Raw genomic sequence first — 72,089 nt, 5'->3', positions numbered from 1 at the left:
ACCGCATGCATGACAGGGGCGTCAGCGGTGGAGGAGGTGGGGCGGTGACTGGTGGAGGAGGCGGAGCGGCGACCGACGGCGCGTCAAACTCCGGTGGGAGGTAATATCCCGTACCTCAAGACATCTCCTTCCCCGACTCGACTCCATATCAACCCATTGAACATAGCCACAATTGCCAATCTGCAAGAAAATAAAGTTACTTACAAATGGTGAAATGGTTAAGCTACATAGAAACACATCAGTTAAGCTTCAGAGAAACAAGAAGATGCATCAGTTAAGCTTCAAAGAAACAGAGTACCTAAGCTACAAAGAAACACAATAGTTAACCATGTTTGTCTTTAACTATGTTTGTGGAAGTAAACTCTCAAATAAGCAGAATAAGGATATGTATATCTCTATCTAAGCTCTTTTTCAAACCAATTTGATCATTAACCATCAGAATGAAACACTTGGCTTGCATTGACTAACTGAATCTTATTCTAAAAGTACAGAAATTATGAATACTGTACATCATAAAAAATTATTACTAACTTACTGACCACAATATATTTGTACAAGTACATAAATTATTAAAACTGTAGGACAGGTATTAACACCGTTGAAATAAAGCAGTTTATATGGGATTTCAAATAAGAAAAGCAGGGCAGGGAGTGCAACTTACATCCTCACCACATCCATAAAACCTCCTTCCAGTTATGCCACCTTGGAATGCTATGAATTTCTTGGCTATTTTCTAGTGGTAGCACTCGACAGGGCCTTTCTATGTCGTCTCCATATCTCCTTCAAAGTCCGAGTATATGAAAAATGTACAATCTACATGAAAAAATATACCTCAAAGCATATAATTAGAAAATCATTTCAAAAACTGATAAACATTATAAAAAATTGTTCCTGCTGTATACGGGGAATGTACAACATATATTAATTAAAAGAAGGCATACTGTATTTGTATGTGTGTATTTGTGTGTGTGTGTGTGTGTGTGTCTTTAAAAAAATGTTAATTAGTCTTTAAAAAATGTTAAACATCAATGTTTTATTACTACTAAAGTGTCCGTTGTGTATTTGAGAAAATATTGACCATGTATTCAAAAAAGTGTTCAAAACATATATTTGAGAACAAAATGTACATCATGTATTTAAAAACTGTTCAACATCTATCGACGAGATGTTTCAGGTGTACACTAAAAATGTACGTTCTGTACTAAAAAAATATTAGACATGTGTTCAACAAATAAGTAACTGATGAAAACCGAGAAAGATGCAAATAGAAACAAAGAAAACCAATGAAATCAAAAAAAGAAAACCCAAGAGAAACAATGGAAAAGAATGAAAATAGTGAAAACCGAGAAAGAAAGAAAATCAAAGGAATCCAAAAAAGAAATAAAATCCAAAGAAAAAAGAAAGGAAAGAAAAACACCAGTGAAATTAAAGAAAGAAACATAGGAACCAAAGAAAGCGTAAAATAGAAAGAAACGAAAAAGCATTGAAAACCCAAAAAAGAAATGAAGATAGCCGGTGAAGAAAGCAAAGAAAACAGAAGAAAAAAAGTATAACAAAGAAAAACTAAAAATATGGTGAGGATTAGAAAGAAAACCGAAGAAAAGGTAAAAGATCGAAGAAAAACGATGGAGAAATATAGAAGACTGAAGAAGAAAAAACGAAAGAAAACCAAAGCGAAGAATGAGCGAAGCAAGCAGAAGCAACCACGAGAGAGCGAAGCAATGGGTTGGCCCAGTACTTTAGCGCGCAGGAAAATCTTTGACACCTTCCGTCTCACCAAAGGCGAGCAAATAAGTGTGGTTTACCTCTCAAAAAAGAAAAAGAAAGGCGAGCAAATGGCTTGCCTAAAAAGAAAAATACGGAGCAAATGGCACAAGGGGCGTTCGTCTCTCTACATAGAGTACTCTGTACGCCTGTAAAAATCCTTAGCAGGTGTGTTGCGTAGCTTATCCTTACGCGTACTCCTCACGAGATTAAGGTGGGAGGCTCCCCTTAATCCCATTCTGTAAAAATCCCTAGCGCGCGTGTTGCGTAGCTTGGCTGGATTTTGAGACCGCGCCGGTCAGTGCCATGCCATCCCGCCGTTTTGAAAAACAAGGGGCCTACAGAGATCGGCTGCAAAAGTAGGGTCTCTCTGTTGCGTGATCACCTCTGTTGCTGCACAGCACGCAGACAAAAGCTAAAGCAGCTCCCCTGTACCCTGCACCACTACTATGTAGGTAGGCCAGCTGTGCGGCGGTAGACTGACACGGGTTTGGTGTGGCGTCGTACGTGTGGATGAGGCCGTGAGTATATCTGGCCATGGGCCGGGCCGGGCCGGGCTTGGGCCGGACCTAAAAAAGCCCACGGCAGAAAACTGAGGCCCAGGCCCTTTCAGCAGGCCTACTTTTCAAGCCCAAGCCCGGCCCATCTGGTAAAAAGCCCTGAAAAGCCCTTAGGGCTTAGGGCCGTGGGCCGGGCCTCTTTCTTAAAATGCCAATATGCCAAACCTAAGCCCGTTCAGGCCCTGCTGATGGGCTCAAAACTCAGGCCCAAGCCCGGCCCACGGGCAAGCCCATAGGGCCTAGGCCCTGGATTTTAGGGCCGGGCCTGGGTGGGCCGACAGGGCCAGGCCTGAGATGGCCAGGACTAGCCGTGAGCACCGATTTTGCTAGAGTTGCTCTTAAATCATTGATAATTTTGTATGTACACAACCCGGGCAGCCCTGCCACTGCGGATGTGCGCCCTGAGGCCGTAACCTCCATGTATGATCATATTTTGATGTTTATCTGGTGATCAATGGCAGCACATGCTAATCTATCAGCATATTCATCATTGGAGAGAGTTATACAGCAGTCGACCGTGGTTAGACAATATCTACAGCAGGAAGTTGACAAGGTAATATAATATAGCACTCATCCTGTCTTTGTTTTCCTCATTATCAGTCATGATTCTGATGACTAGTATAACTCGTTTAGTTAATTTCTAGCCCATCTAAGATAATTTTCACAAATATTGCTATATTTCCCTAATAATAATAAACCACGCAGTGCTTTTGGTCGTACGTTGTCGGCGCTTTTGCATAAAAGTCCTTGCATTATTGAGTAAATTGCAAAAAACCATAACAATTGTGCAAATGTCATCAGACACCCACCAAAATGCATGTTTTCTGGTGGGTTTTTTTCTGAAGCATTGAAAACTTCGACCCAATTGTGGTGGTTTTTTGCAATTTACTCTGCATTTTCTGATAATTGAACCCGCGGTCCCTTTTCAAGTGCATATCACATTTTTTCCCAAAACCCCCTGTCATTCCGTATATTCAAACCCGCAGTGCTCCTTCCCCTTCATATTTTGTACTACCTTATCCGCTCCCTTTCCGGCGCGGCGGAGGACGAGAAGGTGAGTGGCGGCGCCACACTCTCCGACTTGTACCTCCACCCCATCTATCCGTCGTCCATTTGCGCGGGCGCCGGCGGCTATCGTGCCCCGGAGATGGTGGACACTTGGCGGCCCACGCTGAAGGCGGACATCTACCCCCTGGGCGTGCTCCTGCTGGAGCTCCTCACAAGGAACGCGCGCGTCCTTGCAGGAAGGCGACAGCAGCATGCTGGACCTGCTGCGGTTGGTGCAGTCGGTGGCGCTCGAGGAGTGGACGGCCGATGTGTTTGACTTGGAACTGGTGCCGATATAGAACAACAATGGAGATACTACAGAGCAAGCACACGGCACCACAACGGCCTCGCATAGGATACAGAGCAAGCACATGACCACGATGCGCATTGCCGCTTGGGCCTCGGACCATCCTCGATCCTCCGCATCGTGGCCTAATAACCCGGTAAAATTAATAGTCCCACATCGTTTTCTTATACACAATCCCATCAGTTCAAATATGTTTACGAGCTGAAGACAGTACAGGCGGCCTTGAAGGAGATGGTCAAAGAAGAAATCTGGCCTAATTATAAACAGGATGCATATGTGGCCTGGTAACTGCTGCTTCCTGTTTGCGTAATGTAAGTAAACAGCAAGTATATACAACTCTCAAAAAAACTGAATACATGTTGCAACCACGGGCCTGTTTTGCTACCATTGCAGTTTGATCAATTCCCAAAAATACTATCTCAGTCCGGGATTAAAAGGCCGTGAGACAATTCTCTAGAACCAAGGCACGGTGCAACTTTTGACAGAATTTTTATCCCGTTGCAATGCACGGGATATTTTCTTATTAATAATAAAGGGACTATTGTTTCTTGCAGTACGTCACAAAAATTGCCCTCAAAATTGTAAAATATGACCCACCAATGCCACCTATAAGTGATACTAGCAAAACAGCCCGTGCGTTGCAACAGGAGAAAAAAATATCATAATCTTCAATGTCCATGACCATATTTTGCTGCATCACCGAGATACACTAGCTCTCTCATTTTCGTTAAATTTTAAACAATTTCTGAAAAATCATGAATATTTTTTAAAAATCTTGAACATATCTGAAATCGTGAACATCTTACAATTTTCGAACATTTCTAAAATCATGAACACTTTTATATTATTTGTAATTTTAAATTGTCAACATTTTTTAAAATATTTTGCTTGAATAGGCAAACATTTCTAGAATCGCCGAACATTTTTTTGGAAATTGTTTGGTGAAACAATTTTTGGAATTCATGAATATTTTTCTGATTTAAGGAAGACACATTTTTGAAAATGCATGATCTTTTTTGAATTAGCGAACATTTTATGAATCAATAAACTATTTTGTAAGTCAAGAACATTTTTAAAAATTTTAGGATAGTTTTCAATTCATGAATATATTTTGAATTGAAGAAAGTCTATTCAATTTCATTGACATTTTTAATACACAAAAATTTCATTTTTTTATTTCCCAACATTTGTTTTCAAAATTGGGAATATTTTTTGAATGTGCGAACTTTTTTTAAATCATGAATATTTTTTAATTACGGCATCAGCATCACTATAGAACAATTACATGTACCCAGAGTATCACCGCGTACGCCAAGTGCAAAAACACGGGTTCTCGGCTTACAACAACGTAAACCGAGTAGCGAGCAGAAACACACATGCATGTTATGTGTTATCTATCTTACTGCTATCTTTGCAAATTCATCATTAAGTAATCCATATCTGATCAGTTAGGATCATTTATGTCATTGTATTTGTATTTGGGGATTAATGTATCATAACAGTCATACATGGTTCCATCGTTAGTCAAATTATTATGGATCATATTTTTGAATCTTGGATTGCTTGCAAATCTGACAATTAATTTACCAGTCAAACAACTTTGAAAGTAGCAATAGAATAGTGGAAGTACTCAAAAGTACAAAGTGCCATTCTTGAAAAAACATACACTCTCACAAAGAAAACATTCCTACCAATCTCCCTCCAAAGACCAGGACATACCAGTACTTCTCCTCTGGAATATGATCCACATTAACATGATCGTTTTGGACCCGTTGCAACACACGGGCCCTTTTGCTAGTTTTACTTACAAAAGGAAATACTTCTTTCTGGAAGTTACTAATCAACTTTAATCGAGATTTCAGTATTGGTGTTGTCAGCATCATGATGCATACATGATATTTGAACTCTTGGAGCAGGATTCTTACCCTCTGTTTTGAATTTCGGCCGAGAAATATGGATTTCGGCCATCTCGGCCTGGGGCGAAAAATTTCACAAACCGAAAATCAAAACCTTGTTCTTACCCACCGTTTTGTCTAAAGGCCTTTCTGGACAAGTAAGGCGCAACCATGATCAGAAAGGAAAGGGCTATTATCACCCCTGGACTCATGTGCCCTTGAGAGTTTTTCACATTTTCCGTTAAAAGAACAGCGAGATGCACATATCTGCAGCGACCTGACATTGTTGACAGTGTTGTAGTACTTTGATAGAGTGGTGTTGTATGTGTCTTTTTTTTTCCGTCGGGTCGTCGGTATTCTGCTTCCCCTTAGTCGTCGTTAAACATGTACATATGGAAGCGCTGGGCCATTCTATATTATTCGTTCAGATTGCTTTAGTGTGAGCCAGTTTGCTGTCCACTGGATGTCTTTTCTGTCCATCGCTTCTGCACTCTAGTGCGCCGAGGAAAAGAAAGGCGGTAGTATACCAAAACAAAGGAGACGAAATTTCTATTCGAGAATCCAGTTAAAGCGACGACTGCTTCTTTAGTTTTTCATCGTGAACTCCAGGAATGATGCGAAGGCCAGATCGTGTTAGCGGTTGGTAAAAGCGCTTGCAAGGGACGCTAGGGAATACTCACTTTTTTTTACTCACTCCGTTCCAAATTACTCGTCAAGTAATTTGGAACGGAGGGAGTACTTCGCTTCAAGTCAAACTTACTTCAGGAAGTTTGACTAAGTATCAAAAAACCATAAACCATTCATAGTAACAAATCAATATCATTAGAACGTCATTGAATATATTTTCATATACTAATATTCATTTGGTTTTATGGATCTTTAAATTATATCAAACTTTATAAATTTGACTTGAGGCAAATCTAATATGCGGAGTAAAAAGAAACAAAGGAAGTTAAGTCCCAACCATTCTTTTATAGCTACAAGCTGCATCAGCAAGAACACTATATTGAAAGTATAACACACCACTTCTTCTTCGGTACAACCCCCTGGACACATCGACGGACCAGATTAGAAGATACCCCTTCGGTAAGATAAGTGAGGAGGGGTAGGATGGGAATTTCGGGGGGGGGGGGGGGGGGGCGCACGGCGTAACGCGGCGCATGGACGTATGGTCCGCTATACGCCGTACGTGGCGATGTACGCCCGCGTCAGGGGCGGCCCACGCGTACTTAGTCCACCACCGCCGTCCCCCGCATTAATCCGGCGCGGATTGTGGTGGCCATTTACGCTGCGCAGCGCCCCGTCGAATCGCCATAGTGTGGAGTCTAATTGCTGGCGTCGGTCCGCGCGCGGCGTCGATTCCCACGCTGACGCCTGCGCTCGCCGCCTGCCCACGCCACCGCTTTGACCGCCTGCACACGCCGCCCCCTCGCCTGCCAGCATTAATCGCCGGTACCCACCCCGCCCCTCCCCGCCCCTATAAAAGCCGGCTCCTCCCGCCGTTGGTGGCACCCCGTTCTCGCCTCCCCCACTCGCCGGCACCCCACCACCTACTCTCGCGCACTCTCTCTGCCGCCGGCGATGGCCCGCCCCAATCTGACCCTGGAGGAGGCGGAGGAGCTCGCCCACTTCTCCATCCCCACTGAAGGAAATATGCCCTAGAGGCAATAATGAAGTTGTTATTTATATTTCCTTATATCATGATAAATGTTTATTATTCATGCTAGAATTGTATTAACCGGAAACTTAGTACATGTGTGAATACATAGACAAACAGATTGTCACTAGTATGCCTCTACTTGACTAGCTCGTTGAATCAAAGATGGTTAAGTTTCCTAGCCACTACTAGGAAAAGGCCTGTTAGTGGCGCACCTGTTTTGGCCATTAATGGCGCACTACAGGTGCGCCACTATTATCACGCCATTAGTAACTAATACTAATGGCGCACCCCTGGTGCCCCATTAGTATACCAGACAGTAGTGGCGCACCAGGCAGTGCGCCATTAGTATGTCACCTGGTGCACCATTAGTATGCCTCCCAGGGGGCCATATTTACCTTGTGCTCTGGGTTACTAATGGCGCACTAACAGATAATGCGTCACTAGTATTTTTTATAGCAGTGCGCCACTAATGTGCTGTATGGTGCGCCACTAGTATGAATATTAGATATTTTTTCTTTTCTGATATTTGCACAGGTTACAAAATATATTACTGCACAGAATATAGACAGAAAAACATATAAACATATAAACAGCAGATTCATCGAATACAATAGAAGATTAGTCTCCGAATACAATTCATCATATTAGCTAGTCTCCGAATTCAAAATACCGAACAAAGTTAGAACATTACAAGTCTCGAGACCGCGAGTAGCGAGTTTGTCTTCACATTACAAGTCGATATCGATCATCTAAACTACCATCACATAGAAGAGAGCTACGGTCATCACAATGAGCATCACCGCGATGAAACTGGTCTTCATCCGGTTCCTCCTCCGCTCCCTCCTCTCTCCCGCTAGATAGCGCGCGTATCTAGCTTCCGCCTCCGCCCTAGTGGTGTACCCTTTGTAACTGTTACCGCTGAAACGGTGAACCCGTCTCCAACACTCCTCCCAGTCGTCGTAGACTCCGGGAACCTTACCCTTGTACATGACATACGACGGCATCTCTATGCACTAGCCAAACAAAACGTTAGTAGCAATTCACAGACAATACATAAGCAATATATAAGTATGCAACAAAAGGATCGGAAGAGAAAAGCAAGACATTAATAGCACGATTCATGGTCCTACTAATAAATAGCATCGATTACATATAAGTTGAGCGACTGTCCAAATCAAAGAGACATACAAGTTCATTAAAGTTTAATTACAACATGAGCTAATCGATATTTCAGAACTACATAGCATCACTACTTTCGACTCGACTCAGGGACTGGAGCGTGGATGAAGCCGCCGTCTGTCGTGATGGTCATGAAATCGCGGGCGTTGTCAGCCTGCATTTGTAGCGTTGTTTCTATCTCACTGTTGGACGGTTGATATCTGAGGTAGAACTGCCCCGAGGTACGAAGGACATCTTGATGGATGATTTCCGCAAGCTTCGACTGAATGCGAAAGAATTCTTATCTGATGTCCGCGTCCTGGATTGCCAACAAGCGTGTGGCCCAATCTTTGAGATTATTTGGTAGCAGAACGTGATTATGGTCCCGTACGATCGCCCGCATGTGATGGAGGGCGTAGTAGGCATCCTTCTGACCGCCAGGCGGCTGCTTGACGCAGGGGAACGTCGTATTGTGGGTGAACACGTGCTTGCCGTACCTACGAACTGGCCTGCTGAAGGTGCCTCCAGATCTGGCGTAGCCGGGGAGAACATCATCAAGGACTTTCTTGATATTTGTGTAGTCTTTCTTCGACTGACGGTCCGAGTCGAAATACGTGGCCATGGAATATTTCGGGCTTAAGAGGATGTGTGTGCAATGTGTGTCACTGCACAAAACACGGAATGTTAGAAAAAAAAAAGAACGATCGAAATCTAAGAAATCATATGTTACGGGGCGGTGAGGGGATGACTTACTCGGGAAAGTAAGGCACGAGGAAGTTATCCTTATCTGGGTTTGCCAAAATGACGCCTTCGAGGTATGAAATCGCGACTTGCCAGTCCCCAGCGCTGCCCAAGATCTTGGCACGCATGTAGAAGGGGTCGACTATCACGATGTCCGGGGTCTTGTCTCTAATGATCCGCATCTCCATACTTAGCGAAAATAGCCGAACGAAGGTGTAGTGCAGCGGATGAAGGTTAAACATAGCGAAGATGTCATCAAACCGCAGGACGATCGTACCCCCGATGGTGCTATCACAAAGCCCTTGCCCTCTGGCACCTTGGCCACGAAAACCGGGTATGCCACATCATTCTCGGAGAGACGCCGCTTCTCCAAAGAAAGAACACTGTCATGCAGACTCCGCATAGCACCGGTTGCAGCATTGAGCAGATTAGTCGGTAGCATCGGCCTACCCGCCACATGCACCCTCCTCGAGATATCCTTAGGTGAAGATGGACCGTCCTGAGCACGGATCGTACTCGGTGCCGGCTGGCTCGCACCCTTGTTAGTCTTTCTTTTCCGTCCATTCTTCTTGTGCTGTAATGGGATCGAGTTCTGGAGACCGCCTTCTTGAGTGTGTTGGGGCTGATAATATTTCGCACCTCGGCTATCTGAGGCTCGGTGAAGGCGGCAGCTGGAGGCGTCTCCTGAGAACTGAACGCCAGACGACGCCTGTTGCAATTGGGTTTCTCTGCGGTACCAGCTAGATCATCTTTTGCAGGGTTGGGTTCTTGAGAAGGAGGCCCCAAGAATTCGTCACCGTACCCATGTTCGTTGAAGTACTTATCGACGTTGGTAAATGTACCGTCGTCGTCGTCATCGTCCAGATCCTGTGCCATATGCATGTCCAGATCCTGTGCCATATGCATGTCCGGCATGTCCGGTAGCGTTGCGGGGGTCTTGCCATGGCTTGGCGCCGGCACGACTGGCGGTGTTGTCTGTGGGGTGGTGTCCGCCGCCCCCAAACGAATCTGGCTCTTCGGCCAAAGCATGGGCAAGCTTATGCAGGCGCTGAGGGTCATCACATCATCTTCGTCGGCCCCATGGGGTCGATACGGAGGTAATATGTCGTCGAAGCCCGGCAGCACCCGAACCAGTTGAACCCTATAAACGATGGGTGGCATCTGATTACCGTGGAACACGCGGCTGCCCGGTTGAACGATTCTGCCCTTGGCGACATCGACCAACTCGTCGTTCACGAAGTGCAGGAGAGTGCACGGAACGTCGGCGGCGCCCTGCGAAAACATGTAGGGCGTCAGGGATGCCCAGTCAAAGGCAAGGAGATGAAGTCATCGGCCGAAAGGCTTAATTAGTTACCGTGATGGCGTCGAGCTCGGCTAATGTCGAGGCACCACCAACGGCGGCCGTGCAATTGACGAAGGGCCGCTTGCTGCCGAGGTGCCGGCCGGCGTATTCTTCCCACACCCGGGTGCATTAAGCTGCAATGCCGGCGCCGCCGCGGTAGACACCAATGCCGCCTCCGCCGGAGACACCAATGGCGCCGCCGCGGGAGACACCAATGCCGCCGCCGCGAGAGACACCAATGGCGCCGTCGGCGCGTTGCGCGAGTTGCTGCCCGTGAAGCTGGGAATCGGGGGCGGCCCCTGTTGGCCGCCCGCCACCCACGCCTCCAGCCCAGAAACCAAGGTAGGTATAATGGCGGTGATCATCGCTCCCAGTTGGTCTCGCACTTGCTCTTCGACCATCTCCGAAATCCGCGCCACTTGTTCCTTGAGTTGTTGAACCTCGTGCTGCTGGCTTTCCAAGCTGGTCTTTCTCTCCTTTCGCCCAGCGGTATAGTATTCCGGCCATTTCATGGACAAGCCTTTGCCGTTCACACGACCAGCTGACGACGGCTTACTGAGCTTATCCTTGTTTTTCATTATGTTCAACGCCCTATTTAAAGGGGTGTCGAAAGGGGAGCTCTGAGACGACCCCACGCTACTGCTTTCAGTGTCCTGCGGAAGGAACGTGAACCATTTAGAAATTTGGCTTCATTCACTAGAATGCAACCATATGGAGCTAATTACGCGGGGTGTATTCCTTACCAGAACACGCTCAAGCGCCTTGGTCTTCGGATCCATGGTAAGCTCCTTGGTTACCGGGTCAATCTTGTACCGGGCCCTGACATAGTTCCTGGTCTGCTTGTCACGGTATTTCTCGAAGCGGGGCGGTAGGCCTTGCTCGGCACGCTCCGCGTCCTCCTTGTCCCATATAGGTTCCGCCACTCTGTAACCGCCGGCACCGAGTTTGTGGACCCCTAAGTTCAAATCCCGCATATCTTTCCCCCACTGACTTGATTCCTCGGATGCGTTGCTCTCGCACTTGATCTTGAACTCCCGGTAGTCATCTTCGCTGATCGAAGGATTTTTTTTCCTTGATCTTCTCATAACTATCACCTTTTTCAATCATGCTCTTCACCGCGCCTCTCCAAGTAGCCAGGGCCTTGCTCATCTTCGTGAGGGCGGCACTGTTCACTTTATTCCCTGAGAGGCGTGTGTTTGCGAAGTCACCGAGGAACTTGTATCGTTCATGCAGCTTCGTGAAGAGGAGGTTGCGCAAATTCCCTCGGTCACGATGCCTTAGGTTCTCAGTGTTGATCGAGACGGTGCTCCGGAGAATGCACCCGAGCTGTCCCGCGTACCCCTTGACTATTTCTTTGTGCGTCGTTGGATGCCCCTCGGAGGACACTTCAGTAAATTCCTCCTTGACGGTGCCGAGCACGTTCCGGCGCCGGTCCTTCCGTTGCCTCTTCGGTTGGCTGCCATATGTGCGTGCGCCGCCATCATCAGTGGTGGCATCCTCGGCGGCACCATCAGTGGTGTCATCCCCGACGCCACTAGGGGTTGTGTAGTCGGGATCGGTGTCTTCCGCGGCGTCCTCATAGCAGTGAGGTTCTTCCTCCATCTCCTGGGACAGCTCCCACAATGCGTTGCCCGAACCGCCGGCCTCATCGTTGTGGGCCATGTTTCGCTCTAAATAGGAAAAAAGTTTGGTCAAAAAGTTGGTTATTGTCAAGGAACAAGATCATGGTCTCATCATTTAGGGTTTGCCGACACCGAGGCATCCTAAAAGCTAAGCTTTTATCATTTAGGGTTTGTCGACGCCGAGGCACCCTAAAAGCCTAAGTATTCATCATTTAGGTTTTTATCAACACCGAGGCACCCTAAAAGCCAAGGTTTTATCATTTAGGGTTTGTCGACGCTGAGGCACCCTAAATGCTAAGTTAATTTTTCATCATTTAGGGTTTATCGATGCCGAGGCACCCTAGGTTGACTGATATATATGGGTACTCTAAATGGCAGATCGCATCGGCAGCACCGCCTACTCGAGTGCCTAGGAAAAGAGCGCTGGTGCTTCCGATCATGCTACCCCCCTCACAGCCAGAGAAACAGAGAAGGCAACTTGCAGGTTAAACTATCCCAAACAGAGTATTATATCACAGGCACACACATATGTATATATATCACACATACTTGAGTTAACACAGACTACAAAATGAAACAAGTTCACAAGGTTGGATACACATATATGGTGACAGATAGAGTAATAACTATGAGTTGATATCACACTTCTATATGTATAACACAAGAGGCAGTTGATCCTACTTAATTAAGTACTAAGATACCCCGGCCCATGTATTAGTCGCAAGTACCCCATATGTCCTATTTTTAGCAAAGTCATGCTAAAATTCACGGAAAATTTCAGCATGACCTTTGCTGAAAATAGGACATATGGAGTACCCGAATTTGCCGGAATGGAAGTTAATCGACATTCCGGCAAACTCAAGGGCCTCTCGGGGTACCTGCAAAATCATCACGACACGATGGTCGGAGACAAAACCCAGCAAACTCCTTCCCTTCACTCGGGGTACAACAATATATCTTCTAGCCATGAAACCGTACCCTGATTCTCCTTTCTTCCTCTTGCCGAAGAGAAGTTGGCTGCAGAGGATGGTCCAACTCAGATCAGCCTGCAGAAGTTCATTGTATAATTATGTTTAGTTCCAAGCATATACGAATTCTCTTCAGAGTGGGCACAAAGATGGAAGCAAACTAATAGCACAAAGTGAATAGCAAATCGGCTACTGAAACTATATTGAAACCATGCTGAAACTTTACTGAAACTACTCCTTGCAAGCAAACTGAAACTACTCCTTGGAAGCAAATTGTCTTGGAAGGAGCATTGTGTGCACAAATCTACTCCAGCTAGTTGCTTTCACTTAGAGATTGTTAGGTAGCCGATAGCACAAATAGCATGAGTCATTCTTCAGACCGTTACAAATAGAAACAATGGCAACCAAGGTTAAAAACCAACAATCCTATATATTATTCTGAAACTTGATATAATGAAATCACTTAGCACTCTCTTTCTGTGTTCATTCAACACTTAAAATTGAGAAAAATAATACCAACTAGGATCGGTATGACCTTCATTTTTCATTTTCTGTATGATCAATTAAATCTTCTGCAAGCTTATATGAAAAGGTTCAGCAACTTGAAACGTAACTCTTGCTTGGTGTTCCAAATGTGTTGCTATATTTCTGTATCTATAAATTGATGGCTGATGATTTCTCGTGCTCATTTGTTTTTAAAATTGGATTCCAGGAATGCAAGAACAAGACACACAGAGGATATCTTTGCTTTCTTGGATAAAAGTTACGTTGGGTCATTAGGAGTGCAATGAAGGACAAAAGGAGACTTGTTTCTTTATTTGACTAACTGATGTAGGTTTGACTTCTGAAGTCTATTTGGCCAGGAATAATTTTTTTTGAATTATATTAGGCCTTTTATCAATTATAGAGTATCTGTCTTCTGGTTTTCAAAATTCTTCCTTCCATTCAGAAATTTTGGAGATAATATTGTGGACTTTGGTAGTTTTCTTAAATCATTTCATTTATATTTTAAATAACAGTAGGAATTATTTCATAACAGACCTCGTTTCCCATACCTTCAGCAGCGGCTCTGGCGCCTTTCGCTTCTTTCCCGGCTCTGGCGCCTTTTGCTTCTTTCCCGGCAGTGGGCAATCTTTCCAATTTTCAACAGCTCGTCTATTTCCTTGCCGCTCCTCGTACGCGGGCGTCTTCGGGGTTCGGTTTCACCATCGAACAGATCCTTGCGTTTTCTCCATGGGTCATCGTCGCGAAGCCACCTTCGATGTCCCATGAACATGGTTTTCGAAGACCCGTGATCTCTATCTAGCTGGCGATACGTTGTGTCATCCATGTACCTGACGCATCCAGAAAATCCATGGACCACCTGCCCCGCGAGATATCCGTAACCGAGATAGTCGTGCACCGTCGTGAGCAGTGCGGCTCTCATAGGGAAATATTCTTTCTCTGCGGCGTCCCACGTATTGGCTGGCGTTTTCCACAGCGTGTCTAGCTCCTCTTTCAGCAGCCCCAGATACAGATTGATGTCGTTCCCTGGTTGTTTCGGTCCTTCAATTAGCATACTCATGTGAATGTACTTCCTCTTCATGCACAACCAGGGGGAAGGTTGTACATCCACACAAACACAGGCCAGGTGCTATGTGTGCCTCTCTGGCTGCCAAACGGATTGACTCCATCGGTGCTCGCGCCCAGCATGATGTTCCTTGGATCGTCCCCAAATTCTGGGTGTTCGAAGTTCAACGCTTGCCACTGGCTCGCATCCTTAGGGTGACTCAGCATCTTGTCTTTTTTATTTATCTCCGGATCATTTCCGTCATCTTCTCGCTTCTTCTCCTCCCTATCCGCGTGCCAACGCAGGAGCTTTGCTAGCTTAGGGTCCGCGAAATACCGCTGCAGACGAGGAGTGATCGGAAAGTACCACACCATTTTTCGAGGAGCTTTCTTCCTCTCCTTGTATCGAGTGACGCCGCACACCGGACATATGGTAGACTCTGCGTGCTCGTCCCCATAAATGATGCAATTGTTCATGCACACATGGTATTTCACGTGCGGTAAATCCAGAGGACACACGATTTTCTTCGCCTCCTCGAAATTGGTCGGGCACTTGTTCCCCTTGGGAAGACGTTCGTGCCAGAATGACATGTTCTCGCAGAAGAATGCGTCGGTCATTTTGTGTTTTACCTTCATCTCCATAGCCATGAGCGTTACTTTTAGGCGGGTATCCTCGGTCCTGCATCCTTCATACAATGGAGTAACCGCGTCTATCTCCAGTTGATCCAGCTTGGCTTTCTCTCGAGTGGCAGCTCTTGCGTTATCCGTCTGCTTGAGAAGCAGCTCTTGAATATGAGGGTCCTGCACCCAGCCCATCGATGGTCCATCGTCGTCTGCTCCGGCATCTTCATCTTCATGATCATGCCCTTCGTCTTGATCTTCCTCATCATCATGTCCGGCATCTTCTACATGATGACTGTGTACTGCATCACCGTCGTGATCATGTCCTGGAGATTCTTCGTCTTCTCGCCCGCCCTCGCCGCGGTGGTTGTCTTGCTGCCCTTCCTCATTTCTTACCCGCCCCCCATGGACGACTTCATAGTCATCTTCATCACCTTGCCACCGATAGCCATCCATGAAACCACGCAAGAGCAGGTGGTCCCGCACCTGCCCGGAATCCGGGTCCGCAATAAGGCTCTTCAGCTTGCATCTTCGACACGGACATCTTATCTCCGTCTCGTTCTTTTGAAGCATCTCGGCCTTCGCGGAGCTCAAAAACCTATTCACGGTGCCTTCAGTCATCGTGCAGACCATGGTCACCTGCGGGGTAGAGCAAAACGATATTTTAGAACCAAGAAAAAATTTGGCATGACTTTGCCTAAAAATAGGACCAAAAAGAATGCATAGTGCCAAATTCTCGCCGAAACGGAAATGAATCAACATTCCGGCAAAATATTGGCAACTATCGCATTTCAAATAGCGGTACCTGCAAACACAAACATATATGCAACACCACAAACATACGTAGATCTAGCTAGGCCATAAAAAGTGCATGTGCACGTTGTTGGAGGGAGAAAAAAGTAGATCTACAACATAAAGAAAGCTTTCCCCTTACTTACCTATCAAAAAAGGTAATTTAACCACTTAATTTGGGTGAATCTATGGTGCAAATGAGGTGGGGAGGAGGACGCAGCCGAGACAAGCTTGGAGGAGGAGGTGGAGAGAATGAAGTGGGGAAAGTGAGTGTGGTAGGTGGCTGTCCAAAATATCTAGCTGGTCTCATGTTACTAATGGCGCACCACCTAAAAATGCACCATTAGTAACCCTGATTACTAATGGCGCATCAGTTAGGGGTGCGCCATTACTATTTTTGCAAAAAAAAATTGTCAGTAGTGGCGCACCGTGGTTGTGGTGCGCCATTACTAGTTTTGAAAAAAAAGTAAAAAAAAATTGTCAGTAGTGGCACACAGAGCGTGTGGTGCGCCATTACTAGTTAAAACTAGTAATGGCGCACTGTGCCCTGGTGCGCCATTAATAGTTTTGGGAAAAAAATTGCTAGTAATGGCGCACCGTGTGTCCGATGCGCCATTAGTAATGAGGACACTAATGGCGCACCAGATACAGGTGCGCCATTAGTGTCCATATCAGCTATAGCCCTTTTCCTAGTAGTGAGCCATAGACATGAGTTGTCATTTGATTAACGGGATCACATCATTAGAGAATGATGTGATTTACTTGACCCATTCCGTTAGCTTAGCATTTGATCGTTTAGTATATTGCTATTGCTTTCTTCATGACTTATACATGTTCCTATGACTATTGCTTTCTTCATGACCGGAGGAACACTTTGTGTGCTACCAAACGTCACAACGTAACTGGGTGACTATAAAGGTGCTGTACAGGTGTCTCCGAAGGTACTTGTTGGGTTGGCATAGATCGAGATTAGGATTTGTCACTCCGATTGTCGGAGAGGTATCTCTGGGCCCTCTCAGTAATGCACATCACTATAAGCCTTGCAAGCAATGCAACTAATGAGTTATTTGCGGGATGATGTATGACGGAACGAGTAAAGAGACTTGCCGGTAACGAGATTGAGCTAGGTATTGAGATACCGACGATCGAATCTCGGGCAAGTAACATACCGATGACAAAGGGAACAACATATGTTGTTATGCGGTTTGACCGATAAAGATCTTCGTAGAATATGTAGGAACCAATATGAGCATCCAGGTTCCGCTATTGGTTATTGACCGGAGTCGTGTCTTGGTCATGTCTACAAAGTTCTCGAACCCGTAGGGTCTGCACGCTTAAAGTTCTATGACGATCGGTATTATGAGTTTTTGTGTTTTGATGCACCGAAGGTAGTTCGGAGTCCCGGATGTGATCACGGACATGACGAGGAGTCTCAAAATGGTCAAGATGTAAAGATCGATATATTGGACGACTATGTTCGGACACCGGAAGTGTTTCGAGAGGTTTCGGACATATACCAGAGTACCGGGTTGTTACCGGAACCTCCCGGGGAGTATATTGGGCCTAATGGGCCCTAGTGGGAGAAGAGGAGGGGCGGCCAGGGCAGCCGTGCGCCCCCTCCCCCTCTAGTCTGAATTGGACAAGGAGGGGGGCGGCGCCCCCTTCCCTTCTCTCCTTCTCTCCCTTCCTTCTCCTCCCCTACTCCTACTTGGAAGGGGGGAGTCCTACTCCCGGTGGGAGTAGGACTCCTCATGGGGCACGCCATAGGAGGCCGGCCCCCTCCCCCTCCTCCACTCCTTTATATACGGGGAGGGGGGAACCCCTTGGAGACACAACAATTGATCATTGATCTCTTAGCCGTGTGCGATGCCCCCCTCCACCATAATCCACCTCGGTAATATTGTAGCGGTGCTTAGGCGAAGCCCTGCGTCGGTAGCATCATCATCACTATCACCACGACGTCGTGCTGACGAATCTCTTCCCCGAAGCTCTACTGGATCGTGAGTTCGCGGGACGTCACCGAGCTGAACGTGTGCTTAACGCGGAGGTGCCGTACGTTCGGTACTAAGGATCGGTCGATCATGAAGACGTACGACTACATAAACCGCGTTGTTATAACGCTTCCGCTTACGGTCTACGAGGGTACGTAGACGACACCCTCCCCTCTCGTCGCAATGCATCACCATGATCTTGCGTGTTCGTAGGAATTTTTTGAAATTACTACGTTCCCCAACACCCGCCGCGCCCGACGTCCGCCTGCCGTCGAGGTGGCGTCTCAGCGTCGACAGCGTGCCTGTCGCGCCGGTGCCTGACGTCGGCACGCCGAACTTCGCCCGCGCCGTTGGTCTGTACCGGGCGCGGCTCTCGCCGGAGGAGCGGGCAGACCCGCAGTACGCCCCCGACGACCACGACCGCCGCCTCCACGCCCACGACGGCCCCTGTCCACCCGTGAAGCACAACCGCGCAGCGCGGCACCACCTCTGGGACGGGCGCTCCTTCGAGCACGTCGTCGCCCCGCACCGCGCCCAGGCGGTCGCCGGCGTCGTGCTCGCCCCGACGAGCTACGGCTACGTGTTGTTCCGCCGCGGCAAGGCGCGGTCCACCCGTGAAACCACGCGCGTATGAACCTCGGCACGCGCGCGGCCTGATACATGTCCAACGTATCTATAATTTATGAAGTATTCATGCTATTATATTATCTGTTTTGGAAGTTTATGGGCTTTGCTAAACACTTTTATATTATTTTTGGGACTAACCTATTAACCGGAGGCCCAGCCCAAATTGATGTTTTCTTGCCTATTTCAGTGTTTCGAAGAAAAGGAATATCAAACGGAGTACAAACGGAATGAAACCTTCGGGAGAGTTATTTTTGAAACGGAAGCAATCCAGGAGACTTAGAGTAGACGTCAGGGAAGCTTCGAGGAAGCCACGAGGCAGGGAGGCGCGCCCTACCCCCCTGGGAGCGCCCCCACCCTCGTGGGCCCCTCGTGGCTCCCCTGACCGACTTCTTTCGCCTATATATGTCCATATACCGTAAAAACATCAAGGACATAATAGATCGGGAGTTCCACCGCCGCAAGCCTCTGTAGCCACCGAAAACCAATCGGGACCCTGTTCCGGCACCCTGCCGGAGGGGGAATCCATCTCCGGTGGCCATCTTCATCATCCCGGCGATATCCATGACGAGGAGGGAGTAGTTCACCCTCGGGGCTGAGGGTATGTACCAGTAGCTATGTGTTTGATCTCTCTCTCTCTCTCGTGTTCTTGATTTGGCACGATCTTGATGTACCGCGAGCTTTGCTATTATAGTTGGATCTTATGATGTTTCTCCCCCTCTACTCTCTTGTAATGGATTGAGTTTTCCCTTTGAAGTTATCTTATCGGATTGAGTCTTTAAGGATTTGAGAACACTTGATGTATGTCTTGCCGTGCTTATCTGTGGTGACAATGGGATATTCACGTGATCTACTTGATGTATGTTTTGGTGATCAACTTGCGGGTTCAATGAACTTATGCATAGGGGTTGGCACACGTTTTCGTCTTGACTCTCCGGTAGAAACTTTAGGGCACTCTTTGAAGTACTTTTGTGTTGGTTGAATAGATGAATCTGAGATTGTGTGATGCATATCGTATAATCATACCCACGGATACTTGAGGTGACATTGGAGTATCTAGGTGACATTAGGGTTTTGGTTGATTTGTGTCTTAAGGTGTTATTCTAGTACGAACTCTATGATAGATCGAACGGAAAGAATTGCTTCGTGTTATTTTACTACGGACTCTTGAATAGATTGATCAGAAAGGATAACTTTGAGGTGGTTTCGTACCCTACAATAATCTCTTCGTTTGTTCTCCGCTATTAGTGACTTTGGAGTGACTCTTTGTTGCATGTTGAGGGATAGTTATATGATCCAGTTATGTTATTATTGTTGAGAGAACTTGCACTAGTGAAAGTATGAACCCTAGGCCTTGTTTTCTAGAATTGCAATACCGTTTACGCTCACTTTTATCATTAGGTACCTTGCTGTTTTTATATTTTCAGATTACAAATACCTATATCTACCATCCATATTGCACATGTATCACCATCTCTTCGCCGAACTAGTGCACCTATACAATTTACCATTGTATCAAGTGTGTTGGGGACACAAGAGACTCATTGTTATTTGGTTGCAGGGTATTTTGAGAGAGACCATCTTCAACCTACGCCTCCCACGGATTGATAAACCTTAGGTCATCCAGTTGAGGGAAATTTGCTACTGTACTACAAACCTCTGCACTTGGAGGCCCAACAACGTCTACAAGAAGAAGGTTGTGTAGTAGACATCAAGCTCTTTTCTGGCGCCGTTGCCGGGGAGGTGAGTGCTTGAAGGTATATCTTTAGATCTTGCAATCGAATCTTTTAGTTTCTTGTTTTATCACTAGTTTAGTCTATAAAAGAAAAAACTACAAAAAATGGAATTGAGGGTGCCTCATATGCTTCATCTTTTTAATGTCTTCCGTGACAATAAGGATTCCGATAATTGTGCTCAATTGCTAGAGGAAGAATGCATTAAAATGTTTGGCACTAAATCTTTGAATGATGAGCATGATTGCAATGTTGTTAGTTGAATTCTTTGAATACCCATGATCCTAATGATATGCAAAGCCACAAGCTTGGGGATGCTATGTTTGATGAAGATGATATGTTTAGTCCCCCAAGTTTTGATGAGCAAATTTATTATAATGAAAGCATGCTTCCTATTTATGATGATTATTGTGATGACACGTATGCTATAAAGAATAAAGATAACCATGAAACTTGTCATCGTGATTTTATTTTTCAATTGTATTATGCTTCACATGATATTTATTTTGTTGAGTTTGCTCCCACTACTATTCATGAGAAGAAGTTTGCTTATGTGGAGAGTAGTAAAATTTATATGCTTGTGCATCATGAAAATAATGCTTTATGTGATGGTTATATTGTTGAATTCATTCATGGTGCTACTAAAAATTATTATGAGGGAGGAATATATGCTTGTAGGAATTGCAATAATATCAAGTTTCCTCACTATGTGTTGAAAATCTTGAAGCTATGCTTGTTTTACCTTCCTATGCTAGTTGATTCTTGTTCCCATAAGTTGTTTGCTCACAAAATCCCTATGCATAGGAAGTGGGTTAGGCTTAAATGTGTTAGTCATATGCTTCATGATGCTCCCGTTATGTTTCAATTCTTATCTTTTATGTGAGCATCATTGTCATCATCATGCCTAGCTAGAAAGGCATTAAAGAAAAGCGCTTGTTGGGAGACAAGCCAATATTTACCTTTACTATTTTTGTGTGTTCACATGATTATGCTACTGTAGTAATCATGTTTTATAGCTTTAGTTTCAATAAAGTGCCAAGTAAGACCTTTAGGATAACCTACGGTGATAGTGAATTTGATCTTGCTGAAAAACAGAAACTTTTGCGCGCATGAGATTAGTTTTCATAAATCACAGGAACGTGATTTTCAGTTGATTCTTTTTGCAGAAGATTAATAAACAAATTGCTTAGGACTTCCTAATTTGGTATAATATTTGGAGTTCCAGAAGTATTCGAAAGTTACAGATTGCTACAGACTGTTCTGTTTTTGACACATTCTGTTTTCTATGTGTTGTTTGCTTATTTTGATGAATCTATGAGTAGTATCGGAGGGTATGAACCATAGAGAAGTTGGAATACAGTAGATATTACACCAATATGAATTTAGAATGAGTTCACAACAGTACTAAAAGTGGTGGTTTTATTTTCTTATACTAACGGAGCTCATAAGATTTTCTGTTGAGTTTTGTGTTGTGAAGTTTTCAAGTTTTGGGTAAAGATTCGATGGACTATGGAATAAGGAGTGGCAAGAGCCTAAGCTTGGGGATGCCCAAGGCACCCCAAGGTAATATTCAAGGACAACCAAGAGCCTAAGCTTGGGGATGCCCCGGAAGGCATCCCCTCTTTCGTCTTCGTTCATCAGTAACTTTACTTGGAGCTATATTTTTATTCACCACATGATTGTGTTTTGCTTGGAGCGTCATTATATTTTGTTAGTATTTGCTTGCTGTTATTTATAATAATGTTTTGCATCTTTATTTTCAATAAACATGTCAAGGATAGCCTTTACCATGCTTATTTTGCAAGTATACATGTTGCTGTTTCAAAACAGAAAGTTTATCACTGTTGCAAAAATTCCCTAGAAAAGCCAGAATATGATAAAATGTTGAAACGTTTTGCATAATAAGCTCTGATAAATTTTCTACAGTGTGGTAGAATTTCATAATGTTTGGAGTTAGGTAAGTATGATGAATCTTGCATTCTTTCCAGACTATACTGTTTTGGCAGATTGCTGTTATGTTTGCATTGTTTGCATATGTTTGCTCGTTTAGTGATTCTATTTGAGGATAGGAGTATTAAATATGCAGAGGCATTTAGTATGCAATGTCGAATAATAATTTTAGTGATTTTTACAGTACAAAATGATAAGGTTTTTGCATTGGTTTATACTAACTTATCTCACGAGCTCTTGTTGAGTTTGGTGTGGATGAAGCTTTCGAGATTTAGGAAACCGTGATATGAGAGGAGTTAGGGAGACACAAAAGCTCAAGCTTGGGGATGCCCAAGGCACCCCAAGATAATATTTCAAGAAGTCTCAAGCATCTAAGCTTGGGGATGCCCCGGTAGGCATCCCACCTTTCTTCTTCAACAATTATCGGTTAGTATCGGTTGAGCCTAAGTTTTTGCTTCTTCACATGATGAGTGCTATCCTTGAAATGTCATTTTATTTTGTTTTGCTTGCTGTTTGAATAATATTCCAAGATATGAAATTCTTGAATGAGAGAGAGTCTTCACATAGCTACATAATTATTTAACTACTCATTGATCTTCACTTATATCTTTTTGGAGTAGTTTGTCATCTACTCGTGTGCTTCACTTATATCCTATGAGTAAATGGTTGAATGATTTGAATATCATAAATCTGAAATTATATATGTTTGATATGCTTATCCCATGGGGAATAATGACTTCACATATAAGAAGTAGAGGTGGTAAATTTATTGAAAGTTAGCAAACATTGTATTTGTCACTTGAACAATTCATGAAAGAATATTGAAGGAAGAGAGATTTCACATATAAATATACTATCTTGGACATCTTCTATGATTGTGAGCCCCATTAATTATTTTCAAACTTGAGCAAATAGTTGAAGTTGGACAAGGAAGACGACATAATGAGTTATGCTTGGGTATATTTGTATAGAAGTTATATTGTTATGGATCCTTCAACATGTGGTGATTGCTATTTAGAATCCTTTGCTAGCCAAAATTTCTGTACTAAGCAGGAATACTGCTTGTGCATCCAAATTCCTTGAACCAAGTTTCTTCCATGAGTGTCCACCATGTCTACCTATATGCGGTATTTACCTGCCGTTCCAATTAAATTTGCATGTGCCAAACTCTAAACCTTCAAATAATAATCTGTTTTGTATGCCCGAATCGCTCATGTAGCGACTAGGGGCTGTCAGTATCTTCCATGCTAGGTGGGTTATTCTCACGATGACTTGATAAGTTGGACGGCACCCGTTGTTTCGGACAAGCCGTGGAGTGTGATTGTTGGTGGAGGGGGAGTAAAATCTTTACCTTTCTGTTTGGAAACCGCCTATAATGTATGTAGTATGGAAGATATTGGGAACTCTTGGTCGTTATGTTGACAATGAAAGCATACCTCTCAAAATTATTTTCATCTCTGTTTTAAAGCTTCAAGCTCTGGCACCTCTGCAAATCCCTGCTTCCCTCTGCGAAGGGCCTATCTTTTACTTTTATGCAAGAGTCAGTAGTATTCCTTCTCATTCCAACCTACTCTTTAGTTGGCAAGCATCATATGATGGAAGATCCAAGCATATATGGCCATTCAAATATATTTGATCATGAATTATTATTGTTGACAATTATCTATATGATAAATAAGTTGGGAGGTGAAACATTAAGCCCCTATCTTTCTCTGTGTTCGATGGATGCCATTTGCTCTAAAAATATGCTTTGAGTGGTAGCAATCATAGAAGACTATATGATAGTTGAGTATGTGGGATTTGCTAAATCAAAGCTCTTACATAGACCCTTCCTGAAAATAAGATGAATTGCAATTGTTTGATGACTGAGAACATAGCTTGCTAGTTTTCAAGAAAGTTCATGGTCTATGCTTTAAACACGTGAATAGCTTGTTACTTGATTGTGAGAAGTTTTATGAGATGAGCTGCTGTTATGACATATAATGATGCTAGAAAAGGTGATTGAAATTATCATTGATCAAACTTGTGCACCTTCTAGCATTCACACTTCATAAATTATTTCTTTTATCATTTACCTACTCGAGGACGAGCAGAAATTAAGCTTGGGGATGCTGATACGTCTCCAATGTATCTATAATTTATGAAGTATTCATGCTATTATATTATCTGTTTTGGAAGTTTATGGGCTTTGCTAAACACTTCTATATTATTTTTGGGACTAACCTATTAACCGGAGGCCCAGCCCAAATTGCTGTTTTCTTGCCTATTTCAGTGTTTCGAAGAAAAGGAATATCAAACGGAGTCCAAACAGAATGAAACCTTCGCGGGAGTTATTTTTGGAACGGAAGCAATCCAGGAGACTTGGAGTAGACGTCAGGGAAGCTTCGAGGAAGCCACGAGGCAGGGAGGCGCGCCCTACCCCCTGGGCGCGTCCCCACCCTCGTGGGCCCCTCGTGGCTCCCCTGACCGACTTCTTTCGCCTATATATGTCCATATACCCTAAAAACATCGAGGACATAATAGATCGGGAGTTCCGCCGCCGCAAGCCTCTATAGCCACCGTAAACCAATCAGGACCCTGTTCCGGCACCCTGCCGGAGGGGGGATCCATCTCTGGTGGCCATCTTCATCATCCCGACGATATCCATGCCGAGGAGGGAGTAGTTCACCCTCAGGGCTGAGGGTATGTACCAGTAGCTATGTGTTTGATCTCTCTCTCTCTCGTGTTCTTGATTTGGCACGATCTTGATGTACCGCGAGCTTTGCTATTATAGTTGGATCTTATGATGTTTATCCCCCTCTACTCTCTTGTAATGGATTGAGTTTTCCCTTTGAAGTTATCTTATCGGATTGAGTCTTTAAGGATTTGAGAACACTTGATGTATGTCTTGCGGTGCTTATCTGTGGTGACAATGTGATATTCACGTGATCTACTTGATGTATGTTTTGGTGATCAACTTGCGGGTTCAATGAACTTATGCATAGGGGTTGGCACACGTTTTCGTCTTGACTCTCCGGTAGAAACTTTAGGGCACTCTTTGAAGTACTTTTGTGTTGGTTGGATAGATGAATCTGAGATTGTGTGATGCATATCGTATAATCATACCCACGGATACTTGAGGTGACATTGGAGTATCTAGGTGACATTAGGGTTTTGGTTGATTTGTGTCTTAAGGTGTTATTCTAGTACGAACTCTATGATAGATCGAACGGAAAGAATTGCTTCGTGTTATTTTACTACGGACTCTTGAATAGATTGATCAGAAAGGATAACTTTGAGGTGGTTTCGTACCCTACAATAATCTCTTCGTTTGTTCTCCGCTATTAGTGACTTTGGAGTGACTCTTTGTTGCATGTTGAGGGATAGTTATATGATCCAGTTATGTTATTATTGTTGAGAGAACTTGCACTAGTGAAAGTACGAACCCTAGGCCTTGTTTCCTAGCATTGCAATACCGTTTATGCTCACTTTTATCATTAGTTACCTTGGTGTTTTTATATTTTCAGATTACAAATACCTATATCTACCATCCATATTGCACTTGTATCACCATCTCTTCACCGAACTAGTGCACCTATACAATTTAGGGATAATTAGATTTATGCCCCTAGTTGTGTCCCACTCGGCCAGTTTACCCCTAATTTCCAAAAGTCACCGCTTCTGTCCAAGTCACTTCGCCCCTCTTATGCATTTGCCCTTTGACCGTTTGACCGTCAGTTTGAAAACTTCATAACTAATTCATAGTAAATCAGAAAAATGCAAATAAGATACCAAAATGTTCGGAAAAACATCACCGATATGTCAGTGTCATTTGCATTCATGAAAAATGTGTTTGAAAGTGCCCATATGAGTTTTAGCTCTTATGCTACCACCATGAATAGTAAAATTAAAAAAATCAAAAAATTCAAAAACAAAATTGGTGGCAAAGAATGACAAATGTTTTAAGTGATTGCCAAGTTTCATCACGGAATGATATTCGTGGGTGCCCCAGCAAAAAAAACAATCAGCACTCCAAAATAGATTAATTTTTTGCCACGACTTCCACAAATGTCGTTCCCTGATGAAACTTGCCAAGCACTTAGAACATTTATCGTTCTTTGCCACCATATTTTTTTGAATTTTTTTGAATTTTCTTAGATTTTACTATTCATGGTGGTATCAAAAGAGCTAAAACTCAGATGTGCAGTTGCCAACACTTTCTTCATGAATGCAAATGACACTGACATATAGGTGATGTTTTTCTGAACATTTTGGTATCTTATTTGCATTTTTCTCATTTAGTATGAATTATTTATGAAGTTTTCAAACTGATGGTCAAACGGTCAAAGGGCAAAAGCATAAGACGAGCAAAGTGACTTGGACAGAACTGGTGACTTTTGGAAACTAGGGGTAAAACAGACGAGTAGGACACAACTAGGGGCATAAATCTAATTATCCCTACAATTTACCATTGTATTGGGTGTGTTGGGGACACAAGAGACTCTTTGTTATTTGGTTGCAGGGTTGTTTGAGAGAGACCATCTTCAACCTACGCCTCCCGCGGATTGATAAACCTTAGGTCATCCACTTGAGGGAAATTTGCTACTGTCCTACAAACCTCTGCACTTGGAGGCCCAACAACGTCTACAAGAAGAAGGTTGTGTTGTAGACATCACGGCCCCGCGCGGGCCCCTATCCGGTGACCGTGGCTCTGTCCGCCTCGACAGCGGCGATCGTCGCACGCTCGCGCGGGACTGCGCCGGGTCCAGCCGCGCCCCTCTACCCGAGCCGGCACAGGAACCAGAGCAGGCGTTGCTGGCCGAGTACAGGCGGCTGGCGGCGGAGGCCGGCGACCTGGAGGACATGCCGGGCTACCTGACGGCTATCCGGGAGTCGGAGAATGTCCCGATGCCGCCGCCCCTCATCCAGGAGTACATGCAGGTCGCACCGGTCACCATCCACCCAGAGGACCCGCGGACTTCCCCAGCTACCACGCCGCAGTGGCCGACTCGATGGTTGCGCCGGCCGCGCCGGTGGTCCCCCTGGACGACGACAGCAGCAGCAACGACAGTGACGACGGCGACGGGCTCTACGACGAGGCGGACTTCGGCGGCGTCGAGGACGAGTAGTTTAGTTTAGGTTACTTTCGAAATAACGTCTATTAATGTTTAATTATTTTCATAATGTTGTTTAGTTTAGTTCAAATAAATTTCTAGTATTATGTAAAATATTTATGAAACTATAATGAAATATCGAGTGTGTTTGAATGCATCGTTTTAAAATATTGTTTACAAATTGAGTGTTTGAATTCTTACTATTATTTAAAATTGTTATATTGTATAAAATTAGTGTAAAAAATTTAAAAACAGAAAAAGTTAAACTTGAAGTGCAAAAAAACTATGAAAATTAGGAAAGAAAATAAAAAATGAAAAAAAAGAGGACAAATAAATAATATTAGCAAAAAAGAATGAAAATAAATTTTAAAAACAGAAATGAGTTAAACTTTGAATGCAAAAAAAACTATGAAAATTAGGAAAGGAAATAAAAAACGAAACAAAGGTGGAAAATAAATAATATTAGAAAAAAGAATGAAAATAAAAAATTTTGTATTAAAAAGAGTTCGAACACATACCATTATTTGAAATTGTTCTATTGTAAAAAATTAAAAATCACAACAGAATTAAACTTGAATTAAAAAATATAAAAATTAGAAAAGTAAATAAAAATGAAACAATAAAAAAATTACATAATATTAGCAAAAAAATAAAAATAAATTTGTTTTAAAAAAAAGACCGCCGGCCCGGAGCCGAGCGAGGCGTAGTAAGTCGTTCCCGATCAAGCCGACGGCGAAAGGGACCGCTTTTCGGCCCTGCAAGGCCCACAGACCCAAACAGACGGGGTAGGGCGGGGCGTGCTATTGTGTTTTTTTAGTACGGAGGGTAGGGCGGGGCGTGCTATTTAAGCCGGTGCGGGCGCGCTTCGGCGGGCGAGGTGGGGCTAAAGTTAGACCTCGCCTCCCGCGGTGCTGCGAGGACCGCCGAGGTGGGCCGATTTCGATGGGCCGCCTGGAAGGCGCGCGCGCGAGCGGTCCAGGGCGCAGGGGCGGTGTGCGGTACGGTGGAGGCGCACTTTTTAGTCCCACCTCGCCCGCCGAAGGACGCCCCGACCGGCTTAAATAGGCGGATTCATGCACCCTGGCAGATAAGATAGTTATTAATAATTTGATTTGACTTTGCACTGCCCGGGCAGCTCTGCCGCAGCTGCCCGGACAGTGTAACACTGTCCGGGCAGCTGCGGGAGTGCTGCTAGCGCATTGTAAACTCAGATCATATCATTACTATCTATCTTATTTTTGATAGTTTAGCACTCTATGCAAGTTTGTTTCATTAATACCTAAATTTTTGTAATATTTGTCACACCTGATTTAAATCACATTTTTAGTACCTGAACGGTCTTCGGAGAATGAGGTAAATTTTTTGGACATCTTCAGAATGGCCTGAAATTTTGCAAGTGAGTTGGTATGCCCACTCACACACGGAATCCAAAAATTGATCGTATTTTGATACCAAAAGCACGTTGTGTCACGTCCGGTTAGTGTTTTAGGTGTTTTCACCGAAAAAATTATAGAAAAAATCAAAAAGTGGCCAAAAAACATGAAACTTGTCATGCATCCTAGTCATGATGGTAGAACACTATGGAAAAAATTTGGGTTCATTTGAAGGATGTCGAAAAAAAAACTCCTTTTCGGACAGGGCCTTGCTCCTACCCGAACGGTCTACGGAGAACGAGGTCAATTTTTTGACATCTTCGGAATGGCGTGAAATTTTGCATGTGAGTTAGTATGCCCACTCCCACAGGGAATCCAAAAATTTATCGTATTTCGATACCAAGAGCATGTTGCGTCACGTCCGGTCAGTGTTTTAGGTGTTTTGACCGAAAAAATTATAGAAAATTCATAAAATGGCAAAAAGCCACGAAACTTGTCATGCATCCTAGTCATGATGGTAGGACACTATGGAAAACATTTGGGTTCATTTGAAGGATGTCGAAAAAAACTCCTTTTCGGACAGGGTCTTTGCTCCTACCCGAACGGTCTACGGAGAACGAGGTTAATTTTTTGACATCTTCAGAATGCCCTGAAATTTTGCATGTGAGTTAGTATGCCCACTCCCACTCGGAATCCAAAAATTGATCGTATTTCGATACCAAGAGCACGTTAGTAGTGTCATATGCATTTTGTTATCGTTTAAAAAATATTCGATAATTATAAAGAAACAATATTAAATATAGAATATTATTTGTTAAAAAGTGCACGGAAGGGACAAAAAAATAAATAAGATAGCTAGTTAATAAAGCGATTTGACTTTACATAATTGCCAGGGCGGCTGCCTGCCCCGACAGTTATGTAAGGTCAAATCCCTTTAGTATTAGCTATTTTATCTAACAAAGAGCACAAGCGCGGCTATATAAGCCGGTCCTGGCATCTCTCGGCGCGCGAGGTGGGACTAAACAAGCGCCCCTCCCACCTCCCCCTGCGCTGTGACTCATAGGAGAGAAAAAAATGAAGCAAAAAAAAGCCCAACCATCCTAGCAGGCCGCTACTGCGCGTAATCGGTCCGGCCCGATCAAGCCAGGCGGCGAAAGGGCCGGCCTTTCGGCCCAGCTACGGCCTGCAGGGCGGTCACAAGGGGCAGTGGCGGGACAGGGCGGGATTCAAAGGCATTCGAAAGGGGCGTGGGAGGCAGGTATATAAGGCTGTCGCGGCGTCGTTTGGCGGGCGAGCTGGGACTAAACTTTAGTCCTGACCCCCGCCGACCCTGCCCCCGCACCGCCACACAGTGAATGGGTCGGCCCACGCGCGCCGTCGCGCACAGTCATTTGGCCGGCAACCACGCGCTGTCGACGATTTTTATTGTTTTTTGTTTCAATAATAGTACTAGATTTATTATATTTATGTAATGTTCATTATTTACTTTATAAGTAAGAATAATGAGTTATTTATTATAATTTATAGGTAAAAATAATGAGTTATTTGTTATAATTGTTTATGAGTTTTTCGTTAATGCCTAACATTTTTCAGTTTATTAAGAAATGATAATGAGTTATTTTCTATATTAAAAACACTACTTAATGTAAAATTTATTTAGAATTTATTAAGTAGTTATATTAAAAACACTACTTAATATATAATTTATTTAGTATTTAAATTATTCATATGAAAACTTTACTATTGTTAATTGTGTCAACAATGATAATGATTTTTTTTATAATTTTGGACCCCACACAAGATTTTAACGAATTCGGGCACCAAACGCACGTTGCGTCACGCCCGGTCATGCAAAAAACCCTACGAAATTTGAAGGATGTAAAAAAACCTCCGTCAGGACGTACAAAAAAATCTTTAAACGCGGATAGTCATACCTTACAACACTGATACATGTCATGCTATAACAGTCCACAATAATTGTGGAGTGACAGAGCAGAACCTGCATAAGCATAGTGAGGTATGGCCACCACGATTAAAGATTTGATGTTGTATACGGATGAAGCTATTTAATCAAGTTATTAGTCATGAAAACTACCCATGTGGGACTAAAAATACAACACTGTGGGCGGTTGGCACCCCTAGCGGCGCACACACGGCCGGCCGCCCCATCTTGGCCCATGCCCGCCGTGGGCCGCCCCTCCTTTGGTCCGTGCGCGCCATGGGTCGCCCCCGCGCGCCTTTTATGGCCACTATAGGCGAACTTTTTATTATTTTTGTAAATATAAAAATAATGTGTCCGAAGAGTACTGTATTTGTAAATATTAAAAAACAGAAGAAAAAAATCCTGTAGTGTTGACGGATTTACCTCATAAGATTAATGTGAATTTTTGCTGTGACACTTCATGATTATGGAGTGCCAAAGCATCATTCACATTATCCTAATGAGGAAAAATTGCAACACTAAAGGACTTAACACTGTACGCAGAGGACAATATTTAAACAAATGAATAAGCGTGTCCAAAAGCAATGTGGGACTAAACAATTAGCAGGTTGGGCGGTGGCCGCCGTGGATTTTTTGCTTTCATGGGCCCTCACGTGTGCGCCGCAAACGGCGCCCAAGTGGCCGCCGTGGGTCGCCTTCGTAGCCCGACCGTTTGCGCCGCGCGCGCCGGCTGTTAAAAAATTTAAATCATTGCATTTTTTGTGTTTTTCATGCACTAATTCATATTAAAAAAATCTAATAAGAAATGCACCCAACTTTTGCGTGCGCGTGTGAGTGACCCCACCATCTCCTACGCAAAATTTCAATGGAATCGGAGTACGAACGGAAGTTGCGTCACGTCGGGAGACCTTTTCTGGGAATTTCATGTTGGGGATCGTAGCAGAATTTAAAATTTTTCTACGCATCACCAAGATCCATCTATGGAGTATACTAGCAACGAGGGGAAAAGAGTGCATCTACATACCCTTGTAGATCGCGAGCGGAAGCGTTCCAATGAACGGGGTTGATGGAGTCGTACTCGCCGTGATCCAAATCACCGATGACCGAGTGCCGAACGGACGACACCTCCGCGTTCAACACACGTACGGAGCAGCGACGTCTCCTCCTTCTTGATCCAGCAAGGGGGAAGGAGAGGTTGATGGAGATCCAGCAGCATGACGGCGTGGTGGTGGAAGTAGCGGGGTCTCGGCAGGGCTTCGCCAAGCTTCTACGAGAGGGAGAGGTGTTGCAGGGGAGGAGGGAGGCGCCAGGGGCTGTCCTGCTGCTGCCCTCCCTCCCCCCCCACTATATATAGGCCCCCTGGGAGGGGGGGCGCCGCCTGGATCCCATCTCATGGGGGGGCGGCGGCAAGGGGGAGACTTGCCCCCCAAGGCAAGTGGGACGCCCCCCACCCTAGGGTTTCCAACCCTAGGCGCAGGGGGAGGCCCATGGGGGTGCCCCATGTTGGGGAACGTAGTAATTTCCAAAAATTTCCTACGCACACGCAAGATCATGGTGATGCATAGCAACGAGAGGGGAGAGTGTTGTCCACGTACCCTCGTAGACCGACAGCGGAAGCGTTATCACAACGCGGTTGATGTAGTCGTACGTCTTCACGATCCGACCGATCAAGTACCGAACGCATGGCACCTCCGAGTTCTACACACGTTCAGCTCGATGACGTCCCTCGAACTCCGATCCAGCCGAGTGTTGAGGGAGAGTTTCGTCAGCACGACGGCGTGGTGACGATGATGATGTTCCACCGACGCAGGGCTTCGCCTAAGCTCCGCAGCGGTATTATCGAGGTGTAATATGATGGAGGGGGGCACCGCACACGGCTAAGAGATCTCAAGGATCAATTGTTGTGTCTCTGGGGTGCCCCCCCGCCCCGTTATATAAAGGAGCAAGGGAGGAGGAGGCCGGCCCTAGGAGGGGGCGCACCAAGTGTGGAGTCCTACTAGGACTCCCTAGTCCTAGTAGGATTCCACCTCCCATATGGAATAGGAAAAGAGGAAGGGAAAAAGAGAAGGAAGGAAGGGGGCGCCCCCCTTCCCTAGTCCAATTCGGACCAGACCAAGGGGAGGGGTGCGGCCACCCTTGAGGCCCTTTTCTTCTTTCCCGTATGGCCCAATAAGGCCCAATACGTATTCCCGTAACTCTCCGGTACTCCGAAAAATACCCGAATCACTCGGAACCTTTCCGAAGTCCGAATATAGTCGTCCAATATATCGATCTTTACGTCTCGACCATTTCGAGACTCCTCGTCATGTCCCCGATCTCATCCGGGACTCCGAACTCCTTCGGTACATCAACATACATAAACTCATAATAAAACTGTCATCGTAACTTTAAGCGTGCGGACCCTACGGGTTCGAGAACTATGTAGACATGACCGAGACACGTCTCCGGTCAATAACCAATAGCGGGACCTGGATGCCCATATTGGCTCCCACATATTCTACGAAGATCTTTATCGGTCAGACCGCATAACAACATACGTTGTTCCCTTTGTCATCGGTATGTTACTTGCCCGAGATTCGATCGTCGGTATCTCGATACCTAGTTCAATCTCGTTACCGGCAAGTCTCTTTACTCGTTCCGTAACACATCATCCCGCAACTAACTCATTAGTCACAATGCTTGCAAGGCTTATAGTGATGTGCATTACCGAGTGGGCCCAGAGATACCTCTCCGACAATCGGAGTGACAAATCCTAATCTCGAAATACGCCAACCCAACAAGTACCTTTGGAGACACCTGTAGAGCACCTTTATAATCACCCATTTACGTTGTGACGTTTGGTAGCACACAAAGTGTTCCTCCGGTAAACGGGAGTTGCATAATCTCATAGTCAGAGGAACATGTATAAGTCATGAAGAAAGCAATAGCAACATACTAAACGATCGGGTGCTAAGCTAACGGAATGGGTCAAGTCAATCACGTCATTCTCCTAATGAGGTGATCTCGTTAATCAAATGACAACTTATGTCTATGGCTAGGAAACATAACCATCTTTGATTAACGAGCTAGTCAAGTAGAGGCATAGTAGTGACACTCTGTTTGTCTATGTATTCACACATGTATTATGTTTCCGGTTAATACAATTCTAGCATGAATAATAAACATTTATCATGATATAAGGAAATAAATAATAACTTTATTATTGCCTCTAGGGCATATTTCCTTCAGTCTCCCACTTGCACTAGAGTCAATAATCTAGTTCACATCGCCATGTGATTTAACATGAATAGTTCACATCACCTTGTGATTAACACCTATAGTTCACATCGCCATGTAATCAACACCCAAAGGGTTTACTAGAGTCAGTAATCTAGTTCACATCGCTATGTGATTAACACCCAAAGAGTACTAAGGTGTGATCATGTTTTGCTTGTGAGATAATTTTAGTCAACGGGTCTGTCACATTCAGATCCGTAAGTATTTTGCAAATTTCTATGTCTACAATGCTCTGCATGGAGCTACTCTAGCTAATTGCTCCCACTTTCAATATGTATCTAGACCGAGACTTAGAGTCATCTAGATTAGTGTCAAAACTTGTATCGACGTAACCCTTTACGACGAACCTTTTTGTCACTTCCATAATCGAGAAACATATCCTTATTCCACTAAGGATAATTTTGACCGCTGTCCAGTGATCTACTCCTAGATCACTATTGTACTCCCTTGCCAAAATCAGTGTAGGGTATACAATAGATCTGGTACACAGCATGGCATACTTTATAGAACCTATGGCCAAGGCATAGGGAATGACTTTCATTCTTTTTCTATCTTCTGCCGTGGTCGGGCTTTGAGTCGTACTCAATTTCACACCTTGTAACACAGGTAAGAAACTCTTTCTTTGACTGTTCCATTTTGAACCACTTCAAAATCTTGTTAAGGTATGTACTCATTGAAAAACTTATCAAGCGTCTTGATCTATCTCTATAGATCTTGATGCTCAATATGTAAGCAGCTTCACGGAGGTCTTTCTTTGAAAAACTCCTTTCAAACACTCCTTTATGCTTTGCAGAATAATTCTACATTATTTCCGATCAACAATATGTCATTCACATATACTTATCAGAAATGCTGTAGTGCTCCCACTCACTTTCTTGTAAATACAGGCTTCACCGCGAGTCTGTATACAACTATATGCTTTGATCAACTTATCAAAGTGTATATTCCAACTCCGAGATGCTTGCACCAGTCCATTGATGGATCGCTGGAGCTTGCATATTTTGTTAGCACCTTTAGGATTGACAAAACCTTCTGGTTGTATCATATACAACTCTTCTTTAATAAATCCATCAAGGAATGCAGTTTCGTTTATCCCTTTGCCAGATTTCATAAAATGCGGCAATTGCTAACATGATTCGGACAGACTTAAGCATAGATACGAGTGAGAAACTCTCATCGTAGTCAACATCTTGAACTTGTCGAAAAACCTTTTTGCGACAATTCTAGCTTTGTAGATAGTGATACTACTATCAGCGTCCGTCTTCCTCTTGACAATCCATTTATTCTCAATTGCTTGCCGATCATCGGGCAAGTCAACCAAAGTCCACACTTTGTTCTCATACATGAATCTCATCTCAGATTTCATGGCCTCAAGCCATTTTGCGGAATCTGGGCTCACCATCGCTTCTTCATAGTTCGTAGGTTCGTTATGGTCTAGTAACATAACCTCCAGAACAGGATTACCGTACCACTCTGGTGCGGATCTTACTCTGGTTTACCTACGAGGTTTGGTAGTAACTTGATCTGAAGTTACATGATCATCATCATTAACTTCCTCACTAATTGGTGTAGAAGTCACAGGAACAGATTTTTGTGATCCAATAAGGGAGCAGGTACAGTTACCTCATCAAGTTCTACTTTCCTCCCACTCACATCTTTCGAGAGAAACTCCTTCTCTAGAAAGGATCCATACTTAGCAACGAATGTCTTGCCTTCGGATCTGTGATAGAAGGTGTACCCAACTGTCTCCTTTGGGTATCCTATGAAGACACATTTCTCCGATTTGGGTTTGAGCTTATCAGGATGAAACTTTTTCACATAAGCATCGCAACCCCAAAATTTTAAGAAACGACAACTTTGGTTTCTTGCCAAACCACAGTTCATAAGGCGTCGTCTCAACGGATTTTGATGGTGCCCTATTTAACGTGAATGCAGCTGTCTCTAATGCATAACCCCCAAAACGTTAGTGGTAAATTGGTAAGAGACATCATAGATTGCACTATATCCAATAAAGTACGGTTATGACGTTCGGACACACCATTATGCTGTGGTGTTCCAGGTGGCATGAATTTGTGAAACTATTCCACATTGTTTTAACTGAAGGCCAAACTCGTAACTTAAATACTCTTCTCCACGATCAGATCGTAGAAACTTTATTTTCTTGTTACGATGATTTTCTGCTTCACTCTGAAATTATATGAACTTTTCAAATGTTTCAGACTCTTGTTTCATTAAGTAGATATACCCATATCTGCTCAAATCATCTGTGAAGGTCAGAAAATAATGATACCTGCTACGAGCCTCAATATTCATCGGACCACATACATCTGTATGTATGATTTCCAACAAATCTGTTGCTCTCTCCATAGTTCCGGAGAACGGCGTTTTAGTCATCTTGCCCATGAGGCACGGTTCGCAAGCATCAAGTGATTCATAATCAAGTGATTCCAAAATCCCATCAGTATGGAGTTTCTTCATGCGCTTTACACCAATATGACCTAAACGGCAGTGCCACAAATAAGTTGCACTATCATTATTAACTTTGCATCTTTTGGCTTCAATATTATGAATATGTGTATCACTACGATCGAGATCCAACAAACCATTTTCGTTGGTGTGTATGACCATAGAAGGTTTTATTCATGTAAACAGAACAACAATTGTTCTCTAATTTAAATGAATAACCGTATTGCAATAAACATGATCAAATCATATTCATGCTCAACGCAAACACCAAATAACACTTATTTAGTTTCAACACTAATCCCGAAAGTACAGGGAGTGTGCGATGATGATCATATCAATCTTGGAACTACTTCCAACACACATCGTCACCTCGCCTTTTACTAGTCTCTGTTTATTCTGCAACTCCCGTTTCGAGTTACTACTCTTAGCAACTGAACCAGTATCAATTACCGAGGGGTTGCTATAAACATTAGTAAAGTACACATCAATAATCTGTATATCAAATATACCTTTGTTCACTTTTACTAGTCTCTGTTTATTCTGCAACTCCCGTTTCGAGTTACTACTCTTAGCAACTGAACCAGTATCAATTACCGAGGGGTTGCTATAAACACTAGTAAAGTACACATCAATAATCTGTATATCAAATATACCTTTGTTCACTTTGCCATCCTTCTTATCCACCAAATAGTTGGGGTAGTTACGCTTCCAGTGACCAGTCCCTTTGCAGTAGAAGCACTTAGTCTCAGGCTTAGGACCAGACTTAGGCTTCTTCACTTGAGCAGCAACTTGCTTGCCGTTCTTCTTGAAGTTCCCCTTCTTCCCTTTGCCCTTTTCTTGAAACTAGTGGTCTCGTCAACCATCAACACTTGATGTTTTTCTTGATTTCTACCTTCGTCGATTTCAGCATCACGAAGAGCTCGGGAATTACTTTCGTCATCCCTTGCATACTATAGTTCATCACGAAGTTCTACTAACTTGGTGATGGTGACTAGAGAATTCTGTCAATCACTATTTTATCTGGAAGATTAACTCCCACTTGATTCAAGCGATTGTAGTACCCAGACAATCTGAGCACATGCTCACTAGTTGAGCGATTCTCCTCCATCTTTTAGCTATAGAACTTGTTGGAGACTTCATATCTCTCAACTCGGGTATTTGCTTGAAATATTAACTTCAACTCCTGGAACATCTCATATGGTCCATGACGTTCAAAACGTCTTTGAAGTCCCGATTCTAAGCCGTTAAGCATGGTGCACTAAACTATCAAGTAGTCATCATATTGAGCTAGCCAAACGTTCATAACGTCTGCATCTGCTCCTGCAATAGGTCTGTCACCTAGCGGTGCATCAAGGACATAATTTTTCTGTGCAGCAATGAGGATAATCCTCAGATCACGGATCCAATCCGCATCTTTGCTACTAACATCTTTCAACATAATTTTTCTCTAGGAACATATCAAAAATAAACACAGGGAAGCAACAACGCGAGCTATTGATCTACAACATAATTTGCAAAATACTATCAGGACTAAGTTCATGATAAATTTAAGTTCAATTAATCATATTACTTAAGAACTCCCACTTAGATAGACATCCCTCTAATCATCTAAGTGATCACGTGATCCAAAGCAACTAAACCATGTCCGATTAACACGTGAGATGGAGTAGTTTCAATGGTGAACATCACTATGTTGATCCTATCTACTATATGATTCACGCTCGACCTTTCGGTCTCTGTGTTCCGAGGCCATATCTGTATATGCTAGGCTCGTCAAGTTTAACCTGAGTATTCCGCGTGTGCAACTGTTTTGCACCCGTTGTATTTGAACGTAGAGCCTATCACACCCGATTAACACGTGGTGTCTCAGCACGAAGAACTTTTGCAACGGTGCATACTCAGGGAGAACACTTTTATCTTGAAATTTTAGTGAGAGATCATCTTATAATGCTACCGTCAATCAAAGCAAGATAAGATGCATAAAGGATTAACATCACATGCAATCAATATAAGTGATATGATATGGCCATCATCATCTTGTGCTTGTGATCTCCATCTCCGAAGCACCGTGCTTGTGATCTCCATCTCCGAAGCACCGTCATGATCACCATCGTCACCGGCGCGACACCTTGATCTCCATCGTAGCATCGTTGTCGTCTCGCCAACTTATTGCTTTTACGACTATCGCTACCGCTTAGTGATAAAGTAAAACTATTACATGGCGATTGCATCTCATACAATAAAGCGACAACCATATGGCTCCTGCCAGTTGCCGATAACTCGGTTACAAAACATGATCATCTCATACAACACATTATATCACATCATGTCTTGACCATATCACATCACAACATGCCCTGCAAAAACAAGTTAGACGTCCTCTACTTTGTTGTTGCAAGTTTTACGTGGCTGCTACGGGCTTAGCAAGAACCGTTCTTACCTACGCATCAAAACCACAACGATAGTTTGTCAAGTTGGTGCTGTTTTAACCTTCGCAAGGACCGGGCGTAGCCACACTCGGTTCAACTAAAGTGAGAGAGACAGACACCCGCCAGTCACCTTTAAGCAACGAGTGCTCCGAACGGTGAAACCAGTCTCGCGTAAGCGTACGCGTAATGTCGGTCCGGGCCGCTTCATCTCACAATACCGCTGAACCAAAGTATGACATGCTGGTAAGCAGTATGACTTATATCGCCCACAACTCACTTGTGTTCTACTCGTGCATAGCATCAACGCATAAAACCAGGCTCGGATGCCACTGTTGGGGAACGTAGTAATTTCAAAAAATTTCCTACGCACACGCAAGATCATGGTGATGCATAGCAACGAGAGGGGAGAGTGTTGTCCACGTACCCTCGTAGACCGACAGCGGAAGCGTTATCACAACGCGGTTGATGTAGTCGTACGTCTTCACGATCCGACCGATCAAGTACCGAACGCACAGCACCTCCGAGTTCTACACACGTTCAGCTCGATGACGTCCCTTGAACTCCGATCCAACCGAGTGTTGAGGGAGAGTTTCGTCAGCACGACGGCGTGGTGACGATGATGATGTTCCACCGACGCAGGGCTTCGCCTAAGCTCCGCAACGGTATTATCGAGGTGTAATATGGTGGAGGGGGGCACCGCACACGGCTAAGAGATCTCAAGGATCAATTGTTGTGTCTCTGGGGTGCCCCCTGCCCCCGTATATAAAGGAGCAAGGGAGGAGGAGGCCGGCCCTAGGAGGGGGCGCACCAAGTGTGGAGTCCTACTAGGACTCCCTAGTCCTAGTAGGATTCCACCTCCCATATGGAATAGGAAAAGAGGAAGGGAAAAAGAGAAGGAAGGAAGGGGGCGCCCCCCTTCCCTAGTCCAATTCGGACCAGACCAAGGGGAGGGGTGCGGCCACCCTTGAGGCCCTTTTCTTCTTTCCCGTATGGCCCAATAAGGCCCAATACGTATTCCCGTAACTCTCCGGTACTCCGAAAAATACCCGAATCACTCGGAACCTTTCCGAAGTCCGAATATAGTCGTCCAATATATCGATCTTTACGTCTCGACCATTTCGAGACTCCTCGTCATGTCCCCGATCTCATCCGGGACTCCGAAATCCTTCGGTACATCAACATACATAAACTCATAATAAAACTGTCATCGTAACTTTAAGCGTGCGGACCCTACGGGTTCGAGAACTATGTAGACATGACCGAGACACGTCTCCGGTCAATAACCAATAGCGGGACCTGGATGCCCATATTGGCTCCCACATATTCTACGAAGATCTTTATCGGTCAGACCGCATAACAACATACGTTGTTCCCTTTGTCATCAGTATGTTACTTGCCAGAGATTCGATCGTCGGTATCTCGATACCTAGTTCAATCTCGTTACCGGCAAGTCTCTTTACTCGTTCCATAACACATCATCCCACAACTAACTTATTAGTCACAATGCTTGCAAGGCTCATAGTGATGTGCATTACCGAGTGGGCCCAGAGATACCTCTCCGACAATCGGAGTGACAAATCCTAATCTCGAAATACGCCAACCCAACAAGTACCTTTGGAGACACCTGTAGAGCACCTTTATAATCACCCATTTACGTTGTGACGTTTGGTAGCACACAAAGTGTTCCTCCGGTAAACGGGAGTTGCATAATCTCATAGTCAGAGGAACATGTATAAGTCATGAAGAAAGCAATAGCAACATACTAAACGATCGGGTGCTAAGCTAACGGAATGGGTCAAGTCAATCACGTCATTCTCCTAATGAGGTGATCTCGTTAATCAAATGACAACTTATGTCTATGGCTAGGAAACATAACCATCTTTGATTAACGAGCTAGTCAAGTAGAGGCATACTAGTGACACTCTGTTTGTCTATGTATTCACACATGTATTATGTTTCCGGTTAATACAATTCTAGCATGAATAATAAACATTTATCATGATATAAGGAAATAAATAATAACTTTATTATTGCCTCTAGGGCATATTTCCTTCACCCCAGCCCACTAAGGGCTGGTTCCCTTCCCACTTCAGCCCATGGGGCCCTCCGGGATAGGTGGCCCCACCCGGTGGACCCCCGGGACCCTTCCGGTGGTCCCGGTACAATACCGGTGACCCCCGAAACTTTCCCGGTGGCCGAAACTTGACTTCCTATATATAATTCTTCACCTCCGGACCATTCCGGAACTCCTCGTGACGTCCGGGATCTCATCCAGGACTCCGAACAACTTTCGGGTTTCCGCATACTCATATCTCTACAACCCTAGCGTCACCGAACCTTAAGTGTGTAGACCCTACGGGTTCGGGAGACATGCAGACATGACCGAGACACCTCTCCGGTCAATAACCAACAGCGGGATCTGGATACCCATGTTGGCTCCCACATGTTCCACGATGATCTCATCGGATGAACCACGATGTCGAGGATTCAATCAATCCCGTATACAATTCCCTTTGTCAATCGGTATGTTACTTGCCCGAGATTCGATCGTCGGTATCCCAATACCTTGTTCAATCTCGTTACCGGCAAGTATCTTTACTCGTACCGTAATGCATGATCCCGTGGCTAACTCCTTAGTCACATTGAGCTCATTATGATGATGCATTACCGAGTGGGCCCAGAGATACCTCTCCGTCATACGGAGTGACAAATCCCAGTCTCGATCCGTGCCAACTCAACAGACACTTTCGGAGACACCCGTAGTGTACCTTTATAGTCACCCAGTTACGTTGTGACGTTTGGCACACCCAAAGTACTCCTACGGTATCCGGGAGTTGCACGATCTCATGGTCTAAGGAAAAGATACTTGACATTGGAAAAGCTCTAGCAAACGAACTACACGATCTTTGAGCTATGCTTAGGATTGGGTCTTGTCCATCACATCATTCTTCTAATGATGTGATCCCGTTATCAACGACATCCAATGTCCATGGTCAGGAAACCGTAACCATCTATTGATCAACGAGCTAGTCAACTAGAGGCTTACTAGGGACATGGTGTTGTCTATGTATCCACACATGTATCTGAGTTTCCTATCAATACAATTCTAGCATGGATAATAAACGATTATCATGAACAAGGAAATATAATAATAACCAATTTATTATTGCCTCTAGGGCATATTTCCAACAGTCTCCCACTTGCACTAGAGTCAATAATCTAGTTCACATCACCATGTGATTAACACTCACAGGTCACATCACCATGTGACCAACATCCAAAGAGTTTACTAGAGTCAACAATCTAGTTCACATCATTATGTGATTAACACTCAATGAGTTCTGGTTTGATCATGTCATGCTTGTGAGAGAGGTTATTAGTCAACGGGTCTGAACCTTTCAGATCCGTGTGTGCTTTACGAATATCTATGTCATCTTGTGGATGCTACCACGCGCTACTTGGAGCCATTTCAAATAACTGCTCTACTATACGGATCCGGTTTACTACTCAGAGTCATCTGGATTAGTGTCAAAGTTTGCATCGACGTAACCCTTTACGACGAACTCCTTTTCACCTCCATAATCGAGAAAATTCCTTAGTCCACTAGATACTAAGGACAAGTTCGACCGCTGTCATGTGATCCGTTCCCGGATCACTATTGTACCCCTTGACCAACTCATGGCAAGGCACACTTCATGTGCGGTACACAGCATAGCATACTGTAGAACCTACGTCTAAAGCATAGGGGACGACCTTCGTCCTTTCTCTCTGTTCTGCTGTGGTCAGGTCTTGAGTCTTACTCAATACTCACACCTTGTAACACAGCCAAGAACTCCTTCTTTGCTGATCTATTTTGAACTCTTTCAAAATCATGTCAAGGTGTGCGTTCTTTGAAAGTATCATCAGGCGTCTTGATCTATCTCTATAGATCTTGATGCCCAATACGTAAGCAGCTTTATCCAGGTCTTCCTTTGAAAAACTCCTTTCAAACAACCCTTTATGCTTTCCAGAAATTTTACATCATTTCGGATCAACAATATGTCATTCACATATACTTATCAGAAATGTTGTAGCGCTCCCACTCACTTTATTGTAAATACAAGTTTCTAACAAACTTTGTATAAACCCAAAAACTTTGATTACTCCATCAAAGCGTATATTCTGACTCCGAGATGCTTGCTCCAGTCCATGGAAGGATCGCTGGAGCTAGCATACCATTTAGCATCCTTAGGATCGACAAAACCTTTCTGATTGTATCACATACAACCTTTCCTTACGAAAACTGGTAAGGAAACTTGTTTTGACATCCATCTGCCAGATTTCATAAATGCAGCTAATGCTAACATGCTTCCGACGGACTTAAGCATCGCTACGGATGAGAAAATCTCATCGCAGTCAACTCCTTGAACTTGTGAAAATACTCTTTGCCACAAGTCGAGCTTCATAGACGGTAACATTACCGTCCACGTCCGTCTTCTTCTTAAAGATCCATTTATCTCAATGGCTTGCCGATCATTGGGCAAGTTCACCAAAGTCCATGCTTTGTTCTGATACATGGATTCTGTCTCGGATTTCATGGTTTCTAACCATTTGTCGGAATATGGGCCCACCATCGCTTCTCCATAGCTCGTAGGTTCATTGTTGTCTAACAACATGATATCTAAGACAGGATTACCGTACCACTCAGGAGTAGTACATATCCTTGTCGACCTACGAGGTTTGGTAGTGACTTGATCCGAAGTTTCATGATCACTATCATAAGCTTCCACTTCAATTGGTGTAGGTGCCACAGGAACAACTTCCTGTGCCCTGCTACACACTAGTTGAAGTTATGGTTCAATAACCTCATCAAGTCTCCACCATCCTCCCACTCAATTCTTTCGAGAGAAACTTTTCCTCGAGAAAGGACTCGTTTCTCGAAGCAATTACTTTTGCTTCCAGATCTGAAATAGGAGGTATACCCAACTGTTTTGGGTTTTCTATGAAGATGCATTTATCCGCTTTGGGTTCGAGCTTATCAGCTTGAAACTCTTTCACATAAGCATCGCAGCCCCAAACTTTTAAGAAACGACAACTTAGGTTTCTCTAAACGGTGTCGTCTCAACGGAATTGCGTGGTGCCCCTTTTAAAGTGAATGCGGTTATCTCTAATGCCTAACCCATAAACGATAGTGGTAATTCGATAAGATACATCATGGCATGCACCATATCCAATAGGGTGCAGTTATGTTGTTCGGACACACCATCACACGGTGGTGTTCCAGGCGGTATTTATTGTGAACCACTTTCCACAATGTCTTAATTGTGTGCCAAACTTGTAACTTAGATACTCATCTCTATGATCATATCACAGACATTTTATCCTCTTGTCACGACGATCTTCAACTTCACTCTGAAATTACTTGAACCTTTCAATAATTCAGACTTGTGTTTCATCAAGTAAATACACTCAGCATCTACTCAAATCATCTGTGAAGTAAGAACATAACGATATCCACTGCATGCCTCAGCACTCATTGGACTGCATACATCAAAATGTATTACTTCCAATAAGTTGCTCTCTTGTTCCATCTCACTGAAAACGAGGCCTTTCAGTCATCTTGCCCATATGGTATGATTTGCATGTCTCAAGTGATTCAAAATCAAGTGAGTCCAAATGATCCATCTACATGGAGTTTCTTCATGCATATATACCAAAAGACATGGTTCGCATGTCTCAATCTTTTAAAAAACGAGTGAGTCCAAAGATCCATCTACATGGAGCTTCTTCATGCGTTTTATACCAATATGACTCAAGTGGCAGTGCCACAAGTATGTGGTACTATCATTACTATCTTATATCTTTTGGCATGAACATGTGTATCACTACGATCGAGATTCAATAACCATTCATTTAGGTGCAAGACCATTGAAGGTATTATTCAAATAGACAGAGTAACCATTATTCTCCTTTAATGAATAACCGTATTGCGATAAACATAATCCAATCATGTCTATGCTTAACGCAAACACCAAATAACAATTATTCAGGTTTAACACCAATCTCGATGGTAGAGGGAGCATGCGATGCTTGATCACATCAACCTTGGAGACACTTCCAACACATATCGTCATCTCACCTTTAGCTAGTCTCCGTTTATTCCGCAGCTTTTATTTCGAGTTACTAACACTTAGCAACCGAACCGGTATCTAATACCCTGGTGCTGCTAGGAGTACTAGTAAAGTACACATTCATCTAATGTATATCCAATATACTTCTGTCGACCTTGCCTGCCTTCTCATCTACCAAGTATCTAGGGTAGTTCTGCTTCAGTGACCGTTTCCCTCATTACAGGAGCACTTAGTCTCGGGTTCGGGTTTAACTTTGGGATTCTTCGCTAGAGCAGCAAATGATTTGCCGTTTCATGAAGTATCCTTCTTCCCTTGCCCTTCTTGAAACTAGTGGTTTTACTAACCATCAACAATTGATGCTCCTTCTTGATTTCTACTTTCGCAGTGTCAAACATCGCGAGTTGCTCAAGGATCATCATCTATCCCTGATATGTTATAGTTCATCATGAAGCTCTAATAGCTTGGTGGCAGTGACTATGGAGAACCATCACTATCTCATCTGGAAGATTAACTCCCACTCGATTCAAGCGATTGTGGTACTCAGACAATCCGAGCACATGCTCAACGATTGAGCTTTTCTCCCTCAGTCTGCAGGCTTAAGAAACTTGTCAGAGGTCTCATACCTCTTGACGTGGGCACTAGTCTGAAATCCCAATTTCAGTCTTCGGAACATCTCATATGTTCTGCGACGTTTCAAAACCGTCTTTGGTGCCCTAATTCTAAACCGTTAGCATTACGCACTGAACTATCACGTAGTCATCAAAACGTGTATGTCAGATGTTCCACAACATCTACAGACGAGCTGAGGTTCAGCACACCGAGCGGTGCATTAAGGACATAAGCCTTTTGTGCAGCAATGAGGACAATCCTCAGTTTACGGACCCAGTCCGCATAATTGCTACTATCAACTTTCAACTAATTTTCTCTAGGAACATATCTTAATCAGTAGAACCAAAGCGCAAGCTATGGCATAATTTGCAAAGATCTTTTGACTATGTTCATGATAATGAAGTTCATCTGATTAATGAACTCCCACTCAGATAGACATCCCTCTAGTCATCTAAGTGATACATGATCCGAGTCAAACTAGGCCGTGTCCGATCATCACGTGAGACGGACTAGTCATCATCGGTGAACATCTCCATGTTGATCGTATCTACTATACGACTCATGTTCGACCTTTCGATCTCTTGTGTTCCGAGGCCATGTCTGTACATGCTAGGCTCGTCAAGTCAACCTAAGTGTTTCGCATGTGTTCCGAGGCCATGTCTGTACATGCTAGGCTCGTCAATACCCGTTGTATTCGAACGTTAGAATCTATCACACCCGATCATCACATGGTGCTTCGAAACAACGAACCTTCGCAACGGTGCACGGTTAGGGGGAACACGTCTCTTGAAATTTTAGTGAGGGATCATCTTATTTATGCTACCGTCGTTCTAAGCAAATAAGATGTAAACATGATAAACATCACATGCAAATCATAAAGTAAAGTGATATGGCCAATATCATCTTGCGCCTTTGATCTCCATCTTTGAGGCGCGGCATGATCACCTTCGTCACCGGCATGACAGCATGATCTCCATCATCATGATCTCCATCATTGTGTCTTCATGAAGTTGTCTCGCCAACTATTACTTCTACTACTATGGCTAACGGTTAGCAATAAAGTAAAGTAATTACATGGCGTTTTCATTGACACGCAGGTCATACAATAAATTAAGACAACTCCTATGGCTCCTGCCGGTTGTCATTCTCATCGACATGCAAGTCGTGATTCTTATTACAAGAACATGATCAATCTCATACATCACATATGTCATTCATCACATCCTTTTTGGCCATATCACATTACATAGCATACCCTGCAAAAACAAGTTAGACGTCCTCTAATTGTTGTTGCATGTTTTACGTGGCTGCTATGGGTTTCTAGCAAGAACGTTTCTTACCTACGCAAAAGCCACAACGTGATATGCCAATTTCTATTTACCCTTCATAAGGACCCTTTTCATCGAATCCGATCCGACTAAAGTGGGAGAGACAGACACCCGCTAGCCACCTTATGCAACTAGTGCATGTCAGGCGGTGGAACCTGTCTCACGTAAGAGTACGTGTAAGGTCGGTCCGGGCCGCTTCATCCCACGATGCCGCCGAATCAAGATAAGACTAGTAACGGCAAGAAGAATTGGCAACATCAACGCCCACAACTGCTTTGTATTCTACTCGTGCATAGTAACTACGCATAGGCCTGGCTCTGATACCACTGTTGGGGATCGTAGCAGAATTTAAAATTTTTCTACGCATCACCAAGATCCATCTATGGTGTATACTAGGAACGAGGGGAAAGGAGTGCATCTACATACCCTTGTAGATCGCGAGCGGAAGCATTCCAATGAACGGGGTTGATGGAGTCGTACTCGCCGTGATCCAAATCACCGATGGCCGAGGGCCGAACGGACGGCACCTCCGCGTTCAACACACGTACGGAGCAGCGACGTCTCCTCCTTCTTGATCCAGCAAGGGGGGAGGAGAGGTTGATGGAGATCCAGCAGCACGACGGCGTGGTGGTGGAAGTAGCGGGGTCTCGGCAGGGCTTCGCCAAGCTTCTGCGAGAGGGAGAGGTGTTGCAGGGGAGGAGGGAGGCGCCATGGGCTGTCCTGCTGCTGCCCTCCCTCCCCCCACTATATATAGGCCCCCTGGGAGGGGGGGCGCCGGCCTGGATCCCATCTCATGGGGGAGGTGGCGGCCAGGGGGAGACTTGCCCCCCAAGGCAAGTGGGGCGCCCCCCCACCCTAGGGTTTCCAACCCTAGGCGCAGGGGGAAGGCCCATGGGGGGTGCCCCAGCCCACTAAGGGCTGGTTCCCTTCCCACTTCAGCCCATGGTGCCCTCCGGGATAGGTGGCCCCACCCGGTGGACCCCCGGGACCCTTCCGGTGGTCCCGATACAATACCGGTGACCCCCGAAACTTTCCCGGTGGCCGAAACTTGACTTCCTATATATAATTCTTCACCTCCGGACCATTCCGGAACTCCTCGTGACGCCCGGGATCTCATCCGGGACTCCGAACAACTTTTGGGTTTCCGCATACTCATATCTCTACAACCCTAGCGTCACCGAACCTTAAGTGTGTAGACCCTACGGGTTCGGGAGACATGCAGACATGACCGAGACACCTCTCCGGTCAATAACCAACAGAGGGATCTGGATACCCATGTTGGCTCCCACATGTTCCACGATGATCTCATCGGATGAACCACGATGTCGAGGATTCAATCAATCCCGTATACAATTCCCTTTGTCAATCGGTATGTTACTTGCCCGAGATTCGATCGTCGGTATCCCAATACCTTGTTCAATCTTGTTACCGGCAAGTCTCTTTACTCGTACCGTAATGCATGATCCCGTGGCTAACTCCTTAGTCACATTGAGCTCATTATGATGATGCATTACCGAGTGGGCCCAGAGATACCTCTCCGTCATACGGAGTGACAAATCCCAGTCTTGATCCGTGCCAACTCAACAGACACTTTCGGAGACACCCGTAGTGTACCTTTATAGTCACCCAGTTACGTTGTGACGTTTGGCACACCCAAAGTACTCCTACGGTATCCGGGAGTTGCACGATCTCATGGTCTAAGGAAAAGATACTTGACATTGGAAAAGCTCTAGCAAACGAACTACACGATCTTTGAGCTATGCTTAGGATTGGGTCTTGTCCATCACATCATTCTCCTAATGATGTGATCCCGTTATCAACGACATCCAATGTCCATGGTCAGGAAACCGTAACCATCTATTGATCAACGAGCTAGTCAACTAGAGGCTTACTAGGGACATGGTGTTGTCTATGTATCCACACATGTATCTGAGTTTCCTATCAATACAATTCTAGCATGGATAATAAACGATTATCATGAACAAGGAAATATAATAATAACCAATTTATTATTGCCTCTAGGGCATATTTCCAACATTTCACGGGGAAAATCATATTAAATGCATTGAGTGTCGAAACGCAGCAAAATTTTGCAGGCATGCTTGTGTGGCATACTGTAGCGCGTGAAAAACAATGGCGACGTTTCATGGCTATGCGAAAGGGAACACCTAGTGGATGCCCGTCCTCCCAAACCGATACCTGAGGTTTGTACTGCGACTACATGTCAACATGGACGAAACGCACCCAACTTTTGCATGCGCGTGTGAGTGACCCCCCACCGTCTCCCACGCCAAATTTCAATGGAATCGGAGTACGAACGGAAGTTGCGTCACGTCGGGAGACCTTTTCCGGGTATTTTCACGAAGAAAATCGTAGTAAATGCATCGAGTGTCGAAACGCACAAAAATTTTGCAGGCGTGCTTGTGTGGCACACTGTAGCGTGTTAAAAAATGGCGACGTTTCATCGCTTTGCGAAAGGGAACACCTAGTGGATGCATGTCCCCCCAAACCGATACCTAAGGTTTGTACTGCGACTACATGTCAACATGGACGAAACGCACCCAACTTTTGCATGCGCGTGTGAGGGACCCCCACCGTCTCCCACGCCAAATTTCAATGGAATCGGAGTACGAACGAAAGTTGCGTCACGTCGGGAGACCTTTTTTGGGAATTTCACGGGGAAAATCGTAGTAAATGCATCGAGTGTCGAAACGCGGCGAAATTTTGCAGGTGTGCTTGTGTGGCACACTGTAGCGTGTGAAAAAATGGCAACGTTTCATGGCTTTGCGAAAGGGAACACCTAGTGGATGCCCGTCCCCCCAAACCGATACCTGAGGTTTGTACTGCGACTACATCTCAACATGGAAGAAACGCACCCAACTTTTGCATGCACGTGTGAGTGACCCCCACCGTCTCCCACGCCAAATTTCAACGGAATCGGAGTACGGACGGAAGTTGCGTCACGTCGGGAGACCTTTTTCTGGGTATTTTCACGGAGAAAATCATAGTAAATGCATCGAGTGTCGAAACGCACCGAAATTTTGCAGGCGTGCTTGTGTGGCACACTGTAGCGTGTGAAAAAAATGGCGACGTTTCATGGCTTTGCGAAAGGGAACACCTAGTGGATGCATGTCCACCCAAACCGATACCTGAGGTTTGTACTGCAACTACATGTCAACATGGACGAAACGCACCCAACTTTTGCATGCGCGTGTGAGGGACCCCCACTGTCTCCCATGCCAAATTTCAACAGAATCGGAGTACGAACGGAAGTTGCGTCACGTCGGGAGACCTTTTCTGGGTATTTTCACGGAGAAAATCATAGTAAATGCATCGAGTGTCGAAACGCACCGAAATTTTGCAGGCGTGCTTGTGTGGCACACTGCGTGTGAAAAAAAATGGCGACGTTTCATGGCTTTGCGAAAGGGAACACCTGGTGGATGCATGTCCTCCCAAACCGATACCTGAGGTTTGTACTGCGACTACATGTCAACATGGACGAAACGCACCCAACTTTTGCATGCGCGTGTCAGTGACCCCCACCGTCTCCCACGCCAAATTTCAACGGAATCGGAGTACGAACGGAAGTTGCGTCACGTCAAGAGACCTTTTCTGGGTATTTTCACGGAGAAAATCGTAGTAAATGCAACGAGTGTCGAAATGCATCAAAATTTTGGAGGCGTGCTTGTGTGCCACACTGTAGCGTGTGAATTTTTTTTTGACGTTTCATGGAAACATAAAAAATAAATAAAAAACAAAAACATAAAAAATCCCGTAGTGTGGACGAATTTACTTAAGAAGATTAATGTAAATTATTGCTGTGACGCTCCATGATTTTGGAGTGCCAGAGCATAATATATAATAACCTACTTAAGTAAGACCGCCACAATCAGGGACTTAACATTGCAGGCAGAGGACGGTATTTAAACAAGTGAATAAGCATGGCGAGAAGCAATGTGGGACTAAAGATTAGCAGTTTGGGCGGTGGCCGCCGTCGCACGGATAGGTCGGGCGGTATCGGGCCTGGCCCTGTCGGCGCTGGAAAACGTTTTTCCTCTCCATCGCCGTACACCGCCACGCACGGCGAAACCCTACCCAACCCCACCACTCGCCCCCGTATGCCGTCCCGTGCCCCCAAGTCGCCCTACCACGATCGCCCCACGCGTGCAACGCCGTCCCCGTGCGTGCAACGCCGTCCATCGCCGTCGACCGTCAACGGCGCACGTTGCCGCATTGGGTGTTAGGCCGCCCCACGGCCGCCGGTGCATATCGCCGACGCTCGGCTGCCTACTTTCCCTCCGCCACAGCCGTTGTTCGGCGGCTGTTGCTCGGATCAAGGTCACATTTTCCCGCCTTGTACAATTTCTTCTAGTGCTATTGCGTAATTATATTTATTAATAGGAAAAAAATTGACATGCAGTATGGACATTGATGGTGTGATTCCATGTTCCATAGAAAAGTGGATAAGTCTCGTTGAGAAATTAACAACCGCTCAGCGATTTAGGTTCTATGAAACAAACTTGCAAGAGATGTTGATCATTCCGTCAGTACAAATGAGAGATTTTTTGCTGCATTTTATGATATTAGGTTATAACCCAAACAGCAAAAAATTCATGATACAAGAAGATAGTGGCAGTAAAGGCCTTATTTCACTTAGACCGGACGACGTGTTTTCAATATTTGGGTTTAAGAATGAAGGTGAGGATGTTTTTGGCATTCTTGCGACGGAAGGAAAAGAGTTAACAAAGAATATTCCTATTCAGTTCGTTCACAAAAAAATGGTCAGATAATGATAGATGACTTGATTCAAAAAATCTGAGGAATAAATCCGCCGACAATGAGTTTCTTCGGATGGCTGTTCTTGTTTTATTGGGGACTATTATTGCACCGATGTCGGCTGTCTCCATACCAAAGGAGTACTACGCGTTGGTGCATGACGTGAAGCGGATAAGCACGTTGAATTTTAACGTGTTCACTTTGCGAACTTGTTTGACGGAGATTGGTAAACTCAAGCAGGACGGCCGTGTGAGGCAATGGCCATGTGGCAACCTAGCCCTACTCCAGGTATGGTATTAATTAATGCTATTTAGTATTCCTTCATGTTATGCGTTCGTAATTTATTTTGTCATTTGTTTTGTAGTACTTATATTGGGAGAAGGTGCAGCCAACAACGGCCCGAAAATTGATCCGTTGTTGTTGCAAGTTCCCCTAATGAAAAACTGGACTGAATCTAAAGCGGAGAAACGAGACAAGTACGACCTGGAAAATGGTCGTGGTCATGGATTGGTAATATTGTAATGTTTATTTAACAATACGTTGATTATCCATTGAAAATGTTATGTACTCATGTTTTCATTGCATACTCACTTTGCAGATAGATGACTGCATTACGAAAGAGTATAGAATGAAAAAACTTGCAGATGAACAAGCTGAAAGCAGTAAGAAACATAGTAGTCGAAAGTCATCCGTTACGAGAAAGAGAAAAGTGGATTGTGTGTCCGAGGTCCCTGCTAACCTAAAGCCTTTATTGACCGGGTTATGAATGATATGAAGGAAATTCGTAAGGAATTGTTTCGTATGCCGGAGTTATGCGCAAAGGTAAAAATGTAGCAATTCTGGTATGCACTCTTTTAAACTCGATAAATTAACAAAAAGATATTACATGTAACTAGGCTTACTTTTGCAGAGATTATTAGAGAAAATGAATAAAACAGGTGTGTGGTACAAACCAGGCACAATGGCAGAGAAGGAAGAAAATCTGTTTGGACAGAATAGTGAGTCCAGGTATGAAAACAAGTATCCTAAAAAAGAATTTTAGTATGATGACATACACACACCTAATGGCCGAAATGGCAGTGGGCATTATGATTTGGATTCTGAAGGAGGGGGTTCGTTCAAACTCAGTACTGGTCACTTGAGTAGCTATAAAGGTGAGAAGGATGATCCTATAGATGTCCCAGAGCAGTCGGAAAAAAAAGAAGCATCATCTTTAAAAACTGATGAAATAGAAGCAACAAGATGGCAAGTGCAACAAAATAAGCAAGAAGTGTCACAGGGCGTGTCAGATGGTAATAGCGAGATAGAAGAGAAGAAGGAGGTGATTCAAGGGAAGCGAAAGCGGAGTGCGTCAAAGTGCCAGAAATCTCCTTATGTTAAAAAGACTACGAAAAACATGCGAAACGTTCCGTGAAAGCGAGTAAGTTAAACATGGTATGAATATATTTTTGATAATTATATATTACAAATTTGTACTATAACTTTATTGACTTGTGTTGTAGAACTGTTTAATGAAACAACCCCTCAGTTTGATCATTCTGTGGATGATATGGTGCGTGCCGCTGTGCAGTACGTGAAAGCGTACGAGCACTCACCAAAACATAAGAACCATGAAATATTCAACAACGGTAAAGATGAAGGACTTTCTGCAGCAAGAGTTTGCCAGATACTTAACCATGCATGGTTATCTGGTGATGTATGTACTTTTATTGTCATGCTTATTTCATGTGTTAAGTATATTGCATCCATGTTAAATTTAGTCATCTATTTCAGGTAATTGACGCTTATGCGACATACATATCGGATTCAAGTATCGTCAAGGACAGGTATCTTGTACCCATACATAGGTCTTACTGGTTATTGAACACTCGCCCAAAGTTAGTAAGACGAGGGAAGTCGGTACATGATCCAGAAGGTTTAGCACATGCAAATGAACCTCTCAACAGATGCATGACAGAATATTTTGCAAAACCGAAGATACCGTTTGTATTGCAAAATTGTATTTTCATTACTATCATTCGTGAAAGGCGAGCTTAGTAACAATATTTAAGTTGTGAAATAGGCTTATTTTGTTTTAAATAAGGATAAAAACCATTGGATTACATGTGTTATGCACACTGGAAAGAAAGAGTTCCAAATTCTTGATTCTTTCAGGGGGAAGAAAATATCTCTGATGCTACTAGGAAATTAGTTGAAAATTTTGTAAGTTTCGTATTCATACGTGTACAATTAACCATATAATTTGTTTACCGTATGTAGTCAACGTGTTTGTATTTTTTTGTCAGAGAGAGCAACTTGCAGGAGATATCCAAGATGCAAATGATAGTGCAATTATGTCGTTCCCGGATGTGTCCGCATGGCCTATAGTCCCGTACGACATGCCTCAACAAGAAGATGGGTGAGTTACATGTTGCACGTGCTTTCGAAATACATTAATTGATTCAGTGCTATCTTACTTAACGTGCTTTGAAAATTGCACTTATGATTTTCGAACACAGGAACTCATGTGGGTTGTTCCTCCTTCGCTGTTTTCAATAACGGGACGGAGAAAAATTTCTAACTGCTATTTCTCAGGTGGGTACATTTTTAGTATGAAAAATTAGTACTCATATTATATATAAGTGATGAAATTAAAATTATTTTTATTCCTTTTCAGGAATCTATTAATAGTTCGAGAGAAAGAATGATAGCTGGAATTATTTTGTCCCCAGAAAATAAGCTTACAGAAGTAAAGAACAAAGTAATTCGACTTGCGAAGAGGAAACAAAAATAAAAATCTCATACGAGAATTCTACGTGGTTTTCGAAACATTATGTGTTCATGAGTGAGGATTGTGTGTGGATGCTTTATTTTTTATGTGAGTTCCAAATATTTTTCACATGTCCAGATTATGTAGCCTGACAAATTTATTTAAAGTTCATTTTAATCATTTGAGATTTTAAAATTTAATTTATATTTTGTGTTGAATGAGTGTTTGCGCGAATGTCCGATGTTGGGGCTATAAAATACCCAGTTGATATATGATGATGACGTATCAGAGGCGAGCGTCTCCCGTGCCGCACGAGGCGAGCGTCGCCCGCGCCGCGCCTCACCTCACGTGCTCGCCTCGTGCGGCTCAGACGGCACCATGTGTTCAGCGCGAGATGGCGCACGTGGGCCGTGTCATCTGGCCAGCCAGCCCGCGCCGCACGTCGCTCCAGGGTTGGCCTGTGCCGCCCCCGAGGTTGATTCCCCGTCGGCCCACTTGCGTCCCTCTGCGCCCGAGGGCGGCGTCTGCCTCGTGATCGCCATCTGCGGCGGCACCAGAATCGTCCTCGTACGTAGCGCCCCTTTGCGCCCGCTGGCGCCACTCGCGGCCCAGCGGCTGTTAACGTTTTTATTTTAAATTAAAGCAACCAGCGGCTGTACAACGCCTCCGATCGCCCAACATGCATGTTTTATACACAAAATCATATATTTCTACGAAAATAATGTATACATCATATATCGTATTAAAAACAATGCCTATAGCGCTAAGAAATATCTATTATAACGTAAAATGTGTATGTCGCATATCATATTAAGAACAATGAGTATAGTGCCAACAAATATGACATAAGTAAACACCGATTACAAGTCTCCCATATCGATATACCGAAACAAATATATAAGTACTATTCTTTAATACAACCAAATAAATCGTCAACTCTATTCAGAAGTTGTTCTTCTTATTCAAACAATCCTTGCTATGATCATCATGCCATGTTCCTGCATAGAAAGATCATAATATATGTCAAAATCTTGTAAAGAATAAGCTAAACAAGAAAAGAACGTTAATAAAAAGGTGTGCACATAATTAGGATTCTAAGGACAATTGTTTTTGAAATGACCTTTTATTCTGCATAAACCGCATAGGCGTACAGGAGGTTTCTCATCGAAACCTTCAGGTCTACCGTTTGTAGTCATGCCAGGTTCCTTACCACGGCCTTTGTTATTCTGCCCTTTCGGTGCTCCTTTCGTATTGATTTTCTATGGATCACCAACAAAAACATGATCTTGATCCGGCACAAAAGCATCGTCATGTGCAACCCTATGCTATCTCACATAATCTTCCTCCTCAACGTCCTTGTTTGCTATCACATCCTCTAGAGCAGCCTTCAGTTTGTCAAATAGGAATGTTCTATGACATGCCGCATGATTTGCTTCCGCAGACAAAATAGTCAACTCACTGTACTTAGTTCTCTCCTCATTACCTGCCCATCCCCATGCGAAGAGATCGCTAGTGCGTTTCACGGGCAGTCCACCTCTAGAATTCTTGGTGAATCTTCGCAGCACTAAGCACTTAGGTAAGTCCTTCACGTTCAACCTGGCCAAAACATAAAGAACATGCTTGCATGGAAGACCTTTACGTTTCATTCTATCACAACTGCACTTCACTGTTTCTTCTGAATTACTAGGTATATAGTCCACTTTGAATCTCAGTTGCCTGTTATTTTTCCATGCCACTATGAATCTCCTACTGACGGCTCCACTGAGTCTATCTATGATCTCAAGATCCGCTACCTTCTTCATTTCTTTCCGCAAGAGGTAAAAGTTCACCGCAGTGAAGTCACGGGCAGCGGCTTTTTCAATGCATTTGAACTCGTCGAGTACTGGTACAGGGAGTGTCTGTGTGGACATGCAGTCGTCGTGTGACTCGTTCTCACGGAGCCGAACAATGCAGTTCTCATAATGCACAACCATATCAACAATTGTCATGCCAGAGTCAAGATGCATATGAAGGCAAGAGTTCAGACTCTCGCTCCTCTGGTTACTCCGCATACCAAGGAAGAACCCACCGGTGAGATATGACGCAGCCCAAAGCCTTTTCTTCCTGTACATCCTACGCAACCATGTTTCAGTTTTCCCCGACTCTCATTTAGCTCTAAAAGCTGCCCATCTCGCCTCAAACTCATCATGTGTAGTAGCATAGTAAATAAGAGACCTGAACTCCTTAAGGGACTTGTGGTGGAGGTGTTTCTGCATGTTTTTCTCTATATGCCACGAACAAAGTCGATGCCACACGTCAATAAGGACCTTCCTGACGGCCCTTATCATGGTTGCGTCTACGTCAGTAATTACAGACCTCGGCTTCTTCTGACAATGAGCTGTCAAGAAGGTCTGCAACACCCAAACATATGTATCCTCTGTCTCATCTGACACAACAGCACAACCGAACACAGTGGTGCAACGATGATTGTTTAGACCAACAAAAGGTATGAATGGCATTCCGTACCTATTCATCTTGTAAGTGCTGTCGAAGACGATTACATCACCAAAGTCAAGGTAATCCCGACGTGACTGAGAATCACACCAGAACATGTTCTTCAGCTTGCCTTCTGCGTCAATAGTGTGCTCAAAGAAAAGTTTGGATCCCTTTCGTTTCTCGTCATCATGATACCAATCGCAGTGTCTGCATCACCCTTTGCTAGCAACTTCATTTTCTCCCTATAACACATGTTATAAAGCTTCCTCCTCCCGAAACCAGCCCGTGCATATGATCCATACCTACTAACGAAGTTGTCATAAATCCAACGTTTTTTTAGCCCAGCACCTGCCATTGTTAAGATCTCGAGCTTCTGGTATTCCTTTATCTGATTATGGGATCGAAGATATATAACTTCATCCGGTCTAGCAAGAGTGTGACTATGATCATCGCTGAAACTGCTGACATACCAAATGGAGCGCTCTCTGTCAAGCTTCACAGTTAGATGGGCCTGGCAATAGCACCGAGTCTCCGCTCTCAGCCTGTGCTTCTTCCCTTCCATGGTACAAAACTTGGCCTATCGTTTCCCAGCCCTTGAACAGAGAAACCTCCTCAAGCGCCTATGTGCGTCGATACCCTTTGAATATTTCAAGTTGTCCTTCCTAATGCTGAAGCCACGCTTTTTCGCATAGTTGTTATAGAAATCATATGCCTTCTCGTTTGTCCTGAACGTCGTGGACATCACCGTCCAATGCCTGTCCAGTGATTCTTGCTGGTATTCATCGTACCCAGTGTCAAAATTGCACTCATCACCATCGACATCATCATCGTTTTCGCACGCGCCACCAACCTCTCCCTAAAAAAATACAAACAACCTTATATGTCAGTAAGTAGTTGTATAAGGACTATCATATGTATTCACTTTGCACTACTTACTTTGCTCAAGCTGTCATTATAAGATGCATCGATATCGTTTTCGTCATTGGCATCATCGAAAAAATTCCACTCATAGTACCCTTCCACTTCCATCCGCGCAAATTTTAAATATGATATGTAAGATTTGATGCGTTTTTCATGTCACTTTAAAATAACCTACATAAATCTAAACCTACATGGCTTCCGCTTTCAGCATATGAATCATCTACATCCATATCCTCATTGTCATCATCCCCTCCTACCTGTGCAAAGTCAAACATGTTATTGTCATCGCAGATGCTTGTATTTAATATGGTTGACAACATGCAGACCACTTACATTGCCACTGTAAGACTCATCCAGACTCATATAATTTTTGTCGTCATGTTCATCTTCATCCAATGACAATGATCCGTCCTCGCTACCGCCATCATCACCGTCATATCCTATTTCAGCCTCCATCTATACACGTTCATATATAATCAAAGATCCATTCAAACATCACGTAACATCTTCGCAATTAAAATCCGTTTTTAAATCACTATGCCAGCGCCTCGCGTACCTCGTTGCCTTCGTCAGACATGAGAATAGTGTTGGGATTCGCCGGAGGCTCGACGGCGAACAGCTACGAGCTGACGGCGGCGGAGGCGTCTGCCCGACCGAGGCGGTTGTCGGCGTCTAGTCACGCACAACGCGAGGGCGAACAGCACGCCGAGTTGACGACGGCGCCGCCGTCTGCCCCACCTAGGCGGTTGTCGGCGTCCAGTAGCGCACAACGCGTACGTTTTTTTTTTCGTCGGCCAGGTACTGCCGGAGATGGCGGCGGCGGCACGAGAGGCGGCGGCTGAGGCGACGTGAAGATAGGGTTCGCCCGATCGTTTTTTTAATCACTCGAACCGCACGGGCGTACGCAGCGGGGCGGGCATACACCGGGCGTGGGCGCGGACGGGCGGGCGTATGCGATAGCGCCGTGCGGCGACGCGGGCGCGCGTACGACGGGCGGGTATTTTAATAAGGCGTGTCAAATGACCGCCCTAACCTTTATACGTTTTGGGGTTGTACCAAAGCGCACCTCAGAACACACTCCATTGCATGTCTTTAGTCTCTCCGTTCAGCACGCGGCCCCGGGGAAGCACCTCAGAGCACCCGCGTCCTTGGTCAGCGATCTCACCTTGCCAGCGCTCACCACCGAGAAGGCCTGGTGCCTGTTGTAGTTCGGCCGCACCCTACTGCCCGTCTGCTTGAAGACGGCGCCGTTCTCAAACGAGTCCCCACTAGAGTGACAATGCCAGTCCTTCCCGGCGGCATGTCCGACCGGCATCCTTCTCGTAACCTGCAAAGAATATACCAAGATCAAAAGGCGAGCTCTAGCAACTCAAACGCCACAATTCTCAAATCGTTTTCAAAAAATAAAACAGGTACCAACATTGGCGCTATCCGGCGTGGAGGCGATGAACAGGTTACCCTGGCTCTTGACAGTCGGCCCCATGCTTCCTCCAATGGCATATTCTCTCCACCCGTCATAGAAGTTGTTGACGACATGGGCGTAGCCATGCCTGATCCTCGGCATGCGCTGGTTCACGTTGGGGCCGAAGCGGTTGAACGCCACGGTGACGCGCATCCGGCGGTCGGCGACGTGCTGGTCGTTGTGGCCCAGCAGCATGACCTTGTCGTGGTCGTGGAACCAGTTGTTGGAGACGGTCACGTCCGTTGACCCGAGTGTCACGTCGAGGAGGCCGTCCTCGCACCGTGCCAGCGTGTTGTGGTCGATCCACACCTTGGAGCTGGATAGCAGCCGGATGGCATCGCCGTCGCTGGCGTCCATGTTCTGCACGGCGCCGGCAGGCCGGACGACCTGCCCCGGAGGCTGCGCGCGAACGCCGTGCACGTGGAGCCCGTGGATGACCACGTTGCTCACCTCATAGAGCACGATGCCGGCGCCTCCCGCGACATGCACGTCGGCGCCCCGGCCGTCAATCACGGTGAAGCTCTTGACGAAGAGCGGTTGCGCCAGCCTGATGTGCATGTTGCCCGGCTGGAAGGTGATCCAGACCCTCCCTGGCAGCACCGTCGCGTCGTACCGCAGCGTGCCGGGCTTGGGCCGCACAGGGTCGTCGCTTGGGTCGGTGACCGTGTACGCGGTCACCCCGCGGCCGCGGTTCTGCTGCATCTTCCTGGCGAAGCCGACGGAGCACACGGCGAGCCGCTGCCGGTCGATGTCCCAGTTGCTTTGGTCACGCCAGCACCGGTCGATGACGTTCTCGTGCCGGAGGTTCGCGGTGGCAGCTCGGTGGAGAAAGAAGAGGAGGGTGACGGACATGATTAATTACTTGGGTGCCATGCTTGACGTGCCGTGCTTTGTAGAGAGGAGTAGGAGGATTGAGAATGAGGTTCTTTTCAAATTTTCTGCAGCATTCTAAAGGAGGGTGGCGGTTCCGAGAGTAACCAACGCTTTGTTAAGTATTGTTACTGTGGTATATTATTAATGGATTGCAGATGTTTCAGTTGTTTGCTTTTAAAGGAAAAAGAAACTGTTGTTGTTTAATCAATGGAACCGACATCCAACTCTAGTATTTAAGGGCATGTACAAAGGTTTAGACGGCTGCTGTCTGTAAAGCTCTGTCATATCACTTGTAGACGACAGCACATGCATCCCCACTTGTAGACGACAACACATGCATCCCGTACAGTAGAGTTGTCATTAGAGGTGTCTATACAACTGTAGTAACCGGCGGTCTTTATTTAGCACACGATCCTCACGAGCCAAGAACGTGGGTGATCGAAAACGGTGTACTAGCGGCACCCTTCGTACAATGGAAACTCAATGTTGGTAAGCAGCGATTTACGAGGTAACAGACCGTCTGTATTTTTATCGACGGGCTAGGCCGTTTTCTACCTTCTCTCTCGTCCACGTCATGAAAATAGCTACGTGGAGTCTCTTATAGACAGCTGAGTCAATACCTTTGTACATGCCCTAACAATTCACAATGATTTACACTAAACTTGACGTGGCTTGTAGAGAGTAGGAGGATCGAGAATGAGTTTATTTAAGATTTTCTGCAGCATTTTAAAGGAGGGTGGCTGTTTCTGGGAGCAGCAAACGCTTTGTTGAGTATTATTACTGTGGTCTATTATTAATGGATTGCAGTTGTTTCAGTTCGCTTTCAAAACAAAAAGAAACCGTTGTTGTTTAATCAGTAGAACCAACATCCAACTCTAGTATTTAACAATTCACAATTATTTATACTAAACTTTATTACTTTTATAACTTATTTATTCTGCGAAAATTATATGTTATTTGATTACGTGTACACTTTTTATTATAATATTTTTAAGTTGTTTTGCTATTACGTGTATCAAATAAATAGTCCCAAATGGTTATATGTCTATGTCAATGCTAAAAAGTGTCAAATGTGAACTTCGAGATTTCGGCAAGTGCAAAATAATGATATGATATCATTATATATGTTGTTTTTCTGCTAACATGAAGACCTATTTTTCAATGGTGATTTTAGTTTGAAAATTTGACAGATTACATTCACCAACAAATTAAGGCGTGCCACTTAGTGTATAATATATTTATATATTCAGTGTCATGCAAATATCTAAATGTCTTGGCAGAATTTTCTAGGCTATCCTGACAGAGGACCGTTATGATTTTTCGATAAAGGATGGATTTTATTAGCTTAAAAATGAATTATCAAGGAGATACAAACACAAAGAGCACACACCTGGCCTCTGCATAGTCACACACACACAAAAATCAAACCCAGCGACTAGCAAAGTCAAACAAGGCCGAAGCTATGCCAAGGCGGATATAAATCAAAAAGAGAAGAGAAGAAAAAGAGCAACAATAATCCATGCCGAGCTGCTATTGAGCCAACGAAGATGATGCCTGTGCACGTGATCCGGACGTTGGACACGGCCATGCGGACTAAAACGTGCACACACTATTCAACCGACCAAGCCATCAAAGTCCACTAGGATACAACACCGTTATCTAAATATAGGCACCTGTCTAACAATGCAAATATGTTGACATGGGACATACTAGAGTACAATCTTGTCAAACTTAAAAGAGCGATTCTTACAGTAGGTGTGTGTGTCGGCGTGCTAGGTTGTGTCTGAGGCTTTGCCTTCCTCGCCCTTGCCATATGTTCGATTTGATCAATCGAGCGATCTCCATGCGTACTGCATCGAGTTTCTTGATGACCAATGCCTTGCATGGCGAGTGTAGATACTACTATCAAGCTTTGATATAATCACATAGATGAAGTTTACTCCGAAGTGCACAAGGGATTTAGAGTATTCTGCTCCAGGGCATGCCATCTTTCAACAAGAGCGAAGCTACAAGATGTGCAATGTCGGGTGCCACCACCTATCGTTAGAACATTTGCTTAGATCTTCGGTGTGATTAAGACCAAGAGAGTCGGGCCAGGTTGTTCCCTTATCGCAATGATATACTGTGTAATGGAAATCGGTTGTATTGAAGAAGAAGAAAAACCTTGGGAATGTGGTCGACATACTTTGAATTTTTGCTCTATATTTAGTATTGAAACTTCATAAAAACCATATAAATTCATGGCGTGGATACAAACACTAGTAGAAAATAGGGCTTTCATTCGGGCCTGACCAGCCCATTAGTCCCGATTCCGCACGAACTGGGACCCATGAAGTGCATTAGTCCCGGTTCGTGAGCCCAAGGGGCCGGCCGGGCCACGTGGGCCACTGGTCCCGGTTCAACGCACGAATCGGAATCAATTCGCCTCGCCCCTGGCCCATGACCATTAGTCCCGATTTGTGCCAGAAACCAGGACTAAAGGATTGGCCCTCGTTGCGGCCAGAGTTTAGTCCCACCTCGCCAACCGAAGGGCGCTCACACCGGTTTATAAGCCCGTCCCTCTCTGCCTTGTTGAGCTCCTCTCAAAATGAAAATAGATGCCCTTATACAGGGAATTTGACCTAAATTCATAGTGAGTTTCTCTGAAATTCATAGAAATTTATTATGAATTTAGGTTGAATTTTCTCTATAGGCGCATCTATGCTCATTTTTCTATATTGGGGTTGGCGATGTTTACAGACTTTTTGTGTGTTGAATATGCACCATTCAAAATCAGTCTCTGCTTTGAATGGTTCATTTTGAACATACAAAAAGTCAGGAGTTCAAATAAGTTCAAGAAAATGAAATCCCTTTGTAACAGATGAGTTTTCGTCCGAAACCCTGATACTTCGAAAGAGATTGTCCATTTTGTTCACGAAGTGCATCCACCTTTTGCCGGGACAACCATTTTGTTAATTTTCAGAGTTCATTTGAAATGCCTTTCAATTTTAGGGTCTTATAGCTCAAAATAATTAGTAAATGCATGATAAATAACAAATGAAGTCAGAAAGGATTGAAAAATGATGATGTGGCTTTGAATGGTGCATTTTGAACACACAAAAAGTCAGGATTATTGAAATATATAAGTAGAAACAAAATAAAATAAACTTTAATAAAATTTACGAAACTAAAATTAACAAAGTATTTTCTGTTCAAAACATTATAAGAAACCTTTAGTATTATTGAAACTAAAATCATATAAAATTGATGCAACTAAAATTATCGAAGTATTTTCTGTTCAAAATCATTAAAAGCAAAAAGAATTTTCATAAAGAACTTTTTTTGATACAAACTTTAATAGCAAAAAGAATTATCATAAAGTAAAATAAATAAGTAATTAGAAACAAAATAAAATAAATAAGTATTCTGTTGTAAGTAGAAACAAAATAAAATAAATAAGTATTTTGTTGTAAGTAGAAACAAAATAAAATAAATAAAGCAAAAAAGAAAACAAAATAACTGGGAAAAAATAAAAAATTGACTGGGCCACCACGGCCTGAATACGACTAGAAACCCATCCATGGGCCAGGATTCAGGCCCGCAGAAGGCCCAGCAGGCCCACAGGCATAGCAGTGCAAGATTAGGCCCAGAGGCCTGCAGTTCAGAGGAGTTCAATGGAGATGGCGGGGCAGGGCTTATAAACAGGTCATGCCGCTCCTCGGCTAGCAAGGTGGGACTAAACATCCCACCGCACCGCGGCTTTGGCAGGCGCAGGACATTGGTCCCGGTTGGTGCCACGAACCGGGACCAATGCCCACCTTTGGTCCCGGTTCGTGGCACTAACCGGTACCAAAGCCCTCTGCTTCCCGCCCTTTGGGCTGCTGAAAAGAGGTCTTTGGTCCCGGTTGGTGGTACCAATCGGGACCAAAGAGGGGCATTTGTCCCGGTCCGTGACAAGAACCGGGACTAAAGCTTCATGTATATAAGGCACACTTGCGAAAATTTTATTTTGCATCTTGCAGTTCGCCCCCGACGACGCGCGCGGAGAGGACGCCGCCAGGCTGCCGGACGCCGTCGCCGTCGCCCCCGCCCCGGAGCCCACGCCGACGCCGTCTCCGTACACCGCCCCCGCCGTCGCCGTCGCCCCGCCCCGGAGCCCACGCCGACGCCGTCCGCCGCCCACGCCGTCGCCGTCCGCCTCCAACACCGTCGCCCGTGCCCTGCTCCGCACGCCCGCCCGGATCCTCTGCACGCCGACGCCGTCCGCCGCCCCCACCGTCGCCGTCGTCGACGCCGTCGCCGCCCCCGCCGTCGCCCTAGCCGGTCGGCCCCGCTGTGAGCCGCCGCCGCCCCGAATCCTTTTTTTTCATTTTTTTTGTATATGTATTTTTTCCATGTATACATACTAGTAAGTGTTTAATAAAGTTAGTTAGATTAGTTGAATTAGATGTTTTTCATGTATTTTAGATTAGTTGAATTAGATGTTTTTTGTCAATTTATGTATATATATGTGCATATTTAGAAAAAAAATTGTGTTGAACTAGTTAAATATAATAGAACTAGTTAAACAAGTTTATTTTTAGTAAGTGCTTAGTAGTTGAACTAGTTGATTTAATAAAACTACTTTATTTTACTATAGAAGTAGTTTATTTTAGTAAGTACTACTTTATTTTATTTATAGTAAGTGCTTAATTAGTAGTTGAACTAGTTGATTTAATAAAATTACTTTATTTTACTATATATAGAAGTACTTTATTTTTAGTAAGAGTACTTTATTTTATTTATTTATAGTAAGTGCTTAGTAGTTGAACTAGTTGAACTACTTTATTTTAGCAAGAAAATTAATAGAACTAGTTTATTTTTTTAGTTCAAGCAATTAATCCCGCATCGACGTCGACGATGCCTATCCCGCATCCTCGTCGTCGACTCGGCGGAGGAGGCCGGCTTCATCAGAGGGGCCATGTCCGGGACTGGGCTCCGCCGGGCTGGTTTTGGGAGGTGCTACCTTCCGGTGGGCGTAGGTTGGTGAGGAGCCGGCCCGTTGTTGACCCGATCCTTGTTTGGTGGCGGTCGCATGGGCCAGTGACGGTGCCGAGGCTTCCGGACACCGCGGAGGACCAGCACGTCCGTCGCTACATGGTTGCGTTGGAGGGCAGGTTCGACTATACCTGGCAGGTTCTTCAGGGATCTCACTGGATCTATGATCATGTGATGGTTCCGTCCCTTTGGGTGTCCACCGCCCGCGCCGATACCCGTCGGGCGCTACTGTTCTAGCTGTACTAGCGATGCTATATGTATAGTATTCGAGGTGTATTAGTGATAATATTCGACGATGTACGGACGCATGGAGATGATGTAGTTTTGCTTATAATCGAATGCATCCTAATTTGAATACTACTTTATTTTGTGATTTGATTTTGCTTATTGAATTGCAAAGTGGAAAACTACTCCTACTTTGAATGCTAAAATTGGAGAGCACTATGCAAGGCGTATGCATATGATTAGTTGATAGCTTATAGGGTTTTTGTTTTCGCAGAAATCTAGGAGCCCCCGGCCCCTCCATCATCCCCGCCGTCATCCCCGTCACCGCCCCCTCCGACATCAAGGTGAGACTAGCCAAATCCTCTTTTAGAAAGATAATTAAACGATATTTCGGGTTGACTGTAAGACTGTCGAGTCTCCACCATATATGAGAGGACGAAGAATCCCGACTGTTGTCGTGGGGGTAGCTTCTCCTTCGTTCCCGTGTGCTAGACAATTTGGTGTAATGCACTCGAGAACGAAAGGAGGAGCTACCATACCATCACCGACGGTCGCAAATGTCAGAGAGGAATCAGTGAGGGAGAGTTCCACCATATATATATGAGAGGACGAAGAATCCCGACTGTTGTCGTGGGGGTCGCTTCTTCTTTGTTCCCGTGTGCTAGACATTTTGGTGTAATGCACTCGGGGACAAATGGAGGAGCGACCATCACCAACGGTCGAATGTATACACCACGTGAGCTGAGAGTTTTCAAGAAAAGACTCGACAAACCGATAGTCAACCCGTGATGAATAATAATGATCTAACTTAGGTTTTTTAGTACATATATTTAATTGTAGACGTTTAATATTTGAATTATGAACATAGGAAATGTCGTACTCGGACGACGAAAGTCTCCCGGGGGAGTGCGACTGGTGCCACGATGACCGAGGTCAGTGCGACAGGCCTCATCTGGACGAAGATCGGCGCTTCAGTATTAAGCTGGAGGAGACCTTCGATGTTGAAACGGTACGCAACGACGACAAGTGTTATTTTTTCGTAATTAAGCACAACTTCAACTATTTCAACGTGTACTTTTCATCTTTTACAATTCGGCTAGCTTATCCCATGCCATGCAAGACGCTATGTCTTGGAGAGGATGGGTTTTGAAGACCATGAAAGTATGGAAACAAAGAAAATTCACCTAAGGACCCATCATGATATAGATTTTGAAGTAAATCTGTATAATTCTGAGAGCGTAACCCATTTTGGTTGCAAAAATTGGGAAGCATTTTGCAAGATGTATGGTTTTGATGAGGGTATGCTTGTCACCATGGATCTTGGTGATCCTGACATCGAGCAAGACAATATGGACATTTGGGTCCTTGTTGATACGCCTCCAATTCTACCGCTATGTGAGTTTCTCAAACATAGTTATTAGCTAATTTATATTGTTCATTTTAAAATAGTTGACAGCTTATTTTCATTGACAGCTTATTTTGATTGTTCAAACAATGTGCGGAACATGGTAGACAGAACCTACTACACCAATGGCTCTGAGTTAACTTATAATGAGAAAACTCATCTGGTCGGATTTTGTACTGATCTTGAGAATTACAATATCTATTGTAAAACTCCTCCACATTATGGTCAATACGTGCCACTAGTGCACGTGTTGAACTACGGTAACTACTTTGGAGATACCCTGGTAAGATTTCTTACTATTACAACATCCGTGCATCTTTTGCATACTTCTAAAACTAGTACATCATTGCTAACTATGAAGTTATTACTATGTTTTTCAACAGATAATCCCAGAGGATTGTGTGCCTCATTTGATGTATCAGAATGATAAGCTTGATGTTTTGAACATACAACCAGGTCATCCTACGAATCTCAACTGTCCATACCGGATTTCCAAAAGAAGTGGAGACATGCAAATCAAAGAATGGAAAAATGTATGGACAGTCGCAAGGAGGTTCTTGGAAGCAAAAGGAAGCGAAGCGCAAGAATTAGACAGGATGATCTCCATTCTCCATAATGGAGAGTCAGGGTCTATATTGTTTTATGCTATTTTACCTTAAAGAGGGTATTTCGGTCCTACCTAATACTGATGATCATGTGCTAAGAACAATTAAGTAGGGTTGGTTCGATGACTATGAGGATGATGATCGTATGACTGGTTATTAATAACGAGTAGAAGTTGTATGATGATGATTATTAGGACTTGTTATTATATATGATGATGCATGATGCGCGCATGAATAGTTATTATATATAAGCGGGTGAAATGAACATGGATTGGATTGAAGTGAAGGCAACATGCATGTGGTGCATGTCGAAAGTAGTACAATCCAAACTTGATCAATTTAGGATTAGTATTACTTTCGACATGCACCACATGTTGCCTTCACTTCAATCTAAGCCATGTTTAGGCATAGCAGTACGTAGCGTTGGTAAACCAAGCACGGAGATATAAGAGAGGACACTTCTCTCTAATAGCTACCTAATAACAACCTAAATTAACCCCCAAAACCCCTAAATCAGCCCCTTTAAAAAAACAAAAACCTCAGCTCCAGCCAGATGCTGACGCGTGGATGCCAATTGGTCCCGGTTGGTGTCACCAACCGGGACCAAAGGCCCCCCGGACTGGGCTGGCCGCAGCGGCCACGTGGAGGCCCATCTGTCCCGGTTCGTGTAAGAACCGGGACTAAAGGGTTAGGGCATTAGTAACGACCCTTTAGTCCCGGTTCAAAAACCGGGACAAAAGGCCCTTACCAACCGGGACAATATGCCCTTTTTCTACTAGTGAAAATATCTTATTTGAGTAAATCTAGTAGAATCCTCGATTCCACGATTCGATTCTGTCTACCTTGCTTGGGATTTTTTTTCTTGATATGCATTTCATAGCTATATTCGCAGTTCTCATATGAAATTTTGGTATGTTATTTGTTCAACGCCTTGGTGGGTTCTAGGTCAGTAAATCAAATCATATATCCTCATAAAAAAGTATATTAGTTCATTGTTGGGGTTTTTTTTTGCAGAGAGAATCCTTTGCTCTTTTTTTAGTAGCTAGCCAGGAAAGTCCATGTATGGGGGCCCATATAAGGTTGATGGTGGGCTGCTGCTACAAGGAGAGGAAAGGATAATATAGATAGCCTCTTTCTTAGTTCCGAGAAGGTGCTCTCTTGGTCGCGAAACAGACGGCATATAAATTTAGTTGAAAAGACAAATATTTCTAAATTTGACCAAATATATAGAAGAAACTATCAAAAACTACAATATTGAGTATATATATTATGAAAATATATCAAACGATGGATATATTAATATTGATTTGGGATTGTTTATCCTAATTTTTTATATATATGCTTGGTCAAACATAAAAATCATTGACTTTTTGACTCAGCTTATACACCATCTATTTGGGGACAGTGGAGGTTATTTTCCTACCATTTCCGTCAATGTTTGGAGTGTGATACCGGTAACTAAATTATTTTACCATTTTGCTACCAGGTATATATGTGTTTTTTTTCTGGGTCGATATATATGTGTTTGCCAGCATGAATCAATGAAGAACGCGTTTTTCACATTTCACACGCATCGATGTATGCAGTTACTCCCTCCGGTCCTTTTTAGTTCGCATATAAGATTTGTCTAAAATCAAGCCTCGTAAAGTTTGACCAACTTTATAGAAAAAAATATCAGCATTCACAAATGAAATAAATATCAGTAGATGTGCCACGACTCCAATTTTCATACTCCCTCCGTTTCATAATGTAGCGCATATAGATTTTCTACAAAGTCAAACTTTATAAACTTTGACCAAGTTTATAGAGAAAACTATTTATCTCTACAATACCAAATGTATATAATATGAAAGTATGTCTTGTGATGTATCTAAGCACATGTATTTCGTATTCTAGATGTATATGATTTTCTCTACAAACTTGGTCAAAGTTTATAACGTTTGAATTTTAAAAAAAATTATATGCACTACATTGTGGAACGGAGGGAGTATTATATTACTTTAGCATGGTAGATGTTGATATTTTTTCATATAAATATGGTCAAACTTTATGAAGTTTGACTTCAGACAATTCTTATATGCAGATTAAAAAGGACCGGAGGGAGTACATAGATTCCTTTATAATACCTTTTATTGCCATGGCCGCAGTTAATTCAAAGCCAGATTAGTAGGCGAAAAATGCTTTCGGATGCCGAGTTCACATGCTCCCACACGAACAGTAAATCTGAAAAGACATCAATAATTTGTTTCTATAATCAACGAAGATGCTTAGATGTTGTAGGTGCGTGCAAAATTTCATAGAGAGAGGACATCTCAGGAGCTCTAGACACAAAAACAAAACAGGCGCTCCAAAAAGATGAAAAAACAGAGCAATGTTTTTTTTCAAGGCACGGTACGCACTTGCTGAACAGCCTCAAGCCTACAGCATCAACAGCTGGCAAGATTTCACGGAAGTCTTTATCCGTAACTTCACCAGCACGTGCAAACGGCCCCCCAAGCCTCTCCAGCTCTCCTTGTGCGCCCAAGGGCCCAGCGAATCGACTCGCGACTACCTCACGCGTTGGGCCGAGCTCCGCAACTCCTGCGAGGGGGTGCACGAGGTTCAAGTCATAGAGTACTTCACCACCGGGTGCCGAGAGGGCACCCTCCTCAAGCACCGGCTCCTCTGCGACGAGCCGACTACCCTCGACGAGCTGCTGATCATAGCAGACAAGTACGCCACGGCCGACTCCTCAATAAAGACCGGGCTTCGAGTGGATGCATCTGGAAAGGTGCTCGCTCCGGCTCCCAAGACGCCGGCTGGTGACTCCAACCGAAGCCCTTACCAGAACGACAACAAGCGCAAGGTCCCTATGCCGCCTTCCACCAGTCGGCAGGTGGCCACAGTCGAAGACGAACAACCTGAAGAGCGGCCCATGCCCAAGAAGCAGAAGGGCGGCTGGCCGGTTTGGCAGCTGGCTTTCTCCTACGAGCAAACCCTTGATGCCCCCTGCAAGTTCCACAGCGGCGCGAAGCCGTCCAACCACACGACCCGGAAGTGCCATTGGCTCACACGGATCTCCAAGGGTGAGGGGTTGTTGCCGCCTCCACCTGCTGGCCCGCCGCCTCCAGCCCCTCAGCAGCCGGCTACTCGACCAACAGTCGGAGCCTTTCAATACGAGTTCCCAGACGAGCACGCCGCCTACGTCATCTTTACAAGCCAAACTGAAGACAGGCGCAGTCGGCGCCGACAACACCAAGAAGTCAACGCGGTCGCCTCCAACAACCCCGAGTTTATGCATTGGTTTGAGAAGCCTATCAGCTGGAGCCGGGCCGATCACCCAGAGGTGATGCCGTCTCCCGGCTCTTATGCATTGGTGTTGGACGCCACCCTAGCGACTGAAAGGCGAGCTGCCCGTTTCTCCCGTGTGCTGATTGACGGCGGAAGCAGCATCAACATACTGTACCGCCACACCATGGAGAAATTGAACATCAAGACGAAGCATCTCATGTCAAGTCGGACTGTGTTCCATGGCATCGTACCCAGCCTGTCCTGCTCACCAATCGGCAAGATCAAGATAGATGTTCTCTTCGGAGGCAAGGATCACTTCCGCCGAGAAGCAGTCTGGTTTGAAGTGGTGGATCTAGAGAGCCCTTACCACGCGTTGCTTGGCCGACCTGCCCTGGCCATGTTCATGGTTGTGCCCCACTACCCCTACCTCAAGATGAAGATGCCAAGTTCGAAGGGGATCATCACCATAGCTGGAGACTACAAGAAATCCTCCGAGTGTGCTACAGCCAGCAGCCGGCTGGCCGAGTCCCTCGTGATTGTTGAAGAGAAGAAGATGCTGGACCGAGTCATGGCCATGGCCGGCAAGCAGCCGGCCCTGTCCCCTGACCCCAAGGAATATGATGCTCAAGGTTCCTTCCAGCCGGCCAAGGAAATGAAGAAGATAACTCTGGACCCGGAGAACCCAGAGAGGTTTGCTGTCATTGGTGCAAACCTGGACAGCAAATAGGAAGGCGAGCTCGTCGATTTCCTCCGTGAGAATCGGGACATCTTTGCATGGTCCCCAAAGGACATGCCGGGTGTTCCGAAGGATTTCGCCGAGCACAAGCTGCACGTCCGAGCAGACGCAAAACCAGTCAAGCAACCTCTCCGCCGACTGTCGGAAGAGAAGAGAAGGATTGTGGGAGAAGAGATAGCCCGGCTCCTGGCAGCCGGCTTCATTATGGAGGTGTTTTTTCCAGAATGGCTTGCCAACCCGGTCCTGGTGTTGAAGAAAAACAATAAATGGCGCATGTGTATAGATTACACCAGCCTCAACAAAGCCTGCCCCAAGGATCCATTTGCCTTACCATGAATCGATCAAGTGATAGACTCCACAGCCGGATGCGAGCTGTTGAGTTTCTTGGATGCTTACTCAGGCTACCACCAGATCAAGTTGGATCCAGCCGACCGCCTGAAGACCGCCGTCATCACACCATTCGGAGCTTTCTGCTACCTGACTAGACATTCGGCTTGAGAAATGCCGGTGCCCAGCGTTGCATGCAGAAATGCCTCCTCAAGCAACTCGGCAGAAATGCCCACGTCTATGTAGACGATATTGTGGTGAAGACGGAGAAGCGCGGCACTCTGCTGGAAGACCTCAAAG

The 72,089-nt window shown here is 44.5% G+C and overlaps 1 pseudogene; it reads right to left on the bottom strand.

The window, feature by feature from the left end:
- Positions 1-58,975: 58,975 nt before the first annotated feature.
- Positions 58,976-60,205, bottom strand: LOC123142152 (pectate lyase 1-like; annotated as a pseudogene).
- Between the last annotated feature and the right edge of the window lie 11,884 nt (positions 60,206-72,089).

Source organism: Triticum aestivum, chromosome 6D, assembly GCF_018294505.1.
Source record: "Triticum aestivum cultivar Chinese Spring chromosome 6D, IWGSC CS RefSeq v2.1, whole genome shotgun sequence".
Lineage (NCBI taxonomy): Eukaryota > Viridiplantae > Streptophyta > Magnoliopsida > Poales > Poaceae > Triticum > Triticum aestivum.
The sequence above is the reverse complement of the archived record's forward strand: the minus strand, read 5'-3'. Positions and strand labels throughout refer to the sequence as shown.